General features: G+C 34.5%; 5 protein-coding genes across 5 annotated transcripts; 1 reads left to right on the top strand and 4 right to left on the bottom strand.

The window, feature by feature from the left end:
* Positions 1-15698: 15698 nt before the first annotated feature.
* On the bottom strand, positions 15699-20498 carry LOC104887943 (cryptochrome-1). Its single transcript, XM_010672733.4, has 4 exons — positions 19432-20498; positions 18331-18552; positions 17355-18061; positions 15699-16827 (listed from the first exon to the last, which is right to left on the bottom strand). Exons 1-4 carry the CDS (start codon positions 19742-19744, stop codon positions 16171-16173), a joined length of 1899 nt encoding a protein of 632 aa, XP_010671035.1. The 5' UTR covers positions 19745-20498; the 3' UTR covers positions 15699-16170.
* Positions 20499-23346: 2848 nt separating this feature from the next.
* On the bottom strand, positions 23347-26980 carry LOC104887942 (actin-depolymerizing factor). The gene is made up of 3 exons (XM_010672732.4): positions 26755-26980; positions 24856-25121; positions 23347-23874 (listed from the first exon to the last, which is right to left on the bottom strand). The coding sequence occupies exons 1-3, from the start codon at positions 26767-26769 to the stop codon at positions 23724-23726; spliced, it is 432 nt and encodes a 143-aa protein (XP_010671034.1). The 5' UTR covers positions 26770-26980; the 3' UTR covers positions 23347-23723.
* Positions 26981-33894: 6914 nt separating this feature from the next.
* LOC104887941 (transposon Tf2-1 polyprotein) lies at positions 33895-48034 on the top strand. The gene is made up of 6 exons (XM_048640743.2): positions 33895-34114; positions 34260-34346; positions 34451-34551; positions 41359-41386; positions 41479-41527; positions 41660-48034. The coding sequence occupies exon 6, from the start codon at positions 44355-44357 to the stop codon at positions 47763-47765; it is 3411 nt and encodes a 1136-aa protein (XP_048496700.1). The 5' UTR covers positions 33895-34114; positions 34260-34346; positions 34451-34551; positions 41359-41386; positions 41479-41527; positions 41660-44354; the 3' UTR covers positions 47766-48034.
* A 17006-nt stretch (positions 48035-65040) lies between these two features.
* On the bottom strand, positions 65041-65637 carry LOC104888075 (uncharacterized). Its single transcript, XM_010672907.1, has one exon. The coding sequence runs from the start codon at positions 65635-65637 to the stop codon at positions 65041-65043; it is 597 nt and encodes a 198-aa protein (XP_010671209.1).
* A 162-nt stretch (positions 65638-65799) lies between these two features.
* Positions 65800-67411, bottom strand: LOC104888074 (uncharacterized). The gene is made up of 3 exons (XM_010672906.3): positions 66720-67411; positions 66031-66638; positions 65800-65855 (listed from the first exon to the last, which is right to left on the bottom strand). The coding sequence occupies exons 1-3, from the start codon at positions 67409-67411 to the stop codon at positions 65800-65802; spliced, it is 1356 nt and encodes a 451-aa protein (XP_010671208.3).
* Positions 67412-72089: the final 4678 nt, after the last annotated feature.

Below are 72089 nucleotides of genomic sequence, written 5' to 3'. Positions count from 1 at the left end.
TCTCCTCCAAAACACTTCTGCATGAAATTTCTCTCAAATCTTCACTTTTATCATTTAGTTTTCTAATTTTAGGTGTTCAGTTAACAACCATAGCTTGCCCACCTACAAGTGGCTTAAATATACATCACGAATGGCCTAAAAGCACATCACCACTTGCTTATAAGTACATCAAAATGAAAATAACTACAAATTTTCTTCGAAATCCAAGAAATTTTGTTCCATGAGCCTAAATCAGTAATATATGCTTGTCTTGGAAGTCTATGTAACGTTGTTCTATCACTATTGTATCATGTAACTTTACCTCTCATGTATTTTGTTTTTTACTATGAAAGATGTAAGTGTACATCACTAGTAGTTTAAAAGTACATCAGTCATGGCTTAAAAGTACATCAGTGATGGCTTAAAAGTACATCACCTATTAGAAATATTTAGTTTTAAAATCTATCAAGAAATTTATCACTCAACCATAATAAAGGCACATGATTGGCGCCCCAACTCCCAAGGACCATTTTCTTCTTAATGTGTGTATAATATATAATGAGGATTTTGAAGGATTAATCCTGTAAAATTAGAGGAGGGCATATTTGCATTCTAATTTGGTTGCTCTTCCTAAATGAATTCTGAACCCATGGGAATCATAATGGTTCTCTTATGACAGTGATAGCTATACCATGGTTTTCACCATTCGGCGAAACTTTACAATTCTTAGGTGGTCAACTACATCAAGAGGAAAGTATGCCACAAACGTGAGCAACAAAAGAATCTTACACTACGATATTGTTAAATTCGTCTTACACAAAATAAGGCTTCAAATTATAAAAAAAATTGAGTATGTACAAGGCCTATGGGTGAAGATGTAGAATACCTTTGAAACGCAAGCGCAAAATCATCTATGGAAAGTCTGATTCCAATAGACAGCATGATCCCACCGAGAGCACGGGCATATAAATCTTTTGATACCCTACGTAAAATATGAGAACCCTTTAATGAGGATTTATAGCAATAATACTTTCACCAAAACAAGCCTTTATTCAATTATCCACACACAACCAAACCATTATTAGTTCTACAGTTCATACTAAAGGTCTACTTTCTAATCAACAACTGCCTCAACTATTTCAGCTTTCCGTCTATCTTTGTGATCAGATCCACCTTTACACTAATGATAAACAAAAGAATTTTCCAAGTAACAATGCCTAGTAAGAAGATTGAACTCTGACTTTTTTCTTTCTTTCCCTTCCTAAGTTCCAATGCAGAATTTTATGCACAGTCGTGTCTCCTAGAGCTAAAATATGATCCACCAAGAGCATATGAACTTTAACAATTCTTTTTAGCTATAATATAACTAATGATGGTTAAAAATACATCACCACTAGCTTAAAAGTACATCAAGAGTGGATTAAAAGTACATCATTGTTTTATTACTCAAAAACAACAAACAAGCAAAGTTTATCCACTATATTTTATTACTCAAAAATGAAATCTAGATTCCTTCCAGATTTTCATCCATAAAATCCAAGAACAATCCAAATTTATCCACTATATTTTATTACTCAACAATGAATTCAAGAAACAAAATTTATTAGCAATAGGAACTACATATCCTACAGTAATTTAGAAAAATTGCATATTAACATCTTATTACGAAAAACGAAATCATAAAATCTGACAAATAACTAAAATTTTAAGCTTAAAAAATGTGAAAAACAGCAGCAGCAACAAGTAAGTCTAATTAAGGAATTCAATAACGAATCAAAGAAACTATGGAGTATTGTCGGGCCTCGCTGAAATTAAGCATAAATCCAAGAAATTTTCTTCCATGAAAAAAAACCAAACCGAAATTAAGCTTGAAAAATCCTAAATCATGTTACGAAAACGAAAATCTAAAATATGATAAATAACTACATAATTAAGCTTAAAAAATCAGAAAAATTACCACTTTAAATCTTCTTCAAGCTTCAATGGAGAACTTGGAATCTGGTTTGAGCTTTCATTGAGAACAAATTGTTAGTTTTGAATGTTGTTGATGCTTCAATTGTGGACGAAATGGCCGAGCTTTCATCCAACTCACGACCCATATTTGATGAGATTGGAGCAAGAGTAGATAATATATACAGAAATTGGAAGATCAAATTGCTGCTTGTAACTGATTTCATCCAAAATCACGAAACCATAGTTGAGGAGTAGTAAAATCAGTCGAAGAGAGAGAAAGAGAATGAATGAAACAGTAGATCAATAGCTTAAAAGTTTGGAAGGGGTTGAAAAACGTGGCAAAACAACAACCCTTAGATCTACTAATATCAAGGGATAAGATAAGTTCTCACATAACTAGAGTTTCTCATATAAGTAGGGTGTTCTCACATGAGTCCAAATCTATATATATATATGTATATATATATATATATATATGTATAGAGGCAGGATCACATGAGAATGCTCCTTACATGAGAAATGAGAATAAAATCTCAACCACACGATTGGTTTAGAGTTACAATACTTATTCACTAGAGTTATATCCCTCTAAAAAATTTTGAATTCAAAATTTTTTTTGTTTTTTTTTTGATTTTTTTTTTCAAATATTTTGTTTTTGGGATTACATCACTTTTTCATTAGAGTTATATCACTTATTCATAAGAGTTATAGCGTGTAAAATTCATTCTCATTTCTCATATAAGTATGCATTCTCATATGAACTCACTTCTATATGTATATATATATATATATATATAATATATATATATATAATATAATATATATATATATATATATGTATATATGTATATATGTATATGTATATGTATATATGTATATGTATATATGTATATATGTATATGTATATATATATATATATATATATATATATATATATATATGTATATATATATATATATATATATGTATATATATATATATATATATATATGTATATATATATATATATATGTATATATATATATGTATATATATATATATTTTATTTTTTTTTGATTGGGAAATTAAGTCATCCCAAAGGCTAACCTGTTGGAACCCAAGGTGACACTCAAGAAGGGGGGATTGAATTGAGTGACAAAATCTGATTGATTTTCGCAAAATCTCTGTTATCGCACAGTGCCAGACACTGTGTGAAACGCTCATAAATTTCTGTTTTGAGTTTTTGCGAAAATTAAAACTAAAACAATATTAAATCAATACTCAAACTCAAGATATAACGTGGTTCAATCTCACCTCTGAGATCTACGTCCACAGAAACAAAAACTCTTTTATTTCTTTAATCCTAAAATATCAACCTCTTGATACAATAAGATTTCCCTCACTACTAACTCTAGTAGTGACCCCCAACACTTAACTCTAAGTGTTGACACTCTCTATAATGGTGAAATTACAGAAAGAAAACGACCTCAATTGTGTGCTTCTTAGTCAAGCAATTTGAGGACAATTACATCGTTGATAGTTACTTAATCTGACTCAAACAGTGCTATCTCTGTGCAAGGAAATAGTTTTCAGCTCTTAATATTCGTTTTTCTCTCTGAAAACGTGAGATCTAAAAGTGAATTATAAATCCCTTTTATAAGACTTGGTTTGGACGAAAATCCTTCAAAAATATCTTTATCTTTTAATCCTTAATTTAAGGGATAAAACTCTCTTTTTAGAAAAACAAACTTTATCTTTTTCTATCTTTATCTTTAATCTCAAAAAGATAAGTTTTTTCTTATTAGATTTTCTTTTCAACTAAAATTCTGTTTTTATCAAAAAATATTTTCCAAATCCTTTTTGAAAACCAAATTACTTGTTTACTAAAATTCTTTTCTAAAACTCGTTTTCATAAAATTATTTTCATAAAACACGTTTGTAAAAATATTTTCTAAAACCACGTTTTTTATAAAATTCTTTTTCTAAAACATTTTTTATGAAAATCTTTTATCTTATTTATAAACTAATTTCCTTTTTATATAGACATATAATATTAATACAATTATTTATTTTCTTAACTCTAAGAAAATAATAATTATACTAATTTTATATTTCTATATTTAGCACATAGTATATCACCTAATTCAAGCCTATTACATTTTTACACAAAGTAACTATTCTAAGGAACATATAAACTTGACTTCAATCTTGATTCTTCTTTTCTTCAAAGTCTTCATTTATTAATTCCTTTCTTCATGCATCTGTTTCAAACTTTCATACTATAACATATTATATTAATTTTCATCATCAAAACATAACATGTATTATGCACAACAAATTCCCCCTTTTTGATGATGACAACCATAAATATAATATTGTTAGATAATCACTTGTTCCCCCTCAAAGTATGCATCATTAATCACATTAGGGAAAGTAACATAATATCATTCACATACAAGTAACTTGGTAACCAAGATCATTTCATTCAATAGTCTAAGTATTATACCCATCTTCCCCCTTTTGACATTATCAAAAAGGAGATCATCAACATGTTTAACAAGTCAAAGTGAGATATAGTCTGTAAAATAATTCAAGTAGCTCGAGCAATAAATACTAAGGATGCTGGTGCTATGTCATAATCCAACTCACAATCCGAAGTCATTAAGGAAAAATATAATCCAACTCACAATCCGAATTTATGAAGCAAGAAATAATATGAAGGATCATTGTTAATAGCTAAGAATGTAAGATGGAGATAGGTAATACAAGCTTAAAGATTCGAAATGGCAATCGGCTCAACAAGTGCTTAAACCCATTTTCATATTTTCAACTTCCGCAAAAAACCATCATAAGACTTTCTTCACTATGGCACTGTGTGTGCCACTGTGCCACTGAACAATCTATTCCCTTTCAAATATAACTAATCTTCGGATATACTGGAATTCAAAATGAAGATCTTCAAACCTTTGATAATATTTTTTCCATTTAGATTTATCTAACACAAGTGTCTTACTCTTCTTTTCTTCTCTTCTCTCTCTCTCTCTCTTTTTTTTTTTTTTTTAAGAGAGTCAGACCATACAATATTACTAGAGTCAATCAATAAGATATCAAAGGAAATAAGTAATTCGAAACTCATTTTCTTCTAGATACATCTCATGGCAGCACTGTGCCCTGCACAGTGTGAAACAGTACTTTTATTCTTTCAAGCATTAGTGTCCTTTCCAACCTTTTCATGTTCCCCCTTAACTAATGCGTCTTCTTCTTTCACTATCTTATTATATATATATGCTCCATATACCATGAATCAAGATTAAAAGCACTTGTTGAACTTTGGATGAATATGTGAAGAAAAGAAGGATAATAATAGGGAAATGAGGATAAGGTGGACATATGAAAGAAAAGAAATAGATGAGGCACAAATGTCAATTTCATGAATAGAAAATCAGAATATTGGGCTAAAGATCAAGCTTGCTATAGAGAAAGAATTTGCATTTCATAGCTCAAAAATTCGGCAACTTAGGATCATATAGCTTATTAGTTCGGCAACTTAGGATCATGACATTAACAGCATCATTAGACCATTACGAGTCCTTTTATATCAAGTGGACCTTTACTCACAAAGCTTCACCAAGACATGCATCAATAACACTCTAATTAACATATTCAAAGGAGGACAATAGGCATAATATTCAACTAATTTCCAGAAATTAATCCCAAAACCACAAGTTATCTTGTAAAAGGTTCATGCATGACATTCAACATAATTACCTTGATCACATAATTACTTTTCAAACCACTTACCACCATCATATCTCTATGGAGTGTGTTAAAGATTTGCCGACATTTCAAATACCAATTTATCCCTTTTTATTAGTGCCAATATAACACACCTCCATGGTAGGCTACTAGTGAGAGGAATTGAGATTTATCACTAGTCATATGTCTTGAACGCCTTTGTCAAGATACTATAGGCTGCTTCCTCTCACATTTGCCTGCAAAAGAATCACTTGTTAGTTTTAGGAACCCAGATTTGTTTGGGTCCCTTTTTCTTACCTGAGCATCAAGTATGTCTTTCCTAACCCAGATTTGAGTAACACGTTTGATATTCTTTGCAATTCGATTTTTCTTTTTGTTGCAGTCGTCAATTAGATGACCATTATTTCCACAAAAATTCAAATTAGATATTCAGGAAGGCCCACGTATTTTCTCTTTCGGAAGTCTCTCTCTAGGTCCTTACACAGAGCCTGGCACTGTGCGGCTGATTAGTGTATCCTAATCCAGTTTTGTTCATGTTGTTTGTGGTGCTAGTTAAGTAGTTTAGAGCATTCATTCCGTTTGTCCATTTGTCATGCATCTTACGAGCAATGGAAAGTTGTGATTCTAAGAATTCGACTGAGGTATTTAGATCACTACTTCTTTTTCTGGAAATCTCTAAGTCTCTTTTAACCTTTTCAAGATCTTCTCTTAACTTAGCATCACTAGGCAGCATTGAAGGAACAATACTAGATTCCTGTCTTGAATTTTTAAGTTCAGTCAATTCGTTATTTAGTGTTTCAATCTGTTTTTCAAGACACGTTTTTTCAGTTTCACAAACAGTGGATGGCACTGTTCGATTTTTTATGTCATCAGCCAGGATTGTTTTTTCGTGTTTTAGTGTTGTATCTCAATGTCTTGCTCATCAATCCTTTTCAACAATGTTTTATTTTCTTTCAATAAATCCTTATACTCTAACTCTAATCCAGTCTTTAGTTTGGTCAAATTTTTTATTTCCTTTTTCATGATATCAAAATTATCATTCATGTTTTGACAATCATCAATTACATTACCAAGTAGAGTGACAAGTTGACTTTTTGAAAGACGATGAATTGAAGGTTTTAAGGAAGTTAGGCTTACCTCACTGTCTTCTACCTCTTCAAGAGGGTTCAAACTTTTAGCCATTAAGCATAGATGTGAGTCGTCCTTGCACAGTGTCGTCTTCAGTGTTTTCTGTACAACATTTAGACACAGTTTGGCCTCGTGGCACTGTGCCACGCTCTGATTGTCGTCAGGATCCGAATCTCCCCAGACTGCCGCAATCATGGCTTTCTTGTACTCTTTCTTCGACTGCTCTCGTTTTTCCTTAGGCTTTTCTTTGAAGTTTCCACTTCTCCTGAAGTTGTTGCTCCTGTTCTCATTTGTACCTTCATGGGCCAATTCCAGTGTGTCCCAAATTTCCTTAGCAGTAGTACAAGCCGAGATCCTTGAGTATTCATTAGGTCCAATTCCATATTGGAGAATACTCATAGCTTTGAAGTTTTTTTCGGCTTTTGCATAGTCAACTGAGTTGTAATCATCTTCGTCTTTGTCAATCAAGTTTCCTTCAGTATTCTTTACTTGGATTAGTATAGGTCCTGTTCTTATGATTCTCCAACACTCATATTCTGAGCCTTGAATGTAGATCCTCATTCTTGCTTTCCACCATCCGTAATCTTCTCCATTGAAAATTGGACACTTGGAGTGTTTGTCTCGAGAGTCATCTTGCATATTCATGATTTCTATTCTCTAGATGTTAGTCTTACGAGAATAGCCTGCTCTGATACCACTTGTTGGAACCCAAGATGACACTCAAGAAGGGGAGATTGAATTGAGTGACAAAATCTGATCGATTTTCGCAAAATCTCTGTTATCGCACAGTGCCAGATACTGTGTGAAACGCTCGTAAATTTCTGTTTTGAGTTTTTGCGAAAATTAAAACTAAAACAATATTTAAATCAATACTCAAACTCAACATATAACGTGGTTCAATCTCACCTCTGAGATCTACGTCCACCAGAAACAAAAACTCTTTTATTTCTTTGAATCCTAAAATATCAACCTCTTGATACAATAAGATTTCCCTCACTACTAACTCTAGTAGTGACCCCCAACACTTAACTCTAAGTGTTGACACTCTCTATAATGGTGAAATTACAGAAAGAACACGATCCTCAATTGTGTGCTTCTTAGTCAAGCAATTTGAGGACAATTACAATCGTTGGATAGTTACTTAAACTGACTCGAACAGTGCTATGCTTTGTGCCTTAGGAAACTGTTTTCAGCTCTTAATATTTTCGGTTTTTCTCTCTGAAAACATGAGATCTAAAAGTGAATTATAAATCCCTTTTATAAGACTTGGTTTGGACGAAAATCCTTCAAAAATATCTTATTCTTTTAATCCTTAATTTAAGGGATAAAACTCTCTTTTTAGAAAAACAAACTTTATCTTTTTCTATCTTTATCTTTAATCTCAAAAAGATAAGTTTTTCATATTAGATTTTCTTTTCAACTAAAATTCTGTTTTTATCAAAAAATATTTTCCAAATCCTTTTTTGAAAACCAAGTTACGTTGTTTACTGAAATTCTTTTCTAAAACTCGTTTTCATAAAATTATTTTCATAAAACACGTTTGTAAAAATATCTTTCTAAAACCACGTTTTTTATAAAATTCTTTTTCTAAAACATTTTTTATGAAAATCTTTTATCTTATTTCATAAATTAATTTCCTTTTTATATAGACATATAATATTAATACAATTATTTATTTTCTTAACTCTAAGAAAATAATAATTATACTAATTTTATATTTCTATATTTAGCACATAGTATATCACCTAATTCAAGCCTATTACATTTTTACACAAGTAACTATTCTAAGGAACATATAAATTGACTTCAATCTTGATTCTTCTTTTCTTCAAAGTCTTCATTTATTAATTCCTTTCTTCATGCATCTGTTTCAAACTTTCATACTATAACATATTATATTAATTTTCATCATCAAAACATAACATGTATATGCACAACATAACCCCTACAGGCACATAATGTTGGGGTAAAGATCAAACCCCTGACCTCAAGGATCAGAGGGGAGTGCTCTACCACATGAGCTAGCTCCTCATCCTTATTTATACGGTATATATAATACTATCAAAGTGATCCTTTCTGGTTTGGCTCTGCCTCTAAGTTCACCAAAAAAAAAAAAAACACAGTTAACAATCTATTTGTCGACATACTGCAAATATGATGTTGAAAAATGACTCATCAAGAAATAATTGATCAGAATTGAAAAGTGGGGTTCACTACATAGGAATAACATAACTATCTACAGATGTCAAAAACAAGTTTGGTTTATGATTAAGAACTATGACATGGTATAATGAATTTTTATTTATTTTCATATTAGCTATGCATTATTTTTGTCTGTATTATATAATTTAAAAACCATATAAAAGTTTATTTTATTATTTTATTTGCTGTCTGTAATAGTATCTTTGTTTACATCCATGTGTTTGATTGAAAGGATCATTTTCCAAAAATACGGTTTTTCCCATTACTTTTGCTTGTAAAATAGTGGAAAATAAATTTCCCTAAAAATAAGATAGTGTTTGAAGGTCAATGTAAGATTTACTCATATTGTGAGATGGAAAATATTACCCCAGATAATTTTTCAGTAAAAAGAATTACCTAATACTAGTTAATTACAAAAGTCACCACACAAATATTATGATCATGTTTAATAAAAAGAGATTTAGGGTGAAATCATATGGTTGAATTTATATTAGAGGATTTAACTAATCAATTTTATGTTTTTCAAGTCATTCTTATTTTACTATATGATCGACTAGTTAAAAGTGTCAAATATCATATAAATTTTCTGATATAGTCACCCTTTATTCCTAGATCATACTCCCTCCGTCCCAACTCTAGTTCTTATTTTTATTTTGGGTGTCCCAAAAAATAGTTCTCATTTTCGATCATATTTAGTTCCACATTGTTCCGTAATTTGTCTAGAAAAAAACCGTGTCCCATCATTTATTTGCTTCTTGAATTTTGTTTTTTCCGTTGTTTATTCAACCAAAATGTTAAAATTAATGTTTTTTTTACCGATTATTCTTCATTCTCTCTCCTAAAATCATCTTTTCTCATACAACATTTATTTAAATAAACAATTTTTTCTTACTATCTCTCTTAGATTTTACTTACATACATTACAGTGAAAAAGAAAAACAAATTATATTTTGAAACGGAAAGAGCAATTAAATGAGTCCACATCCTTGGACCATATATGCATGCAACAATTTGTCTGATCTGAAATAGCGAAAAGTTAAAAGGTACCCATTGATTGAGTATAATTCAATTCAGGTGAGGAAATGGGAGAAAGGGGCCAGCATAAGATATGAAATTGTCCCCAAAGAAGTTGGATATATATATATCAACTTCCACTGACTTTTGGAGAAAATCAAGAGACCAGACAGAATTAAGTAGCATAGTAGAATCTTGAAGCGTGAGTTATTAGGATTATTAGTCGGTATGAATAATTATGATACCAATATTCGACCTTCTGTTGAAGATTCGAGTCCTTGGTCCTTGATTGAGTGTTCTGAGTTCAGTCTATAAATCCACCTTATCTTAACAATTAACCCTATATAGTCACGTGCGATATTGGTAGTTTCGTCAACTCTTACTACGTTCAACTTAGATTTCAATTTTTTAATTATTTTAATTGATACATAACTAAAGTTGTGAGTGGTTGAAAATGTATTTTGAAAACCGGGCATAATAAATGAAAAGCCGATTCATATAAAAAAAAGGAGTACTACTATTTCTTTGCCTGAATCATATATAAAATAATAAAATAATTAAGTTTTATTTTAAATATTGTAATTAAAATTTATATAATCACATTAAAGAATGTATTTTTCTCATGCTCTACAAGTTAAACCCATATTATCATATTCTTATTTATAAAAACATTCCCAAAATCATGTTGGTATTGTATGATATAGGATCCAATGTCAAGGTGATAGAAAGGAGAATACAATCTATAATAGGAAATTATGTCAGTAAATATATTACTTTTGTAAGAAAAATTATCTTCTAATATTTTTTAAATAACACGCACCTTAAACTATATTTTTTGTTAACATATTTACCTTGTCCTCAGACTATTCTAACACTAGTTGTATATGCACGCGATGCGTGCGTGACAATCTTAGGTAGGTATATACAAATGGACATGTTCTTTATCTAAAATTATTTTAATAGTGATGTAAATTATTGAGGTTCTTTTGTAGATGTTATTATCTTTTTAAATTAAAGGTGAATGATTTTTAATTGTTCAATACTGTCACTGAAAATTTTGGTAGATGATTTAATAATTTCTTCCTACGACTTTAGTATAGTTCTTTAACAATTATAAATGTTAATAAACTATATTGTTTGAACTTTGTAAATAAATATTATGTTATCACGATATATTGGAAATCGTTTTTTGGTTGAAGATTCTAATTGATTTCCTGAATTGATTGTGTCAATCTAGTTTGTCAAGTTATTAATGGTATTGCGTTATTTTATTTTTGACCTACTCATATGGCAAGTTTCATTGATTTCTCATTAGAAAAACATTGTTTTAAATTATTAGAGGGTATTCTAGTCACTTCAAAAAAGGACACCACATCTCATCCCTTGGCTTATATAATAGAGATAAACATCAAATTTACGATCATAAACACTCCATTATTATCCTTCCTTTTGCATGTGTTTGTGTGTGAAAGTCATGCATGTTTAATTCACAGGTTCTTTTAGCTTAGTATTAGGTGCATGAAAAGGCAGGGATGGTTAATGCATGAATGAAAGTTTTAATCTTTAGCTGAAATCTGACAAAGATGAATATTATAATAAAAAGTGTAGATATGTGATTTCTCACAAAAAAAAATACTTTTATTAGGAGTTTTTTCCACAAAAATTATAAAAATTATAAGGTCCTTTCTCATAAAATTTCTCGCGTAAAATCATAAAAGACCAATTTTTTTTTTTTTTTGTGTGTTTGGTAACTTCACTTGTGCTAATACAAATTTTGGATTTATACAAATGTACAACGTACGTAAGCAATCATGCCAAATCTCCACGCCAAGAAGCATCAAAGCATCGCCGCCAATTGAAATTTCACTGCATGGAATTATGAATGGACTGCATGGAGTTTTGCGGAAGAAGTAGCACGTAGAAACGCGTCAAGAATATTTCATAATTTTTGAATAAGTCTTATTCACCAAATTCAATTTAGTGGTTTGGTCCGTCAGAAACGTTGTATGTACAAAAATTGTAGTTGAGTTGAGAAAGCAGCAACACAGAAACAAAATACCCCAATAGTTAAGAAAGCAATCAAGCATATGACAAAAGGAGAAGTTTCATAATCGTCTACCATATTCTACATACAAAAAAGTTTCCCATATATATTGGATCCATCTCCAAAATCACAAAATTTACTTTAAAGGTGTGGGTTGATATGTGACTTTAATTAACTAACGATAGAATTAACCAAGTATGGGACTGAAATGCCTCGGTGGTGGCGTGGGAGTAATGTCCCGGCTTTAGAGACAACTAACTACAGTCTACCGTTGATGCTAAAAAGAATGGCTTTAGAAACAACTAAATTCATGTGATGCTAAAAATATGGATTTAGAGACAGCCAATACGAAACCAACATACATCTGATGCTGAAATGTATCTTTAGAGGCACCAGAATATATTTGACACTAAAAACCATATAATTTAGGGGAAATTATGTTTATGTGATGCTAAAAGGGGTTTCAGCAGCCAGATGATGTGCCTCTATAGCCAATTTTTTTTTGTAGTGGTAGCTTTTCGTGATATGTTGTTTAGTATATGGATCGGAGTCTATATTTTAAGTTCATCCGTTTAGGTCAATTAGTAGATACTATATAAACCCTATAATTAACTTGTGCGGTTGTGCCTCGTATTTTGTAATTTGTTCTCTTTTTCTCTTAAACCTATTTAAAATCAATTCTCCATATTGTGTATACGTAGCTAATCCATTGTTAATGAACCACGATAATTCTTATATCGATTGTTTTTTAATATCATATTGTTTTATTGCGTTGGTTATAACTTTGTGAAAGATCTATCTTAGAGTTTTACTGATAGTATCAGCTAACTAATGACACAAGCCCACAATATTGCAAGATTATGGTAATAATAATATACTATTATATAATCCAAATGCTTACTATATACTAGTATGACCGTATGGGATATGACAAAACATAACATGTCGGATAAAGCTATTTTAATTGTCAAAAACTAGGATGACATTACCCAATTCTTTCTGTATTATCTTAACTAACCAATCAGATTTTGTCATGAGACTTGTACGTGTATTATACAAAATTAAGTTCCAATATTGAGCCAAAAATGATTAATACTTTATAGATTGATGAATTGATCTTGCAAACCCTTGTCTAGTGTCCAACAGTTCGATATAATATGTGTTCAATTATTTATTGTTCAACATGGAAAACAATAACGCCAAAAAAGTGACTATCCTTACCGGCCTATATATAATTTAAAGCACGAAGTTCTTTGCAAATTGTTCTCATACTAATTGGTTTCAAGCTTAGATGTTTTTTTCGGCATAAAATAACTGAGCTGAACTGAATTGAAGAACTGAACTGAACTGAATTAAGCTGAACTGAATAGTAATATGTGAGAGTAAGTATTGTCCAGAGTTGAACTGAACACAAAATAATTTGGGAAGAACATGCCCTTAAGCTTTTTGGGTGATTAAAAGACACCCCTATATATATATATTGAAATATATTACTCTAATCTACTAGAAGCTGCTTATTAGACGCTTATAGCTTATTGATTAGTAAAAACTTATATGGACTTAATCTACACTAAATTAACGTGGACCTAATACTAGTTCACGTGATTTATGAAAAAAAAGGTTACTATATAAAATATAGATATAAAAGATGATGAGTACATATATATTGTGAAGTTTGACTATGTGAAAAGAAAAAAGCTTACTGTGTCAGAAAGTGAACATTTGATCATGATAAACTAATGTGAAAAAGAGTGACTATATTAAAAAAAAAAAAAAAGTAACTAATAGATATTAACTGTATAGTATAACTTAAGATTTTAAAATGTTACTACATTGAAAAAAAAGATCACTATGTTAAAAAAAAAAATATTATTGTGGATCCGATCCATGCAAGACTAACTCTCTTCATTACTTCAGTTCAAAATAGTATATCCGATATTTTTTTCATAGCGCCATAAAAGTTCTAACGCAAGATACTCTACCGCTCTACGTACTTTTAGGCTTTGAAAAGAAAGGTTGAGTGCCACGGCCCACGAATTAAGCTACCAGAAAATATTGATTCTTGTATTTCGTGGTTGAATTGCAAGCCATAATTAGTGAATCCCGTGAAGGAAATGATGACGTTATTATTTTCAAGATGATACTCTACCAAATTGGTTTAAAGATCCTAGATCAAGTACTATTACAAATTTACAACGTTAATTCTCCCTTTACGAGATAGATAATCTAACCGCATCAGATAGATATTAACAATTAGTAGAGTGTAATTCGGCCAAAATATCGAGTAAACATAGCATTCTTCCTCTTTAAACACACCCACTTTCCTGCTCAAGTGGGTAGAGCGCTCCCCTTTGGCCCCTAAGGCCAGGGGTTCGATCCTTACCCCCAGCATGTTATGCATGCCTTATCAGTCAATGTGTTGGTGTTTCCTACAGGCTAGTAGCCTTGTAGGGGTTAGCCCTTGGGCTGACTTAATTTCCTAATCAAAAAAAAAAACACACCCACTTTCCAGTCTACTTGATTATCGGAAAATTCAAGAAAGAAAGTTCTAGTGAAGCCGTGAAGATATCCATAAGACTTTCAAACAAGAACACTATGATGAATAGATGATATATGTGAGTCCATATAGTTGATAGATCACACCAACTTTGTCTGAGAGATATTTAGACATCCAAAAGAGAAGATCAAATTAAGAAGAAAAATGTTTTTCATTGATGAAATCCATTACTAAATCCAAGACAATCTGGGGGTTACGTACATAGCTCTTGGAGCATGGCAAAGGACCAACTAGCTAATTACTCAAAATCTCTAACGCTTACCTATCATAATCCTGCTTAATTTTAATTTAAATCATAGTCTAAAGTTGGTTTATTTGGACCTAATTTTGACATAGAGAAAGCACGAGAAAACATCTCAGAAATTTTGGTCATTATATAATCATCTGAAAACATTGTTAAACATTGCCCCAAAATTACTTAAAATTGCCCTAACTCCACTCTAAAAGTACCATTATACCTTTATCATATCTTTTTTTGATTTTTTTACTCCACCTTAACTCCTCCTCTAATTTATATTCTCTCTCATCTTCAGCATCACCACCGACAAACACAAAATTCCAACCAGCTTAAAATTCCGACAAGGTGAATTTTTTTAACGACTTCCATGGGGCCAACGTGTGCAGGGCCTGCAGGCTACACGTTAGCCGCATGAAATTCGTTAAAAAAATATATATACCTTGCCGGGAAAAAAATTACGTCGTCGGAAGACATTGTTATCATCGGTGGTGATCGTCGGTGGGTTGGAGGTAGCGATTGGTGGTTAGTGATTATAAGTGGTAGTGGAGAGAGAGTTGTAAAAGCAACCAAGGGTATAATGGTACATTTACATGATAGTTGGGACAATTTTAAGTAATTTCAAGGCGATAAATAGTAAGTTCAGAATACTATCATGGCACTTCCCTTGTTCACATGAAGAACCTAAGGCCGTGTTTGGTTATATAAATAAATTGTCAGAAGCTATCAAATTATGGAAGCTACACTTCCTTACAGAGCATCAAATCTAAGGACATAGGCAAACTTCCATTTATCTGACTTACACAAAAATGTTCAATAAGTATATGATAGAGCAACCGGTGAACATAGGATAACAACAAGATTATAATCCTTAATTCAATAATAACATGAACTGAATGAGACAGCCAGTTGGTTATGATTTAAATTATGCAGTACACTTTCACAATAACTAAACTGATGCATGTAACAACACAATCATACATTCTTCAGAAAGGAAACTACGATATTACTAACTATCCTGACTCGAACTCGGTTCCGCCTCTTTTACCTTTTGTTATGAGTTATAAATACCTTTTATTTGTTTAATTTTTGACATAGACTTAATAAACAGTGACTACAGAATACTAGTACAGAAGGCTATTAACTTACAGGGGTAAGAGTTTGCGACTTCACGTGCATACGATGCCTACTCCAGAACCCCGTAGCTATACTTGCAAGCGGAAGCAATTAAGATTATCAAAGTTTGTGTCTTCTCTTTAAGAGAGACTATTCATTCTGAAAGAAGCTACTCATAAAAGTTCCTGACTTGAAGAACTCTACTCCTCATCCGCGTTCTTTCCAGGGGTGCTTCGCATCAGAAGATTCACAATTAAACAGATCCTTGCCTTTTGATGATACAGAATAAGTATGTGGGACACACAATGAAGAACTACTGCTTGTTGCCTGTCTCTTAGCTGATGATGAATCAGCTGTAGAGCACAGGTCTGCTTCACGAACACTTATTGCTTCAGTATTGCCGTTGCAAGCCTTCACATTAGGTTCAGGTGTTCCATCTTCTATGCTGACTCTTGGTCTCTTCCCATTTGGCGAAACATTGTTGTTCAAATTTTGCATTGAGGGAACACGTTGATCACGGGATGATGCTGAAACGCAAGTTGGATTTTCCTTCAAGATGACCTTTGGAATAGATGATTTTCTGAAATTTTCAGAATTATCGACTACAACTTCACTGTTTCCGTTTGTTTCTGCAGCTCCTGCCTTGCCTTGCATTAGACAAATTGCCTCAATTAGCTTTTCTTGAGCCTTTTCTATGTCAATGATTGGTTTTGAATAATTGAATCCCAGTTCCACTCCTGCCGATTTAAGAACTGAAGCAGGTGCATCCCAAGGATGATGAATCCACTCGGTTGGCATTCTTGCCAGTTCTGGCAGCCACTGGCGGATATAATCCCCTTCTGGGTCATATTTAGAACCTTGAAGCTGAAATAAACAGAACGGAGAACAGTAGATTTTAGAAAACGAATCCCAAGAAGAAACAGAGAGAAACCCAACAAAAAAGACAAAGTAAAGGAAAAAGTATTACTCCCTCCGTGCCTAAAAAATAGGCCAAATGCCCACATCCGATTGCGATCAATAAGGAATTCAGGTAAAAGACCAAAATATGCATCACGGTTTTAATTCTAACATCTCCACTATAACGAATATCAATATAGCGTCTATATTTTAATTCATACAAGAAGGATATCAATCAGTATTACGAGGAGCGAGATTCGGAAACTTCAAGTTGCTAGCCCATCAACTTCAGAGAAATGATCGACCTATTATTTGGGCCGAACTACAATAGAAATACGCAGTCTAATTTGGCATGAAGCTAGTAGCATCTATCTACATACATAAAATGCATATACCTATCATTAACACAGCACACTAGAATCAATTATGTAAAGAAGATGAGTCATGAAAACAAAAGAATAAAAAAAATGTAACACGGGGCACAGCTAATGTACCTCTGGGTCATCAAGGCGGTGAAGATCATGACCATCCGGCAAGCTCCCAGAGATATACTGCCAACCTAGAATATCACACTCTAAATCCGCATCCAAAAGTGTATCCCAAAAGTATTTCATTCCCCATCTCCAAGGAAGCAGCAGAACTTTGACACAGAAAGTTGCAACTATCACTCTCATCCTGTTGTGTGTCCACCCAGTTGCCCAAAGCTCTCTCATACCTGCATCAACCAACGGATACCCGGTTTGACCCTGTCTCCAAGCTTTGAAAAGTGCCTGATCGGAATTCCAAGGGAAATACTTCAAGTTACTCAGCAAGGGTCTTTCATGGGTGAAAGGGAAGTTAAAACAAAGGTATCGAGAATATTCTCTGAATCCGATAGCCCTAAGAAACATTTTTGCACTTTCTAAACCACAACTATTCCCTTCATTTGCCCACAACAGCTGTTTCATTTGCACAGAATGGAATACTTTTCTTACACTCAGCTCCCCAAAATGAAGATAAGGGGACAACAGCGATGTTGAATTCCCTCCAACCTTTACCCGGTTCTTTGAATACTCCAGTAGCTGTTGCTCGACAAACTCTGCAAGGGCTTTATTAGCATTGGTCCAACCTGGGGTCCATGCTCTTCGTAGCAAAGCGTTGCTTGGTTTTTCTGATTCATTCTCAAGACCCAATTCCTCAATTGAAAACCTCTTAACAGATCCTGTCAGACAACACGATAGGCACTCCAATCAATTGCTCTCTTAATTAATAATATTCTTTTAACTTCTTGGTTGACTAACAAAATTACTTCGATACAACACAACTCTATCATGTTCTCTGGCATGGTGTCACCTCTCAAATAAAATAAGTCGCGTGCCAGTCACCTGACCTTTTTTACGTGAGAGGGCACATGGTGACCTCGTAGCACCTAAGTAATAGCAGAAACAAAGGAAGAAAACAAGAAAATGAGTACATGATACTAATATGCACCTGCAGCTGGGACAAGGCGCCATGGGGTAGGAAGTGAAGCTGGATCTAACTGCATGCTTAGGCACTTGTCCCAAAAAGGAGCAAATGTTGTAAAAGCATGTCCTTTTTCATCATACACCTCCCATGGTTCATACAACAAATCTCCATTGTAGCTATGGACAGCAATGTTCTGCTCGCCAAGTTTTTGCTTGATGTTATGATCACGAACAAGAGAGACAGGATCTGCAAGAAACACGCAAATTCAGGAACTAAGTATAAGCCAACGCTAACAAGGACAGAGAGCCTATTACTCTTCATTTTCAGCACAAACCAACCATCTCTTCCAATTTCTAAATATATGTAACAGGTTCTACGAAGAATAAATAGACAAGCAGATTCCTGCATCTTTTCTCGTATTTCTGTACCACAACATGACTGCTTCCTTTCCGTCTCTACCTTACAAGAGAGCTTGATATTAAGATTATCAAGCAATCCCTAGCGTCTCATACACTAAGCTCACTGCTCTGGCACAAGCCATTAATTCATGGGATAACTTTGATAATGTCTGCTGATAGCTAAATCTTGGTTAAGGTATGCTGATAGCCAAATCACGGTTATGGCTACAAGAATTTCTAATGTAGATAGTTTTAACCACTTCAATCATCACAACTCTGTCATTGTCTGAATACCCTGGAAAACTTATTGTTTATTTCTCATAGTGTTAAGGGAGTCTTATATGGTAGTATGCATAACTTCCTTTGCTTAAGGCTTGCTAAATACAAACACTTGAAGTCCAATTTGAACTCTAACAGGTAATTATGCTACTAATTAAGCACTTTTTGGTACTACTAGTACTACAAAACATTATATTGGGACTCATAATGCTTATTTGGTACCATTAACATATGTTACAGTCTGAAAAACGGATTCTAACTGTTAGTGATTAAAGGCTTTCTCATATAGTTCTTGTTAGATTTGCAAGCATAATCCTAAATCCTACTAGTATATATTGACTAAACACAATCCTTAAAACAACCTGCACACTGTAACAAAAACAAGAAGAAAAGTAAAAGATACATGCATCATACGCATTTTAAGCGGAATTTAGAAATCGAAACTCACCATAAAGTCGATTAAACACGACTTTAGTCGCTCCAGTGGCATTTATACATTCGAACATGGCATCAAGAGTATTCTCCGCCTTAATTAACACCAGTTCGACTCCTAGTGACCTCAATGACTGATCCAAATGGACTAGGGATTCCTTCAACCACCACCTCGAAACTCGGCCAGGGTAGAATTGCCCTTCTTCCTTAGGACACCATATGAATACAGGAAAGATACTACCATCTCTGGCTGCTGCAGCCAAAGCAGGATTGTCTTCAATCCTTAAATCTCTTCTAAACCAAACAATAGTCTTAGAGTTGCTTCCCATTTTCTAATACCAAATCCAGTAATGATTTACATACAAATTCCTACTTCCATCAGCTAGTTACTCCAACAAATCTTTACTTAAATAGTTAAGTATCCCAGCTGCTTAAAGATGGCTCAAAAATTTCCCCCAAATTGTTTTTAAATCAGAATAAGATCTAGGGTAAGAGAGCTTAAATTAGCATTAAAAACAAGCCAAAAGCAATCAACTCTGACCAAAATTATGCAAAGAAAATGGAAGTTTCTTTTTTTGATCAAAACTAAAGCTTTCTAACTATTCACTTGCTTAATTATTGCAGAATTCCAACACAACCCAAACAAAATCATCAAACAAAAATCAACCAAAAAAACTAAGCAAAAACAGAACAATTCTCTATTCCAAAATGAAACTTAAAGTTCATCATGAACCCATCAACTAAATTCCCTAACTTAGACAAACCCACTTTTTCTAAATGAAAAATCAAAAACCCCAGAAATCACATACTAATTATATAACAACCCAGAATTGTTAGACTAAGAATCAAAACATAAAACGCAAACCTTTCAATAATAAGCTTCAAGAATTGATAAAACAATTAAGAAGAGAGAGTAAAAAGCTACGTATCTAAAGAGGAAAGTGAAGATCTGACTCCAGGATCTATGTGAAAGAAGTAATGACAAAAGTAACAGAGTCATACCCAATTAGGATAGAATAAATTAGTAATTTTTGACAGTGATGATGATGTTAACATGGACTGTAAATTATTTTATGTAGAGAGTGGTGCATGTGGCCATTTTTTTTTTTTACCAGTATAATGTCTATTTGTGTACTATCTTATCTATTGATCATTGTTTTCATTTGTCCATGAACTCATGAATGCTCTCCCATTCAAGATTTGGATATTCTCGTATCTTTTTGATGGCCTTTGTAAGTTTATATGTCGGCAAAAAGGATTTTGAGGTAAATAAGTTCTTTTCTTTTTTACCGAAATGATTGGAGATTGTTAAACGCCGTATTAATTTTTTTTTTAAATCGCTCTAAATTGCAATTAGAAATACAATTTTACCCTTAATTTTATCTTTCATCCTCACCGTCACTATCTACTGAACCCCGCCACTACCTAACCACCACCACCGAAATCATGCAAACCACCAAAGAAACCAAAAAATATTTGCTCCTCCACCACCGGAACGTCCGGTCAGGACCTTCTAACCATGGTGGAAACGTCGAACGTTTCGGTGGTGGAGGAGCGAAATTTTTTTTGGTTTTGTTGGCTTGCTCATGGGGGTTGCAGGGGTGGGGGCTGCTGGTAGGGGTGGAGCCTGGAGGGAGGGAGGGTGGGGTGGGGGCTGCTGGTGGGTGGTGGAGGCGGTGGCTGTGGGAATGGAGGTGGTGGCAGAAGGTGGTGGTTTGGGAAAAGAAAAGAAAAAAAAGGGAAGGGTAAAGTTGAAAATGTTTGTTAGAATCGAGGCGATTTTAAAAAGTTTTGAGGAAATGCTTAACATTTCAAGATTCTTTTTGGATATAGACTATAGCTTTTTTTAATTAAAATCCATTCAATCATATAATATGTGCAATATAAGTCAACACTAACAAATACTTCCTCCGTTTTTTTATAAATGCTACATTTCCCTTAAATGGAAATGTCACAATAGATGCTACATACCATAAATGGATTCCTTTTCACCATAAAAATCTTAAAATACTATTAAAAAGTTGGTGGTCCCCCACCTTCTCTTTTAAAATACTCATACTTTTCCCTTAACAAATGTTTTTTTATTCAAAAAGTAGTGGTCCCCTACTTTCTCTCTCTACCTTTCTTAAAAAAACCCCACTTTCTCTATGTAGCAAGAATAAAAACACGGAGGAAGTACATATTAAATGGACATAAATACAATTGTAGTATGGCAAAATCACAATCATTGACAAGATCTAATAAATAAAGTATTGACATCTATTGCAACCCTACACAAATTCTACTAAGCCAATACCATTGGGATTGGAGGTGATGTCGATACCGTTAAGCCACCTGATGCTCAATGTAATTGTAGATGAAATTTAATTTTAAGTCAATGCAATATCATTCTTAGTAATATTTCTATTGTTTTTTATTTTTATATTGTAATTGTAAGATTTATCTGTTACTATATCTTTCTCTAAATATATAAGAATATATATTGTATAATGCTCTAGATTTGTCGTACCATCTATTTTTAAAATATCAATTTTTAATTCTTACAAATATATACTATATGATTAAAGATGCACATTAAAATCGAGTTGAATAAGACATTATGTCAAATGGGATGTCTTGTTAATTTTTAACTTGGTTATAATCTTTTCAATTGTTACCTGTACTCCAAAATTTTTTTTTCATAACATATGTTGAGAGGTAATAAGTTTTATATATATAATGATGATTTAAAATATTACACGCATCCTTCAAGGTGGGTCACTTACAATAATTTTACTTATTGTACGGACCCTCATCTATACAAATACTTCCTCCGTTTCTAAATAAGTGCAACACTTCTTGTTTTCACGTTTGCCAATGCATTATTTTATCCATTAATATCTTCAATTATCAATAAGTAAAAATTATAAAAAGTTGATATTAAAAAAATTCACATTCAGACGAATCTAACAAGATCCACATGACTATGTTTTTCCTAAAATGTAAATCATCAAAGCTAATTAAAGTTTAAACTGTGAATAGTAAACACTATGCAAATGTTGCACTTATTTAGAAACGGATGAAGTATATTAAAAGGCGTGCGAAAACAAGAAACTGTGCCATGTGGCGCTCTTCCTAAAGAGTTTTAGTTCATGTAATCCATGTACAATAAAAGAACTAAGAAATTGCATAAATCCAATTGTATTATTATCATAAAGTATTATATTAATAAATGAATTTTTTTCTTACCCGAAACATAGCCTGAATCTAATAACTAGTTTATCTCTTCAAAATATGTGAACCTCTAAATAAAAACACTAGTAGAATTCCAAAATTTTAGGATATCAGACGAGGAGTCTCACAAAATTATAGTATTTGAAATTGAGGAAGAAGGATCATTAATCCATTGTCATATTTGTCAATATGTGCAGTTAATGCAACATGCCTAAGAAACCTCATTACTCTCAATGGTAATTTTTTGGATTATCTTGCCATTTACTTTTTTTTTATTCTTCTCTATCAACTCCTTTCCCTACCTAGGTAGCCAACTATTAGATGATACATCATCATCTAACCTTCTAAATCGATTTTCAAAATCATGAGATCACTCCGAAAAGAAACCCCAATAGTTGAGATTAGACCTGGTTATTGGACGGGTTGGATCAAGGTCAGTGCGGGTCGGGTTATAAGAGGGTCACCTCATAAAGGATCGGTAACAGGTCGGGCCAAATGAATAGTGGATCGATAGCGGGTCGATAATAGGCGAGCCGGCAAACGAACAAGAAAAACAAGGAACAGAGAGAGCCAAAAGTAAGTTTAAATGAATGTGAATCCGGATATGTAATTGTGTTTACAAAATCTATTTTATACGAGGAACTGGATGACTAAATTGGGGAAGTATAGATTTTATGAAAACAACATCCAGTTTCTATATATAAGGAACAAATTCTCCTGATCATATAAGTTCAACCATTCTATAATTAATGAATGAACACATATCAATATATCATTCAACAATTTGCAAAGAGACCAATACATAAAGATACAAGATTACAATAGACATAACCATACAGATATATAGAGTATAGTAACCTGAGATTACAACATTCATTTATCAGGGAAGCATAGTAGTAAGTAGTAAGTAGTAACAAGTGACCGAAATCCCCTTGAGTTAAAGAGCTACTCCATCAGCCTCCCCAGATTTCCAAGTAGTTTATTGACCAAACTAGGAAGCTATATGCATCGTTGTTTCACAATACACGCAAATACGCAATTACTTTGCGTTACTTTAGAAACCGAAAAAAAAAGGCCCTTTATCAGTGAGATTGATCACTTAGCTCGTTCTTGAAGAGCCTCAAGATCCACTTCAGTTGGATCAGTGGCCTGAATCTCATAATGGATTCCTTCCAGCTCCCTCCTGAAGCTGTCCTTTGATGTTGCGTAGAGCATCTTAGAGCGGATGCGGGACACTGATGGAGACCTAGTATACAATATAATTATATCATTGACGATCGAAATCACATTAGAGATTAAGGACATGTTATGCATGCCATTTGGTATGTTCATCAGGAAAATTTACTTGTACTACATAGGGATTTTTTACAGCAAATTATAATGAGTGGGGAAAGAGGAGACAATAGCAGCTCAATAAGAGTGTTCATCTTAAGTTCCAACAAGTACAAATAAATTAAAATAACTTATAAATAAGCTTCAATAAGTTACAATTAATTCTAATAAGCGCACATAAAGCACAAATAAGTTCAACTAAGTTCCAATAGGCTCGAATAAGTTCACCAAAAAAAAATAAGGTGAAGAGAACGCATCGTAACTCTAAACGAATGGATATAATAGCAAAGAAAAAAATGTTTAAAACCTCATCCTCCTAGAAATCAGAGTTGCATATACTATATTACATTGGAAAACATACATTCATGAGATGGTATTCATAGTGGATTATGCTTTTGTATCTCCCGAAATTGAGTAATGGAGGTTGGACTCACAGTCCGCACAACTATTATAGGATAAATTATGAGAAGATATTACGAGGCGAAGCATCTAAATCAAGTCCATGTCTCTACTTTATCCAACTTTCCCCCTTCTTTTCAAGTGAGCCATGAGGATGGTCACAGGCTTAGTTTATATAGATAGGCAGACAACTATACTACACTCAGCACAAAGTATACATGAAGCATTGAACAAAAAGGGCTAAGAGGCATTATTATAATCAAAAATTGAATCATAAAGTAATTCATGTCCCTTGGGAATTGGGATGCAGAGATTAGGTTATACTACAAGCTGACAACAAGAGCCGTCATCGAAGTAACTCAGTGATGCACTCAAACAGCTGGGTTCGAAACTTGCATATTTAGACATGCAACAAGTTTACAAGCCCTGCTCCACAGACCAAGAAACAAGTTTGAAATCAACTAGGACATAGATGTGCAAATTGCAAAATACTAACCATGCGATGAAAAAGATTTTGCTCTTTTGGCAGTTTTCAGCATTCACAAAGTCATAATCATAAACTGCATAGCGACAATCGCTCTCGGGTAATGATGCAAGAAAATCATCATAACTTTCTGCTGGTCCTCCAGTCTTCTCCACAGATACTTCCTTCTTCTTCTCATCAATCTTGAACACCACATAACGGTGCACCTTCTTCCTCTGCAATTCCGTAAATATGGTTTTGCATTGCTCAGCAACTCCTATACCGGATTGAGCATTCCTCTGCATCCAACAACAATTCCGATGATTCTTATTCTCAAACTACTTGAGACAAGGCAAAAAGTCGCATAATAAGCAGTAAAGTCATTTGAGCAATCTTCAATCTTAAAAGCAAGCGCACCACACGATGTGCAAGAAACATGCATAGTGGACTATGAAGAATATGGATAAGATTTGGATTACAATATTACCTGCAACCAGCTGTTTGGTAGGGCTAATACTAGTATATGTCTATGACAGTCTATGTAATGCTAAGAGTTGTCAATTTCCACATATACCTCAATTTCATTAATTTCCATTACCTTCATTTCCTAAGTGGTAATGGAGATTTATCATGTACGAAGAAAGATACATATATAGGGATGCAGTTTCATTACCATGGAGTATGGACATTGTCATAGGAATTTCTTACAAAATCACACATAATATCATTAACGTTACTGTCATTTTATTACTAGATATGTAACAAGCCTAATATAGAATAACAAAATAAGAAGCAATGGATACAGCGAACAAGATAATATCATCGATATTACCATCATTTGTTTCTGCAAATCAAACAAGCCTAATATAGAAAAACAAAATAAGAACCAGCCGAGACAGCGAACATCAACAGTTCTGAACAGCAAGGGCGTTTAGAAGGCCAAGAAACACATCTTCTTAAAAACAAGAGTTACTGAGGTAATTTGTCTTCTGTATATTGCAAAACGGTAGAACGCCAACCTTAAAAGCTGCTGAATGCAATACTTATACGACGTTTAATTATGAACCAAAAGGAATTGCAATCTTTTCATTTCCCTTCTTCCTGTCCATCACAACATAATTGCTATCTTTCCATTGCTCTTTCCTTCCATTTTCAGCAAAAATCCTCAATTACTACCAATTCAATACGTCACCTTGTGACTTAAATCACTTATTTTTTCGTAAAAAGTCACAACTTACAATATGATCAAATGCTTTACGGATTCCGGTGGATTTTTCGTGATTTGTTCATGTTACCTCTTAAGGATGGTGGATTTTTTAAGTATATTTTGAATTCTAAAGCCACTCCAGTAGTTTTAGAAACTGTGTGCAAAATGTAAGTCAAAACTTTTTGGGAAAGATTACAAGCTTTCTACTTTATGTACAGAACATTCAACTTCAACTGTATCAAGATTTATTGAGTAAACAATTTACAAACTTTCTACTTTATGTACAACACATTCAGTGATTCAACTTCAAGTGTATTAAGATTTGTTAAGAGTGTAGATGATCTCAAAATCTTCAATGACATATTTCAGTGGCTGCAAATTACAATTCTCCCAAAAGTAAAAACAAAAAGGTCATAAATTCACAATCAAATACCCATTTCAACCACATGCAAATCAAGAAGAAATATAAAAACTTTATGTATCAAAATCAATCATACAAAAAATATAACAACAAAGATAACAATTCATTAGACAACTGATTCATGATCAAACATCCCAGCAACAACCCAACAAAATAAAACCAAAATCAGACCAAATTTATGTTGTTACAGCTAAAACAGCAATGATCAAATCACAAAATTTAAACATGCAGAGCAAAATATATAAGTAAAATTAAAAACCCAGATAAAAAAATGAAAATTTTTAAATGGGCAAAGTAAGATTACCCCTCTGAAGGCCATAGTTGCGTAGTTTTGCAGCGAGAAGAGGTAATGACACTACAAAATTTGAAATTTTGAGGGAAAGAGAGAGAATAATTAGAGAAATAGTGAAGAGAAACACAGAAAAGTGGAGTGAAAAGTAGCCGCCCAAGAAAAAAAAAGTTAAGAGGGTATGGGTTGGCAACAATTTGATTGAAAGAAGGGAATATGATTCTTGCAGATGGGGACTACTGAGAGTGATGAGTGAAATCTGTTTGAGTTTTGAATTGATAGCCTTTGTTTTGAAGTTTAGTGTATGGGTGTGCATCGATCCAAAATCGGACTCGTTGGATTGGTGGATTGGAATCTGAAATTTTTTGATTTGGTCTGATTTTGAGCCGGTTGGATCGAAATTGTATTTTTTATTCAAAAAAAATCTTTTTTGCTAAGTTTTAAACATATTACTTCCTCCGTTTCTTTTTACTCGCTACACTTTCCATTAGGGGAAGTTTCACATTACTTGCTACACTTCTTTTTTGGGAAATAAACTCTCTTTATCTCTCTCCTCCCACATGAGTCCCTTTTCTTTTTACTCTCTACCTCTCTCTTCTCCAAAAATTGCCTAGGAGTCCGTGAAATGAGAAGTGCAGCGAGTAAAAAAAAAACGAATGAAGTAATAAATTCAATAGATTAAAAACTAATAATACTAGAAACAATAATCTTAAATGCAATAAAGATGAGGTTTTAACTTTCTAACTTTTAAACTTTTTTTTTTAACCTTCAAACCTATTTTTACAAAAAATATAAAAAAACCAATCCGGCCATTCCGGACCGGAAAATTCCGAGTTTGTATCGGACCGGACAGGATAGGAAACCCGGAATCCCAAGTTTTCATGGACCGGAGACCGGACCAAAAAAAATCGATTCGGTACCGTTCCAAAACTGCACACACTTACTTGCAACTTACTCAACTCGAAATTGACCCAAACATCGATTCAAAAGAATTAAGTTTTTTAACACGACTTGGGACTCGAACCGTAGACCTTCTCGTTAAAACAGATCAAACATAATTCTCAAAATGATTTGAACTATTTCAAAGACCCAACAAAGAGAATTAGGTTTTTAGCACGACTTTGGGTGTGTTCTCCTCAACTTTTTAAATTATTTTATGAGTTTTCCTTAAATTTTATGTACTTTCTTAATTTTTCTCAATGTTTATAACTTTTTAAAACCGCTCTCTATTTTGTCCTAACTTTCTTTCTTTCTGAACTCTTCTTTTATTTTTCTATAGAATTTTTTTATGAAAACAAGAAAAAATCGATTAAAGAAAACATACCTTGTAACCCATATTCGAAATAGTCAAACTTGAACAATTCAAAATTAAAGCGAGTTAAAGTTCAACGAAATTGGAACTCAATCCAGCTAACTGTTTTTTCAAGGTTAACTAGTGTTATTAGACCTGGGCTATTCCCCGGGTAAGAAAAAATTTCATTTATTAATATAATACTTTATGATGATAACACTAAATACAACTTAGCCTAGTGGTTAAAACTTTAGTATATGTACTTGAACTCGGGATCGAATCCTATACTATGCAATTTCTTAATTTTTTTATTGTACATAAATTACATGAACTAAAACTCCATAAGGAGAGTGCCACGTGACACAATTTCTTATTTTCGCACGCCTTTTAATATATTTGTATAGATAATTAAACTTGCGTTTTGATTTTGAACTTCGGCAAAAAAATTTAATATCATATGTTTGTACTTCAATATTCCCTATTATTATATTTGTGAGATGATATCTAATAATTAGGATAAAGTTCTTATATTAGCTTTAACTGTCAACATGTTATGTCGACTTGAATCGATTGGAATCATCTGGTATTTATGAGTTGTTTTAGTCAATATCATCTATGTAATTGAATTGTACAGGCATACACATCCACAGAAATCATTAGTTAATTGATAATTTTATATGTTGTAATCATGTAAATAATGTGTTTGGAAAAGCTCATGTCCAAAGAAACTGAAAAGGCTCCTTAATACATTGGATCAATTACTTGAAAACAAACATTATGGGTCATATGATCAAGGATTGTCGAATTGATTATTAAATTCACCCAATCTGAATCAAATTGATCCCAATATATTTGAACCAAATTGTTTGGCTAATTCTAATTGTCTAACTTGTGACTATCGAGTATCTAACTTAATTTCTCATTTCTAGGTGCTAGGTATACAATACAAGCACGAAAATTTGAAACTTCATTAACATATACAAAATTCGGGTGTTTTAGGTTGTAAATTATTACTCCTTTTTTTAATCATTCACTTTCGTGTACGCACCTCAAGACCTAGATGACGGTAAGTTTTCTTATAAATTGAGAAGATTCTCTCCAAGTATGAATAGTGTCAAAATTCAAAGTGAGAAAGATAAGAAAAGATGGAGTAGTTTTTCCTTATTTTATTTAATTGTGGGCAAAATTATAGGTAACTTGAGGATTTCCCAAAAGTAGAGGTACTCCGGGTTAGGATTGTGCGAAAACCAAGATCACTCTTGAATTTGGACCAATTAGGTCCCAAAATCCAGGTCCGGTGCTTGGTTTGCGTAAAACCCCGAAATTAGGATTTTCGATCCGGTGTGGGACAATCTTGATTCTTAACTTGTTATATTTCAATTGAAATGTCAAGTTATCTCTCCAACTCTTTGCATCCCTTTCCCATCCTCTATGAGGACTAATCAAATACGAGAAAAACTAAGATCAAGGATAGGTTCGAAGATACTTTATATATGGCTAAGTTTCATTTCCTTCATAAATTAGTTTTGAATAGCTATAAACCTAAACTAGACCTGGATGAAACCTAAATTATCCAGCCCTATCTCGATCCCAGTAATTGAAGAATTTAGGTTTACGGGTCCAACCGATCCAAGTATGAAGTTGTGCATAACCCTACTTTGTAAATTAGTAGCTTTATTTTCTTTTGTTATTGTCAAAAACTACAAATTTGCCATTTTAATACACATTATTCACATCACTATCTATACCAAAAATTGAGAGGAACAAAAAGAAAGTATATAATTGCATTTCATGCTTCAAATTTTGGATGATTCAATCAATTTTTCTTGGGCGAAAGGGGATATCTCAATCGGGAGAGAGAACGGAAAAATCCCATATGACACAATATATATGACAAACCGAACTATATGTCGACACAAGATGCATCTTCCTCTTAACTCTTAAGGACTTTGAAAAGGAACTTTTTGAACAATCGATTCGTACCATGTGCAAGAGTTAATCACTTTTAATACAATGTTATCAAATTTATATATATATAACATTTGTCATTTTTTACACAAAAAAGTATTGGTAATTCTCCATACAACATTTGTCAATTATTATGCGACATTACTTTTCTTTTCAAATAAGTACTTCAAATATTATGAAAAATGTTAGAATTGGCACCCCTCTATATATTTGTGTTTGTCAATGGCTCAATGTACTTATCATATCTCAAATATCTTTTATTGGAATATTAATAAAATGCTAATGAATCAAACAAACATATTGTAATTTTCTGTATATATTAGGAAAAAAAAGTAGAGGATTTTCTCTAATCTCTATCTATATATATATAAAGCTAGAAAAATTTGCCTATGTGTCAAGCTATTACTCATTTCGCCACATGTCATCATTATACTTATTCTCATTTTTTTAGTGCCACGTGTAAAATGGATCAATTACAATCTTATAAATTTGGTAAGTTCACTCACCAAATGGAAGTACTTTACAATCATATTAGTTTGTTTATAATTCCGGCACAGTTGCTAACTAATAATAAACAATGTTAATATTGATATAACTTATCATTTTACATTATCATTTATGTAACTTACCTGTAGTCGTAGATTTTGATTTATAATGTAGACAATTTATTTTGGAGTTGCGGGATTGATAATTTTCACAACTTTTTATATTGCTTAATTATTACTCCAGTAGAGTACATTATTATTAAATATTATTGTAGTATACAATAATTATCTTTACGTGTCATTTGTCTATATTAATAATGTAGGGGTAGCAATAAGTCCGAGTTGGATTAATTTCAAGTTCACCTGATTTCTATTTCGGGTCACTTACCCCTAATCCAAACTTGACTTGATTCTGATTTTAGGTCGAAAATTTGAATTTGAACCCGATCTTTTCGATTTCAGGTTGACCCGAAACCAACCCAAAAATGACCTGATTTTAAATTTAATCATTGCAATAATTCAATCTATTGAGTGAGTCTTGAATTCAAATACCAACTTAATCAAATTTAGAATATTCAAGAAACGAGTTTGGTCTAATACAAGTTAGATAAACATAGGTTGGCATGCCTTGAATTTGACCCCACTTCAAAGTCAGATTATTCGGATTTTTTGAGGTTCAAAAATTCAACCTGAACCTAACCCATTATTTTTTCTGGTCGGGTTCGGCTGACCCATCTTTTTCTTCAGGTTGAAAATTTTAACCCAAATCCGAAATTTTCAGGTTAGATTCAAGACGGGTTATCATATTGGATCAGCTTTAATTTTGACAGCCCTAATGAAAACATTATATCATGAAATATAAATTTATAATTTATAATCTTTCAATTTTAAATGTAGTCATTCCAATAATTTTGGAATTAAAAAAAACTATTTGAGAACTAAAAAAAATCCATGTGCATTATGCACGGGTCCAGATAATCTTAATATAAATTATTTCTCAAATAGTCAAGATGTAAATTATTTTGCAAGTCAATAGTAAACAAATTTTAAAAGCCATCTAATCTTTTATTTCTCATTTATATCTTTCGTAAATTATTTCAATATTTAGTTGTGTATGATCACTTCATGATTCTAATGTAAATATCACAAAATATTCAATTTCTAAATTGAAATATTTTGGGTTTTCATATTTTTTCTTAGATATATGTTATTAATATTAATTATCAGCACATATTTTGCTGACCCGCAAATGAAAATCATGCTATCTAGGGAGAATAGATATTTTTTTAATATGTAACAATATTGATATAAACAATTAGATTCATTGTAAGAAAATTTATGTGAGCTTAAAGCGAGTTTGAACAAGTTTGACCACTAAATGTTACTCAAAGTTAATTAAATTAACCTAAGCAATGTATGTGCTATTAACTTAGTACCATTTAATCATTTATATGGATTATAATAATACTGATTATTATAGATAATTTATATTTCAGTATAGTGCATCGCACGGGTTGTAAGCCAATTTTAGACTATTCTTAATACAATATTATATCATTTTAGATAACAAGCCCATTTAGTTATTTTGTTTAAGGTTAAACCCATTTTAATTTATACGATTCTCATTACAAGATCATAATATCGTGTACGATATTTCTATATTCATTTCTTAGGTATATATTAGAAGAAAAATTTGTACATTACAATATATATTTCATTTATATATTACAATATACATGAAATTTTTTCTATAATAATAATTATGATTAAATGGGTTAAACAGGTAATTCGTTTATCAAATAGGTCGGGTCACGGTTGAGTATTTCAACCCGTTTATTAGATGTTTAGTAAACCCGAACGCAAATCCAACTAAACCTGAACTGATTGCCAGCCCAACTTGGCTGCCTACTCTACTTTTATGTTTATACTATTTCATTACATATTTATATAAATATATATACCATGATTTCAAGGGACGTATTATATAATTTTAAATATATATTGTCATATCAAGAGTTATTAGCAAAAAGGGTTTGATGAACATTAATAACTGATATTTCTATATTCATTTCTTATGTATATATTAGAAGAAAAATTTATACATTACAATATATATAATTTATATATTACAATATACATGAAATTTATTGTCTATTTGATTAGATGAGTTACATGTTATTCTTTTAATAAACTAAATTGTAAAATGTATTTTTTCTTTAATTTTTTTGTTAATTTACATTTACTATACAGTGTAAATTATAATGTCACTACTTTATGTAGGGTTTGCAAAAGCTAACTCAATACGAAATACGACCTGAACCTAACGCAAAATAAGCAGGTTAGGGTTGGAACTTTGACCGATTTTCTAACCCATTGATTAAACAGGTCGGTTGAGGTTGACATTTTCGACTCGAAATTGACATGCTTTGACTTTGCTAACTTACATATATGTAGAAAATTCTCGAAAAATATATTGATAAATCTAAAATTTGGTTAAAAAAGTAAATATTGCTAAAATTGGTCACAATTATTATAAGAAATATTAAACATGCATACTTTCAACAGTGAACTCTCTATACTTTTAAGAAAATAATTATTTTTTTTGTATAATACTAATTATGATTAAATGGATTCAACGGGTAATTCGCTTATCAAATAGGTCGGGTCAGGGTTGAGTATTTCAACCTGTTTATTAGATGTGTAGTAAACCCGAAAGCAAATCCAACCAAACTTGAACTGATTGCCAGCCCAACTTGCATTGCTGGTTGCCTACTCTAATTTTATGTTTATACTATTTCATTACATATTTATATAAATATAGATACACCATGATTTCAAGGGACGTATTATATAATTTTAAATATATATTGTCATATGAAGAGTTATTAGCAAAAAGGGTTTGAAAAACATTAATAGCTGATAAAGAACGTGAAAACTCAAATGTTACCACAAATGTATAGTACAAAGACGTGGTTCAAAATATTTTTCAAATACTCTTATTATTATTGTCATTTAATAATTCATTTGTGATGTTCATTCACTTCGTTGAGATAAAAGGATTTTTTCGTGTTTCCTCTTCAATAAATGCTACATGTAAACTTGCAGTGTTTTACCATGTATAACATAATATATACACATTCTTATTTGATATAAAAATTAAATCAAAAAAATAAACTTCCCGTGCATTTTTGCACGGGTGGAAAACTAGTTATATAATGAAACATTTTAGTACTTTTGTCTCCACTTGAATTCTCTTAAATACCCTTTAGGTATTTGTTATTCTAAGATTATTAATAAGCGCAAAAAAAAATCATAGATTTTTCTTTAAAAGAAACTTTAATGTAATCGTCAGATTCTTTTTCTCCTAAAAAACTATCGGATTTTTCTTTAGTGAAAGTAACTTTCAGATTTTTAAAAATGAAAGAAACATGTACAATAACTCGGCGATATCGCGCACGCATCGCGTGCAAACAATACTTGTAGTGAATAATGTCAAGATAGGCTAGTTTGCAAGTGAAGGTGTACGTTATGAGTTCGTGACAGAAGAAGAGACGACAGAACCTGCTTTGCTTTTGGAAGGTTTGGTTAGGACTTAGGAGCATATACGGGGCTACGCCCATGGAAGCCAATGGTAACAAATTGATCCCCCTAACCTATATTAACTTTGCTATTTTCATTGTAATTATCAGTTTTCAGTTTCAATTTCATCTTTCTTCTATATATACAAGTATGGAGAAAACTATAATTTTGTATAATTGACACAAAATTTAGGGCAGAAACCTTCAAATCCTGGTGCGAGGCTTGCTAATCTTTTGAGCAAGAGAGAGAAACTTCAAGATGAACTTCGGAATATCGAAAAACAGGTAATTCATTCCAAAATTTCTCTATTCGATACTCTTTGATAGTGTAAATTTGTAATTTTGTGTTTTTTTTTTTGAATTTTTTCTTGTGGATATGATTTATGTAGGTGTTTGAATTGGAGACTACTTATTTGCAAGATTCGAACCAATTTGGACATGTTTTGAAAGGTTTTGAAGGATTCTTAGGTTCATCGAAATCCGCATCAAAGTACAAGTGTTCATTTGTTTTAATGCTTACCTTTTGTTTTCAATTTGTGCTAATTTCTGTGATGATTTTGTTGTTGTTAATGTTTTCCCTTTATGTTTTGCGAGCAAATCATCATTCCTTACTTTTTAGAGTAATATGCCATATTTGAGCTTATATGTTGCCATAATTGCTGTCGTGTTATATTAGTTAGAATTATTACTAATTGATGATTATATGAAAGTAATTGATGAGATAAATTCAACGAGATTAATCTTGGAGTGTGCTTTTAGCAATTCAATTGCTAGAGAAAGTTTGAACTACATTGCCTATAGATTGAAGGAGTATCTAAAAACCGGAATTTGCAGGCTCTCACATGCATACATCTTTTTTTATATAGAAAATAACTTCTAGACTCTATTTGATTTAAAAGGTATTGCTTTTATCCTACAATTGTACTTATCCCAAATAGTAGACTATTATGAACTTATGTTCATCTTTGTTGTTATGATTTAGAAAGTCCTTCCTATAGCGAATATAACCTTATTCAGATATTAAAAAGTAAAAGAGAAGTTTTAAAAAGTATAGAGAAGTTGAAGTTCCAAAAGTAAGAGAGAAACTGCAAAAAGTGCATTTACCTTGGTTTCTTCCCATATTCAGTATAGAAAGGACAAATAGGAATAGAGGGAGTTACAGTTATAGACTTCCTTTGTTTTTGCAATAGTGTAACATAAGGGATTGACATAAGGATGAGAAGACTGTGAAGAGAGATAGAGTGAGTGTCATGACTCATGAGGTGACCATATGACGAGAAGAGATAGAGACGATTTACAAACCAAATAAGGTATGTTGGATCTGTTTCCAAATAATTTAAAATGGAAAGTTTCGGACTCTTTCAAGAACGAAGGAAGAATAACAAACAATTATAACATGACATGAATATAAATAACATTTATGATAAATCATTGAGTCACACTATGCAATAAAATCGCTATATAGTTTGATTTCCTACAAATGTTGTAGATGTACTTCCAGAGTAAAGTAACTTGTTAATTACTCGTGATTTTAACATATATTTAAGATTCTACTCCTTTTATCCTTATATATTACTTTCATCAACTCATACAAGATTAATAAATGTAGAATTATCATTGGAAGAAGCAAAGTCAAAGGTTTTCAACGAAAAGAAAAGGTACAAAGCTTCCCTGAGTAATCGAAAAACATGATGCTGAAATTAGGATGTTTGGGAGAATTGGAACTTGGCGGTCCTCTCAAATGCATTCCTTCTTGCTTTTGCATCTTAAGTGTGGATAACATGAACTCGAATAGAATAATGGATTATTGACATCAAATTAATCACGGTTTGTTGTAATTGAATCTATTCTACTAACAGGACTAGATTTTGAAAATTTGAAACTCTTGTTATTTTTCACTCAGATTGACCAGACCAAGCACTACTAAGAGAAACTTATCAAAGGGGAACATGTCTCATAGAGTCATAGTCACATCAAACAGGAGGTAGATTTTTTTTTGAAACAAAAAAACTGAATTAAATGACAATACATGTAGATTGAGTAACGGGCAGCTTTCTGTAGCAGAACGAGGATAGTTAGTTAATGCAAGAGTGAGGCGGAATGATGGGAATGCCATATGAAAAGATAGAAAATTGGGTATTTGTGGATTAAAATAAAATAACATGCAAGCAGGTTATTATTTAATGGGAGGCTGCCGCCTGTCTTTTGTGCGGATACTAAATGTATCTTTATTGTTACTCCCTACTTTGGAAAATTTATATCATACATGGCCTATTTGGTTATGACCTTATATATTATCAAGGTGCATTAAAATATGTGAGTTTCATGATCAGACTCTTAAGGTTGAAAGATGGTTTAAATCAGAAGCAAACAACGATAAGTCAGAATCTTCAAGAAATATGATAGGTGAGTCAAGATCTACAAGAGATAGATTGTCTTCTGTAGGTCACCACCAAAAAGATGAACCAGCCGAACTAGAGTTTTGCTTTTGTTCATCCATTGAACAATTTTGGAGTGAGAAGAAGATGAAGGAGAGAGAGAGATGGTTTTGATCTGAAACATGAAGGTAGATGAGAGAGGGATCCGGAAATTTGATGAGCCCTAAAGTCAAAGTGAAATTGGTTTTTTTACGGTATAAGGTAATGTTATGGGTATGTATTGAATGTACGGTTGGTAAGAGTGATTAATTTTGGAGGGAGTAATCACAAAAGTGATTTGCGTTATGGGTAGGTATATCTATTAATATTTTAAGTTGATGAGCAAATAAGGCCAATTTGTCCATTCCATATAAATATCATGGCAAATATATAAATGTTGCAACCTTGTCGAAACGTCTAATAATGGATTATATGCTTTAAAGAATAGAGGAAATATTCTATAGGTTGACTATTAGACCAAAGTTAATTATATTGGTTGGAGAGTTGGATATTCAGAAAGTATTATGTTATAAAAATGGAGGTAGTATTTCCCTCAAAAAAAGAAAAGAAAAGATGGAGGTAGTAGAGATATGTATGTTAGAGATGGATTTATGGGATACCTTATGAAATTTAATTGGGAACATAGATATTTGTACGATGTTTGGAGTTGTGGATATTGAGGAAAAGATAAGAGATAAGTGGTTAGGTTGGGTTGGTTTGGGCATGCTAGACACCGACGAGATGATACATTTGTTAGAATAGTGGAGAATTGGCATTATAGAGATTTTAAAAGAAGTCAAGAAAGACCAAATCTGTCTTGGATAGAGGGTGCTAAAAATGATTTGAAGAAAAAGGTTTGAGCATATAACATATGATTGAAGGGAACGGAGGCAAATCATCCATGTGGACGACTATAAGAGATTTAATCACGACTTGTGGAGCCGATCCTATTCTATTGGGATTAAGGCTTTGGTTTTATTCTTGTTGTAGCAATTTGATGAAGTGATAATCTAATGCAAGTAAATATTGAGAATCTCTGCGAGATAATTTTTACAATGTAGTTCAATACAGTTTTTGACAATTTGTTCTAAGTAGAAATGATTAAAACTTAAAATTTGAACTGCGACATATAATTTTGAAACAGTACTTCTTGGTGGACACATACACAGTTACACACAATGTCAAGTATATGCATGGGATGTATTGATTATAACAAAGTAGTTTCCTTTCTAGACAATTTAGGAATGGGAACTTACATGGGATATCCATATGATCTATTAGAAGTGGTTGTTTGGTGCAAAACGAATGTTGGACTTGCTTGGTGTTGTGTGATGATCTTTGAGTGCGATATATTGCCACATGGGGCTTTGGGAAGATAATGTTTATGGAGAAATGCTTACGGCATATTATCTGGGGCTTATGGTCAGAAGTAATGGGCAGATATGCATCACTTATATGAAGAGTGATTCTTTTATAGTGAAAAAGGTGGTTTTTGTTCATGTAGGCAGAGGCTTTTGGTGCATTTCTATGTACCGGATTTAGGGACTTAGGAATATAAGGGTCTCTCTTTTATGTGGAAAGGGTAGCTTTTGTTGCTTTTATGTGGGAAAGGTTTTTGATGCACTATGATGCACCTTATCTTAGTGACCTGAGGGCCGTAAGAGTCCCTTAGTTTATCAGGCAATACTTTAATATTCTCTGAAGGATTGTCATTTGCATTCAGCAGCCCTTGTTATCCCCATCATCTCATCCCTTCAGTTGAAAAAGTTGTCGCCCAAAATTCTCCTAGCTATTTTTAGGGAAAAGCGTATAAGTTTTTCTTTTGGATGGCAAGGAAAGCTGTAATGAAGTAATAGTATTGTTGCTCCTTATTAGGAAGTAACATCTTACCTTGGGGGAATCACGTTCCCTTGGTACTGCACAAGCTCTCAATTTGCAGAAAACAAATTTGAATATTGTGTTTTTGCTTCAGAATAAATGTTATTTATGTGATCCATAAGGGAGTATCACAGTTTTAAGTACCATTATCATTATGTGTTTACTTGTAAGATAACAGATACCATTAGCTTTTCTCTCTCTCCCCCAGCGTCTCGGCATCCCTTTGGATTTTGGAAGAAACTAATAGGCCTCAAGTATTTTGCCCAATTCAAGACGTTCTCTTGTGTTTCCTGCACTTTCAACCACTCCGTGGGTGGGGGTGGGGGGGGGGGGTCTGCACAGAGACCAGTTGCCAATACGGCTCCCTGCTTAATTAAACTTTGGCAAATCTTGTATTGTCCACTTGTTATGATTTACAACCATAAGATATTGTTTCATTTTATCTTCATCTAAGATATCCCATTTCTTGATCGCCATGATGTTTCGATAATGAAGTCTTTGTTCTTTCCTTTTATTTGTCCGTATTTTTGGTTTATGGGCATTTTTTGGCTGTTAGAAGTGGTGGACGGGCTTTTTCAAAATATGTATTACATGTCCGTGTGTGACTATATTAGAGGGCACTTGTAGTGTTCCCTTCTACCCTCAAATATACTTGCACACAAAAGGCTTTTTTTGGTTTGAATCTCTAGTATATTATTTGTCCTAGGCTTTACCAGGTGTAAAATGTGAGCTACTGAGAGAGAGCTTCAAATACACAATTGAATTGAGAAATTTTCACTTTCAAATATGGTGTTTTATGGACCTTGTACTCAAGGCTGCATGGATGTGCCTGTTTCTCTAGCCTTGGCGAGAGCTTTGTTTAACTGGCTTCATATTTCACTATGTTTTTTCTGTTTGTGTTTGCTCCCAGCATCGCTTCCTCTTCTAAATCGATAGAATTTTTACAAGATGTGTCTTTATGTCAGTTTATATTATATATATATATATATATATATATATATATAATATATATATATATATATATATATATATATATATATATATATATATATATATATAGACCGTCCTCCTTTATTCCTTCTTGATTTGTATATGTACATTTATGCTCTTTAGAATGTATTTCTGGTTTCCCCTCAAAAAGAATGTATTTCTGGTCTTTAACAAACACTTTTTTTTTGGCTCTAGCTTGAAGAGGTCGAGGAAGTTTCAACCCGAAGATAGAATATTCTCTTTGTCTTCAGTCACCTCACCTGCTGTATGTATATTTCATACTTGCTACTGTGACTAGATAGTTGATTTCCCCCTCCTGTCCAAAAAATCTAAGATTCAAAGTTGATACTATGCTTTTAGTATAGGGTTTCAGAAAACTGATTATGCTATGTGAAACACTATCATTAACTTTTGACAATGGGGCTTAACGGGTTTCGTCATTTGGATGAGTAGGTTGGTTATTTTATTTTAAGAGAAGTGAGGCTCAAACTTATATTACTGGCTGACTGATTGAATCCTATGAGATTGTAAACATTTGCTTGCTGGTCTATTGGTATCTAGGTCTTTGCTTTGGCCAGGGACATTATGAATAGCAGTGGTCATTGACAGGGTATAATTTCTAATTGTTGGAGCATGTAGCACTATCTAGTATCTATACTGGGTCACTGGTTGCTCTGTTCCTATGTAGTTCATTTTGAACTTTTGTGATGCAGATGGTGTCCTCAGTTATTAATAGGCCACAAATGCCTGTGACTAGCTGGAAATTTAAGGTGCAGAGGACAAGGTCTGTCCTCCTTGGTCTACTTTCGGATTTGGTGTTCCGAACATTCTCTGCTACTGAGAAGTTACATCTCAAATTTAGGCTGAGGTTGTGGATTTGTTCAGTTTGAACCAAATTTTCACTGTTTCTCTAAAGGTAACTGGGACATATATCTAGTATGGAATTCTTTAACCCTTGGCGAAACTCTAAGATGTCTAAGCTATCTTCTCAAAATGAGGGACATAAGGCATAGGATCCGAGACAAGGAATGTTTCTCTAGGCGAGCAGGGATGTATCAAGAACCCTATGCCAGAATATTTACCAGAGAAATGATCTAGTTTATGGTGGGAATGGATATTTCATATCCTCAACTGATGCGTGATGATCCTTGGCCAAATATAAGTAGTTTTCAAGTAGCCATAGCCCTTAGTATCAAAATCCATATCCTTTGAAGCGATTGAGTCTAGGGTGGATATATATGGTCCAAGACAGAGGGAAAGAGATGAATTATAGGTTGCTGAAATCCCAAGTACATGGGCAGACCGGATTTTCGCCAGTACCATCGGTGAGGTTAAACCAGAATTCTGAATAGAGCCACGGATGACACTTTTCAGGGGTCCCGGAATTTCAAATTTGTTAATAATGCTAATGTTTAGTGATAGTTATGTATCGACATCAGTGTAAGGTATGTGAATATGGTTTTTTCAATTGATCATATGCTTGTTTGTCTTCTGGCCTGGTCGCTTGCGTCACAATCCAAATTGCGGGTAGACTTCTACTGTGATGTAACTGAATTGCTTGATTAACGTGTATCTTTTTAAGCGTAAAAGATTATATTTGTGTTGGGTTGTACTCTGTTGGAATCTTCAAGTATATATGAGACATTGCAAACAAACATGTTATTATTCTTTTTTTCCCTGCCACTTTATCTTAGATACTTGTATTTGTATCTTGTTGTTCCTTTTGGTTTGACACGTCATACGTGGGAAAAAATGGAATATAACTGTGCTGACTTAAATGACTTCTTCTCTCTGGGAACCGAATTTTGCTTCACCTTTCCGTTGTTTTCTTTCAAGTTTCAAGTGAATTGGATATCAGCAGGGAATATGGAGATTTTTATATCTTTTTCTTCTCATGTATCAATAAATGTAGAATAAGTTCCAATGTCGATACATGTTGGTATATCAATTGTTCATAGGGAGAATGTGTGACATGAACAAAGCATCTATTTAAGATTTTTTTCTTTGTTCAGGTTGAAGAGCACACAGGTGGACGTGACGGTAAGCTTTCACCAAGAATTTATTCTTTATTGAGAATTATCTGATGGGGACAAGTTGACATCCTTTTTCTTTTTCTTTAATTTAAACATTAGAAACTGGTTCTGGGCGATCGAAGGGGGGAGGCTTACCTACAAATGGACAGTAAGTGTAAATTCGCATTTGCCTTAGACATCCACTTATTTGTTTGAGTTAACCATTGATGTTTAACTAACAAAGATGCCGATATTTTACTTGTATTTACTTTTACTACAACTTACAAATTTACCTGATCAGGGGAAAACCAAAGAAAGCAAGGTTGATGTCATAAAGCAGAAAAGGATGCAGGTTGTTAGATGCACAGTTTGTAATATGAAGATGACGCAGTACCAAAGTTAACTCAAGTTGCCTTCCATGTGACCTTGCTTTGACCTCCAAAGTAAGTATTCTTTTGTGTAGTTTGTAGTCAAGTGGAGAGGTATGTCTACATGGCATAAATATATGTGTAATAGTCATGCTGTTGGCATTCTGTTGTAACATTATCAATTTGTAATGAGAAAGCTATCCCTTGTTTCATCAAGCAATGAAATCTGTTTTTGCTTCTTTGTTTTTTCATTCATATCTAGGTCTTCTTCAGTTTGTTATTGAGTACTCCCTCCGTTTCACAAAAATTTACACACTTGTACTTTACACACTTGCTGTTGTAATTTATAAAGCTTTGAGCATCAATATATCTAATTTTGCATGTGTAAAAATTATAAAAAGTTGATATTTTGAAAATAAATATTGAGATGAATCAAATAAGATTTCACATGACAAGCACATATGATGGTGAAAGTGGTGAAGATGAATAGTGTCAAATTACAAAGTGTAACTATATTTTTGAAACGGAAGGATCAATATATTGATCTTGACTGCCCTGCAGAAACTAAAAAGTGCTAATGCAGAATATGTGAAGGACATTGGTTGAAAAGGGTCATTTCAGTAATCAATGATTCAGTATACTATAGCATTCCTACGAGGCTCCTTGGTCTCTCATTTGTGTGCCCCCCCTCCCAAAAAGAACAATGAAATTAGAGATAAAGCAAAATGTAACAGATTCAAGGGGTGCAACACAGCCTTCACTGAGATTCACTTATGCAAGGCGTAAGAAGAGGGGTAATATGGGAAATCAGACCTAGTCAGCAGTAAGGAGAATGTGGGCAAATAATTCCGTTATTTTGAGAGAAGGAATGATGACAGCCTGCACCTAGGACGTGGGTAGCACACCAAAGAAGAGAGAGAATGTTGCAGAGAGATTGTACAACTTAGCACTATAAATACCTAGTATGTTTGTAGAGTAAGGTATCGAGAATTTTATTTACCTTTCAGTGTTGTAGGAGTGTGGAAGTCACTCGAAAACTTTCCCCTATCTCAGTTGAGCATTAATACAATCTCTCAGTTCTCTCCATTTTTGCCCTAGCTTTTCCATTGTTTACATTGTTTGCTGTTGAGTTGTTGGTTCTACTACAGTGGTATCAGAGCAAACAAGATCCATGGCCCCTACCGCAACCCAGAGAGTGGAACAACTAGAGGAGCAGTACGCCACCATTCGAAATACCATTACAGAGGAGGTCAGTGCGGCGGTGAGTGTCGTGGCTGAAAAGATGCAGCAATCCTTGTCGGAACAGCTGGCCGTTAGTTTGGAGCAGATTACCCAGAAGTTTGGGGAAGATTTGAGCAGCCTCTCGATGAGGTTGGAGAATAGAATCACTCGTTCTCGTGAAAATCACACCGCGATGATTTCCACAGTCCAGGAAGGACAACTTAAGTTCCACCAAGAAATCCAAGCCTACATTAAAGAAATTAAGGGTTCGTTGCTTTCCGGTGATAGAGAAAGACAACCGGAGGAGGAGCTTAGCCCCCAGGGACTAGAAGCTTCGAGGAACCAGGGGTCCGGGGGAGTTCGCCATGGAAACAGATCTCAGTCGGGAGGGCCGAACGCGCTGATTGGAGGGGTTTTTGATTCCGGCGGAGGATTTCAAAACCGGGTCGGAGGAAATTGAAAGTATCGCAAGCTGGACATGCCACTATTTGACGGTGGCAACCCAGATGGGTGGGTATTAAGAGCGGAGCGTTATTTCGAGTTTTATGGGTTAGATGAGGAAGAAAAGGTGAGTGCAGCGGTGGTAGGCATGGACGGAGATGCTCTCCTCTGGTTTCAATGGGAACACCGGCGGAAACCGATCAGGAGGTGGGAGGAGTTAAAGGCGTTGATGTTGCGCCACTTTCGCCCAACAAATTCTGGCTCGTTATACGAGCAATGGCTGGCTGGTAAGCAGGTAACCACGGTGGTGGAGTACCGGAGAAATTTTATTGAGCTAGCGTCGCCGTTAGCGAACATCCCAGAGGATATTGCCTTAGGTACGTTCATTAATGGGCTCAAGGAGGAGATTAAGAATGAGCTAAGGGTTTTAAATCCCAGTGGACTGGATCAGGCCATGGACTTAGCAGGTCGTATTGAGGAGAAACTCAAGAGTGGAAAAGGGAAGGCCACCTGGGCAACCCGTTCAGCAGAAACCTCCAAAGTAACCTTACACCCACACCCACTTATAAGGCCCAAACCAACTATTACAAAGCACCCACAGAAAATAGAGGCCCAATTTTTTCCAGTCCACAAAACAGCCCTAATACCTTGACCAAATTTAATACACCTAGCCCAGCATATCCCAACCCACAAAACAACCCACCCCAGAACACCCAGGTGCGACGCTTAACCGACAAAGAGCTTCAACACAAGAGAGAGAGAGGACTCTGTTTCAGGTGTGATGACAAGTGGTCGGTGGGCCATCATTGTCGGCGGAGGGAGTTGAGTGTGCTGGTGGCGAACGAGGAGGATGAGGAGTCGCCAGAAGATCGGGAAGTGGAGGACGACGGTGCGGATGAGGTAAGTGAAGAAATCTCGCCGGAAATCTCATTGAATTCAGTTGTGGGACTCACTAACCCAAAAACCATGAAAATGAGGGGGATTATAAAGGGGGAAGAGATCGTGGTCATGATAGACCCGGGGGCGACGCATAATTTTGTGTCGTTAGACACCATAGCTCGACTGGAATTACCGGTAGAACAGACTAAGGGGTTTGGGGTATCACTGGGAAACGGCAAGGCAGTGCAGGGTGCCGGCGAATGCAAGGGATTAAGGGTGGAAATACAGGGGTTGCAGGTGTGTGATGATTTCCTTCCCCTCAAGCTGGGAAATTCAGATTTAATTCTTGGAGTGCAGTGGCTTGAGCGTTTGGGAACCATCACTACAAATTGGAAGCAGCAAGTTATGAAGTTCAAGATGGGGGACAAGGTGGTGACATTAAAGGGGGAACCGTCCTTGGAGCGAAGTAAGGTTTCACTTAAGGCCATGTTTCGGGTATTAAGGAAAGAAGGCAGGGGAATTTGGGTGGAGTTGAACCTCCTTCAGGGGGAGGAACCACCAGGAGCAGCAGTGCAAGCCCCACCTTTTTTACATTCGACAGTAACTAAATACCACCACATCTTCAACATGCCAGAGGGGTTGCCACCAGTGCGTAACAGAGAGCATTCCATACTGTTGAAGCAGGGGCAAGACCCAATTTCAGTGAGACCTTACCGATATCCGCAAAACCAGAAAGATGAGATCGAGCGCTTGGTCAGAGATATGCTGCAGGCAGGGATTATAAGGCCTTCCATCAGTCCTTTTTCAAGCCCAGTTCTGTTAGTGAAGAAAAAGGACGGCTCTTGGAGGTTTTGTGTGGATTATAGGGCCCTCAATCGAGCAACGGTTCCCGACAAGTACCCTATCCCGGTGATCGATGAGTTATTGGATGAGCTACATGGGTCGAGAGTATTCTCAAAATTGGACCTCAAATCCGGCTATCATCAAATCCGCATCAAGGAAGGTGACATCTCCAAAACGGCTTTCCGCACACACGAGGGCCACTATGAGTTCTTGGTTATGCCATTTGGGCTAACCAACGCCCCCGCTACCTTCCAATCGTTGATGAATGAGGTATTTAAACCCTTCTTGCGTAAATTTGTGTTAGTTTTCTTTGATGATATCCTTGTATATAGTAGGGATGAGGAAACCCACTGTGAACATGTGGAGTTGGTACTAAAAACCTTAGCTGCTCATGAGCTTTATGCCAATGGGGGAAAGTGTGAATTCGGCAAGGCAAGGGTGGCCTACCTTGGGCATGTTATTTCGGCGGAAGGGGTGGCTATGGACTGGGAGAAAGTGCAGGCCATGTTAGATTGGGCCGTTCCTAAGAACTTACGGGAACTCAGGGGGTTCCTTGGGTTAACCGGCTACTACCGTAAGTTTGTTGCAAACTACGCTAGAATAGCGCTACCTCTAACGGCTCAGTTGAAGAAGGATAGTTTTCAGTGGGGATCTGAGGCTGACATTGCTTTCGTTGCACTAAAGAAAGCCATGACTTCGGCTCCGGTTTTAGCAATGCCAAATTTCCAGCAGACTTTTGTATTGGAAACCGACGCTTCGGGGCATGGATTAGGGGCGGTGCTACTCCAAAACCAGCACCCTATCACCTTCTTCAGTCACACTTTGGGGGTGAGGGCTCGCCTCAAGTCAATTTACGAGAAGGAATTAATGGCAATTGTCTTAGCGGTTCAGAAGTGGCGCCATTATCTTATGGGCAGAAGGTTCATTATTCGCACCGACCAAAGGAGTCTCAAGTTCTTGATGGAGCAACGGGTAGTCGGGGTGGAGTATCAAAAATGGTTGAGCAAGCTGATGGGGTTTGAATTTGAAATCCAATACAACCCAGGAGCTTCCAATAGGGTGGCGGATGCGCTCTCACGGAAGTCTATGGGGGAGCTGAATAATGTAGAAAGTATCTGTGGAATTTCATGGGATGAGGTGCAGGCTAGTGTTCAGAGTAACCCGTTTATTCAACGCATTACGAAGGAAATCGAAACAGGGGAGCAGACACATCATGGGTTCACCATTGTTGGTGGCAGGTTGCTGTACAAAGGGAGGCTTATGGTTCCGGCAAATTCGACTCTCTCTCGAACTCTCTTGAGGGAGTACCATGATTCGCCACTAGGAGGGCATGCAGGAGAACTGAAAACTTACTTAAGGTTAGCCACGGAATGGTTTTGGGTAGGCATGAGGAAGGAAGTGGCACGCTATGTGCAGGCCTGCACAACCTGCCAACAGCAAAAGGCCCTCAACATCAGCCCGGCAGGCCTTCTCCAACCCTTACCAATTCCGGTCCTAGTGTGGGATGAGTTGACTATGGATTTTATTGAAGGATTACCGCGGTCACAAGGTCTAGATTGTGTGCTAGTGGTCGTTGACCGCCTTACTAAGTATGCCCATTTTATTGGCCTCAAGCACCCTTACACTGCTCAAGGCGTGGTAGCCTTATTCATCAAGGAAGTGGTGCGCCTACATGGTTTCCCAAGCTCCATTGTTTCCGACCGTGACAAAGTATTCATGAGCATCTTCTGGATCGAACTTTTTCGGCTTCAGGGCACGCAGCTAAACCGGTCCACGGCGTACCATCCCCAGTCCGACGGACAGTCCGAGGTGGTTAACAAGAGCCTTGAAACGTACCTTCGTTGTTACATTAATGGGCAGCCTAAGCAATGGGCTAAGTGGCTGGCATGGGCTGAATTTTCTTACAACACCTCACCCCATCTGTCCACTTCCATCTCTCCCTTCAAAGCACTTTATGGAAGGGACCCTCCTCCTCTCATTAGGGTGGGGAAAGGACAGACGCCGGTGGATTCTCTGGAAACGGAATTACAGTTGAGAGAGGTGATGCTAGATGAACTAAGGATGAACTTAATTAGAGCTCAGCAGAGGCAGAAGAAGGGGGCTGATATGCGGCGTTCAGAGGAACACTTTGAGGTGGGGGATTGGGTCCTCCTTAGACTCCAACCATACCGCCAGCAATCCTTAGCCAAGCGTGCTTGTGAGAAGCTATCCCCACGTTTCTATGGACCCTATAAGATTGAAGGCAAGGTGGGCAAGGTTGCGTACAGGCTTTCTCTTCCGGACACGGCCCGAATTCATCCGGTGTTCCACGTCTCACAGCTCAAACGCATCAAAGAACCACTTCCCCCCCCAGTCCATATACCACCTGAGCTCACTTCTGAGTTAGAATTACAAGTGGAGCCTGCAGAGCTGCTGGGGGTCAGGGGCACCTCGCCAGTGGAAGTTCTGATTCAATGGAAGAATCTGCCAAGAGAAGAAGCTACGTGGGAAGAGTATGAGGCAGTCCAGCTCCGTTTTCCTTCCTTTCACCTTGAGGACAAGGTGAGTCTGTGGGCCGCGGGTAATGTAACAGATTCAAGGGGTGCAGCACAGCCTTCACTGAGATTCACTTATGCAAGGCGTAAGAAGAGGGGTAATATGGGAAATCAGACCTAGTCAGCAGTAAGGAGAATGTGGGCAAATAATTCCGTTATTTTGAGAGAAGGAATGATGACAGCCTGCACCTAGGACGTGGGTAGCACACCAAAGAAGAGAGAGAATGTTGCAGAGAGATTGTACAACTTAGCACTATAAATACCTAGTATGTTTGTAGAGTAAGGTATCGAGAATTTTATTTACCTTTCAGTGTTGTAGGAGTGTGGAAGTCACTCGAAAACTTTCCCCTATCTCAGTTGAGCATTAATACAATCTCTCAGTTCTCTCCATTTTTGCCCTAGCTTTTCCATTGTTTACATTGTTTGCTGTTGAGTTGTTGGTTCTACTACACAAAAGTAGTATGAGCAATGTTACTGTCGAGGGCCTTTTGGGTTAATGTATAGGCCGAGTTGATATGAGCTACCTTGGCTCATTTATCAGGCTACTGCTGAGCTTCGATCCAACTTGTTTTATATATTAGGTTTTCTGCTCCAAAATCTTTTAAGTAAGACATGTAAGAAAGCGTGCTCAGTTAGTCAACAATCATGGAGAAATATGGAATTTAGCCTCAGTCCCCCTTGTTCTAGCTAAGAAGAATAATTTATCCTTTTTCCTTTCTTATCACCCTTTGCATCCTTCTGGGGATTGGGTACTTAAAACAGATAATGGTAATATGGAAGATTCTTAGTTAAAAAAAAATGCCATACTCACATAAGAAGGTAGTTTTGTCAGGCTGATTAGGAAGCAAATTTGTATGAAATTTTGCGCACGGAAGCAGGGTGATGAAGCTTATCTGCTGTTGAATTATCTTGTGATTAATGAGTAAATACTCCATTTTTCTAATTAGGTTGTGGAAATAAACATAAAGCTGACTCTGTGCTTTTAACTCGGAGTATGAGTGAAGCTTAGGTAAGACATTGGTGATCAGGTCTAGGAAAACAGGTGATTTTTGCTGGTGTAACTTGTAAGAGATCTATTTTAAGAGACTTGTACCTGTACTTTAATTATAGTGCAAAGTCTAATAGAATAGGCAGGAGTCGTTTGTTATTAGTGTGTGGTCACTGGTCAATGTGCTTGTAGAGGGCAAAGCCAAACAATTTTGTAGGGGGGCCATAATTAGTTATGTCCATACCCCCATAAAAAAAAGGACGTAATTGCAATATACTTCCTCTGTTTCAATCACTACAATTGGACTTTTGCACCATTCATGTTGTACCCTAGACTGGTGATTTTAGACTAATCTATGAAGACAAAAATTAACATGTAAGATGCTGGATTGATCTCAGTGTATAATGTGAACTTTTTCTAATATTTGCTTATAGATTTTTAGAGATTCTAATAGCCAAAGTTATGTGTTGGCAATGGTAAAAGTTAAATTATAGTGAATTAGCTATTGAAAGAAATAAAAGGTTACATCCCAACCTAGCTTTGTCAGTGTGTTTGTAATTTCTACTTTATAATTGTGGCCTTGTGGATATAATTGTATGCTTTTTAATTGTATATGCTTGTAACTTGTTTGCAGTTCTCTAATGTGGACCTTAATAGATAATATGAACAACTACAAAAAAAATTAATGCAAGGTGAAAGTGCTGTTTATTGTACTGAACAATTGTTGCTACGAAATCAAATTATGTTTGGTTATGCTTTTGACTTGGAATCCAATCCTTTCTTTTGGAGATGGGAAGTCAATGCATTATCCTGTTTATATGTTTATATATCGTCTTCTGTCAAAATGATTGTCCAATTAGGGTTGGTTAGAAGAGCGGTTGTTGCAGAGAAAGTTATTGGAATTACAGGTCAATGTAACATTGAAGGGCATTGCATTCTATTGCTAATCTATGGCCCTGCTGGGATTGTAGTCTGAAAATTTGTGATTAACTTGGTGTCAAGTGTATGCTTTTGTACTGGCTGTTTTCACAAAGATTTGATAAACTGATAAACCATTTGTGTGCTGATGCGATCTTCACTTCTGGGAATAGTGTTCACAGAGACTTCCATGATTTGCTAGAATAATCTTTGAATTTATATGGTAATACTCCTGTTTCTGTTATATCTGTGATTGTTGATGTTTGCTGAAAGAGTCTCTGGTAGTAATCTGTCAATCTTCTGTAACGAATAGCGAGAGGGTGTGTCACTTCACTCCCTACTATGTTGCTTGATTGTGAGGACTAATTCGTCGTGCAGGTGTTTACAGAGCGTGTACAATTTGTTCAAGATTAAATCTATACTTGCTGATCTAATTCATTTACTGGTAATATTTCTTTGATTTGCTGAGCAGGAGTGTTTGCCATGATAAGTGTTAACTAATCTCAACAATTGGCAAAAATATATTCCAATCTTATGAATGTTTTTCTACCAATTGGGGCCCTCCCTTCGGCCTTCACCCCCCCCCCCCATGGGGATGATCTACAGGATTCATAACTACTCCTCTTACTACAGGACGCTTACCTAGCCAACGAATTTCCTTAGAGATTGGATTTTTTTGTGCATCCCGGAGATGAACCTGTCATTCCCTCAGACAGTACAATTCTCAGTACAAGTTTGCTTTATTGACTTCTTTCACCTAGATATGCACTTACCTATTCTTTTGACTACCTAAATTTCCTTTAGTTGCATGCTCATTTGATTGAGGTAGATCATATGGATGTTTAAAATACTAAAAGTCATTGTTCATTTTCAGTTGTTTCAAGCTTGCTTTCCATCTTCTCTGACTACCAGACTTTGTTGGAACAGGTGAATAATATATTATGTTTAGTGTTGTGTTACTTCAGTTCAACTTGTTATTCTTTAAAAAAAATCAGTTTGTGATAGTAGGTTAACAACTTCTAGTTTTGTAGTTATAAGTAATGAGATGTTTGAAAAACTTTTATGTATTTCTGCGCTAGAATATCATTTATTAAGCATCTAGTGCAACGTTCAGAGATTTCGGCTACTGGAGCCAAAAGAATCAAGAATGTGATCTGAAACTCACGATTTGATCTCTGCTTTGTCTAAATTTGCTTTTGTTTTTACTTTAGACGAAATGTGGTGGGCCTGATTATGGGGGCGAAACTCGTAGATGTGCCTGCCTGCCTGGTGAGTGATGACTGTCACTGGTTAGACTTGACCTTGTTATAGTACAGATCTTTCGTGTACCTTCACGCATGTTAATGCAAAATTCGAGGTTGTATATCTCTGGTTTTCAATTTATAACAATCATAAAAGTACATATTAATATAATACTTTCTTCGGTTTTTATTAGTTTACTCGTTTCTTTTACACAAAGTTTTAGGAGAAATAATGTTGTGGGATTTAAAAGGAAAGAAAAACTATTATTTTATGTTAAAGTTGAATGTATGTGTGATGAAAAGTTGGTGGTTTCATTCTAAAAATAGAAACGAAAGAAATGGGTAAACTAAGGATCATCCTAAAAAGAAATACGGGTAACTAATAAAGATCGGAGGTAGCACTCTACCCACTTAAGCTAATTCTTATTCTTATTTTCAATTCTTATATACAGCCTTTAGAAAGGATTGGATATAGCTTTTTCCATAATTAAAACTAGATATTATAGGAGACATGGAAATTAAACCTGGTCCAAGGGCAAGGCTACTCTCCTTAAAGTGGTGGGTCTGATCCTTGGATTGGATTTATAAAGATTTGGTCAAACTCGGTCTAAACTTCGTAAAGTTTAATTATAACCTTAATTGCTGACTATTTTCATGCAAAATCAGTTGAACACACACTTTTTTCCTAGTGGTCGCACTGGTGAATTGGTGATGGTTGTTTGTACCTCTCGTGCGGTGGTGGTGAGATGATTTTTCTTGCCTTCTCCTATATGTCAATGAGAGTATATATTGGTTGGTAGATAAACACAATACTCGTTAATGTAAATGACTTTAGTTTATTTCTACTTTGGATATTTTAAAAAAGATGTATAAACACTTTATCATGCATCTTTTTCTCTTTATTTGATTAAGGTTTTTGTTTTTATATGAAAGAATGTGCTTCTTTGCTGGAAAGCCTCGAATGATGAAGTACATGTATCCTGTCTTTAGTTTATTTCTATTTCGGATATTTGCTTTTAAAAAGAAGCAAATTATGGGTCTCTATTAAACTAAGTAATATCAAATTAATAGAGTTTTTTTTTAATAATATATGTATGTAATTTTTTAAGGGAGTGGTACATCCTACTAGTGGGTAATTTATCCAATAAGGTTATATACTTTTTACTAAATATTTATTTGGTGATTTAGGTTAACTAAGCTGCAATTTTTATCTCTAGTTTACATTTTTATGCACTCATAGATATAATTTTTTAAATTACAATATATATATGCAAAAGTAAAGGATGGTGCAAAAATTTACCAAACAATACAGTAGTTAGTAGATATATTGTTATAACGAATGTGAGAAAGAACAAATATTGAATGCAGAAAAGCAATGAAGAACACAAAGATTTACTTGGTTCACCAATGGTGTGTTGGCTACGTTTACGAGTAGAGAGAAAGAATAGTTTTATTGATCTTGAGAAATTCCAGATTACAGATGTGTAGAATACACTAATGAGGACTTAAACGAATTAGGTTGAAAACATGTTATAACCCGACTCGAAAAACGCGTCTTTGCGTCAAAAAGTCCACTGCCCCATCGGTCGGATGACATCCACCCGATCGAGTTGGTCAATTTCTCCAACCCCAAATTCGTTCGGGGCCGATCGGGTGCTGGTCATCCGGTCTTGATTCGATAAGACGATAACCACTCCCGAGCCAATCAGGCGCCCTGTTTTTACCCCTCTATTGAGATGGTTGATCCCGTCCGATCGGATGAGCCTGCCCGATCAGACCAAGCGGGCCTGTGTAAATGCCTTTTGACGAGATTCAAGGCATGAATCCTTACATATATCATACTACCTCTGTATTTTTTTAGTTGCACCATTTGCTTTTTCACATTTGCCGAGACGATTCTTTGAACGTTAATATCTCTTATTCGGTGTAAGTAAAAATTATAAAAATTTGATATTTGGAATCCTCGCATTGAGATGAATCTAACAAGACCCCACTTGACTATATTTTTTCTTATATAATAATGTGAGATAGCTTAACAAAGTTGGGTGATGAATAGTGTCACAAAACCAAATGGTGCAACTAAAAAAATACGGAGGTAGTATATGTAGTCAACAAGAATAAATGATTCATTCTTTGGGTTGCAATGTAAAAAGTTAGATGAATTGATAAAACTCTTAAAGCAACTGGTAAAATAATTAGAATTAGATGCATTAAAAGTAAATTGACAATTGCCAAAAATTGGTATAGGTGAAGTGAACCTCAAAGCTTGACAAAAGACAAAGTGTGTATACTTTCTGTTTACTTTTGGTGAATATTTCTTTAAATTGACAGAAGCCAACTCTTTGACGAATGTCTATAACTTCAAAAGTTAAACAACAGTTCACCTAAAATATCAAAGTTTTAAATGATTGATTGGTTGCCATTAATGAGTTTACTCCTGTTTAACTTTTGTGGTCCAAAGTTTGACAAGTTATTAAGAGTAAAGAGGCAAATAGCAAATCAAATGTGATCCAGTGTACTATTTGTTGGCCCTTTTGGGTGTACGTCGTCTGAAAGGATAAGAAGATAATGTGAAGTACTTCCTCCGTTTCTTTTTACTCGCTACACTTTTCATTATGGGAAGTTTCACATTACTTGCTACACTTTTTTTTTGGGCAATAAACTCTCTCTATCTCTCTCCTCCCACATGGGTCCCTTTTCTTTTTACTCTCTACCTCTCTCTTCTTCAAAAATTGTCTAGGAGTCCGTGAAATGAGAAGTATAGCGAGTAAAAAGAAACGGAGGAAGTAATATAATAAGGCAACCAGGAAGAGTGGTTTGTTCAAGTGGTGTGAGCTTTTACGTCTTTTTTAGCGAAATTTAGGTTTAATATCTCCAAGTATTTGATTGAGATTAAAGGGGAGGAGGTTGGGGGTGTATGGTTGCAATGGGCATCAGAGCGAGGCCCTGTACAGTGTACGGTTGTGCAAGAGTAACCTAGAGGATTTATTCTTATCTATTAAAAGAAAAAATATCGAAAGGCAACCTTTTTTCACCTTAAAATAGTACTTCCTCTGTTTTTATACTTGCATCATTTAAATGATGCAGCACAAGGTTTAACAAGAGATAAAGATAGGGAAAAAAAGGGACTCGTCTGATAGGAAAAAGGTAGAGAGTAGTTATTGCTTAAAAGGAAATGATGCAAGTAATTTACAACTTTCAAAAGTAAGAAATGATGCAAGTAAAAAAAAAAACTGAGGAAATATAAAATCGATTTTTTCACCAAATACCCCCGACAAATCAAAAAATTCACAATATACCCTCAATGTTTCAACAATTCACCGTATACCCTTGAGTTTTCGAAAACGTGCACCAGATACCCTTTTCTTAACTTCCGTTAACCCACCGTTAACTTTATTTACGTTTTTGCCATCATTAAACCCTAATCTAACCTAACCCTAATCCTAATTCAACCCTAATCCTTCCCCTAAACCCTAACCCTAACCCTACCTCTTTGGCAGCCCCACCCCCTCCCCTCCCCTCCACCCCACCCCAGCCCCTACCCTTCCCCCAGCCCCTACCCTTCCCCCTCCCCCACCGCCGGCCTCCCCCACCGCCGGCCTCCCCCACCACCGGCCTTCCCCACTGCCTGCGTGTCTGTCACCGCCGGCTTCCCCTCACCCATTCCCCGCTGATTTCCCCGGCGATTTCCCAGCCCCTACCCTCACCGCCGATTCCCAGCCACCGACTTCCCAACCCCGTCGATTTCCCAGCCCCGATTTTACAACCCTTCGAAAAATCCCACCCCTCCCCCTCGAACGCTAAACCCCCACCCCATCGATTTTCCCGCTCGCCGGAGCTTCACTTCCTCGCGTTGTGTCGCTGCTTTGCTGCTTCGCCGGAGATTTTACAACCCTTCGAGAAATTGACGGCGAGGGAGTAGGGGAGGGGATGCAAGGCTTGCGACGGTAGAGGCGGTGGAGGGGGAGCGGAGAGGGAGCATGCTGCGGCGGTGGGGGAGGGGGAGGGGGAGGGTGGGGGCTGGGTGGGGTGGGGGGCTGGTGTAGGGGAGGGGGTGGGTTAGGGTTTGGATTTTAGGGTTAGGTTTAGATGTTAGGGATTAGGGTTTAAATTAGGGTTAGTGAATAATGATGGCAAAATTGTAAATAAAGCAAACGGTAGCCTAACGTCCATTAGAAAAAGGGTATATGGTGCACAAAAATGAAAAGTCAGGGGTATATGATGAATTGTTGAAACATTGAGGGTATATTGTGAATTTTTTGATTTGTCGGGGGTATTTGGTGAAATAACCGATATAAAATTATGAAGTAATATCAAAAAATAATCTTAATGGATTAGTGATATATTACTATCCTCATTCTCTGACAAATATATATATTCTTTGTTTCTTTTTAGTTACAATACTTAGATATCTACTGTCAGCAAATACCTTGATCAACTAGTAAAAATTGCAAGAAGTGGATAGTTTTATTATTTAGTATTCCGTACGTATTAATATTTGTTTTAAATAGAAAAATATATGATCAAAGGTGTATACTAATACACTTTATATTATAAAAGTTTAATTTGTATTATTAAAAACTACAATTAAAGAATCATTATATAGTAGGCTTCATATGAGATGAGAAAATATTAAAAACTCATGATCAGAAAAGATGATTAACTCTTGATGTAACTCCTTTCACCAACCATATCTTTTATCTTTGATTACAAGCAAGGATGGTTCTATGATGCATTACGCATTTTAATTTGATCGAGCTAAAACTTAATTTGCTAAGTTGCAGATAATAAAATTGTGTTTAAAGGCAATTTTTACAGCATCGCTTATGGAGTATTATTTTTGTCATATACTATATGATACGACAAAGTATCCACCTTGATAAGCATTTATCAGCGTCTTCTTCTCTTCTTGAAATTTTGTATTTTGTTTGGTGAAAGACTTGACCTGATACATATTGTGATAAAGTGGAAGTAGGATGTCTTCTTTTTCAGCGCATTTTGTGTGTGATTGGCCATACGCGAAATTACAGGTGTGGTCGCGCGCGATACGCTGTCAGCCCGTCAGTTCATTTCAAATCGTCATATCCTACTTGTCTCTCATCGAAATCGAGCTTTTGACCAGGCTTTGGAAAGCTATCGAGCCAAATTTTCATCTCCAACTTGAATCTTCCCAAAATATTAAGAATGCTGTAAGATATGACCTTTTGAAGTTGACCTTTTTGCACATATACTTATAAACAAATGGAGTTACTCTTATGAGCAGACGGAGTTACTCTTATGATCAAATGGATTATTTGTATGAGTATGTGGTTACTGTTAACAATAAAAGGGTGTCACTCCTATAAAGAAATGTGGTTACTCTTATAAGCAAATGCGGTTACTTTTGTGAACCTTTGGGGTTATTCGTATGATCAAATGGAGTTATTGTATGATTTATCGAAGTTACATGTATAATAAATAAGGTTACTAGTATAAATTAATGGGGTTACTCATAAGATTAATTGAGGTTACTCATAGATTAAATGACATTATTAGTATGAATTAATTGGGTTACTCATATGATAAAAATGGGGTTATTCATATAATAAAATGGGATTACTCTTGTGAACAAGTTAATGAGGTTACTCATTTGAATAAATGAGGTTACTAATCAGTTTACTCTTATGAATGAATGAAGTTACTCGTATGAATGAAAGGTTTACATTTACTATATCGGTGCATTAAACCAATAAACATTATGCAGCTAATTAGCTTTTTCTTATGAGGTACAAGATATCGCAATCGCACCTTGTAATGTATTTAGGGTAAATGTATTTAGGGTACAAGATATCGCAATCACATCGTGTAATGTTTATCCAACAATTCTGATGATATTATGGTGCATGACTCTATTACCTAATTGTTGAAGCAATAACATATAGCGTATTATCCAAACAATATATGTAAATATCTTATATTAATAAAATAAGTGAAATGAGTACACTTCGTAAGACTAAAGAATTACTCTCTTTATTACCATATAACTTTAAAGTAAAATATTTTTTAATATTGTAAAGTGGACTGCAAAATAAATAAATTCACTTTATAGGCCAAGGAATCACTCCTTATTGTCATTTGATTTTTATCATGGGAATTCATAAGCAATAGTCTAAAGCTTGCTCTATTTTAATCGGTAATAATGTAATATTATTAGTCAGATTCTAAAGCTCCCTTGTTTTATATATGAAGGGTAATTTAGATTATAAAATGTCAAAATCATTGACAATGATTTTGAGAGTTGGTTCACGAGCCAATGACATAGAAAAATATATAAGACAAATATATTGACTTTAGAGAAAACTGAAATTGTCATAGATAGCTTTTTCGCATTGTTGAAAAGCAAAAATCAATATTTGACTCAAAGTTGGTATGTATGTCATGTTACACTGCATGATATGCTGCCTGGCCAATGAGAGTGGACAGATGCGAGTATGCGACGAAACCTTCATAATAAACACCATGGTTTTTTCCCCTCAAAAAAAAAAAAAAAAAACACCATGGTTTTCAAGAGGCGAAGCCAGAAATCAAAAATCAATGAGATTAAATATATTTTTACAAATTTATATTAAAAAATTATCTTTATCATTCTCACTTTACTACTCAAATAAAAGTATTTATATGATATACTAGTTAATTTTGATAAAATATTCCCTTTGTCTCTAAATAAAATATCCATTCTATTAAAGACTGAAGAAATAGAGAGTTTCTAATGTAATGGATCAATGTACAAGTTCAAAATTTGGAGATGAGAAACACGACTTTATCTGATCTTCACCATAAGCTTTAGACATAAATGTATAATATATAAATAGAAAGGAATATTACTTCGATTTTTCTAAAAAGATACTTCTATTTATTGTAGCAACAAAAAAGTACTTAATAAAAACACAAAGTCTTAAAAAAGACGGTCTCACGTTAGTCTTAAAATGAGACCTGAGTACCTGACCAAACTAAGAGATATATATTTTTAGAAAACAGACCACGTCTCACAAATTCTCACGATAATATTTTGGCAAATCAATAAGTATTTTTGGCGAATTAGTTAAGTATTTTAGCACAATAGTTTAGATCTGGTAATCTTTATGTAGACTTTCATTGTTTTTTAGTTAACATATTCAATACATTAGTTAGTGTTGTTCCATAATTGGTTAAGATTAATTAAACATTATTTTGGTTTCGAAACCACTTTTTTACAAATCTAAAATGTCAAATACAAAAGATAACCTAAAAAATAACTTAAAACAACCTAGCATTTGGAGTAATTATTGTACCAATTTCAGTTTGGTTCTTGGAATTATTTTCTTAGTTTTTTCAAAATAACTTTTCTTTCTTGCACGCCCTCTCTTTGTTTTCGAACCATACAAGTATAAAATAACCAATGTAGTTGTACTTGATGAGCATCGTTCTTCTACGATTGGTTTTGTAGTTAAGATTTTGTTTATAATTGCAGTAGTATTTTCGTAGACTTTTTGGAGTGCCTTTCTTGCATCTTCGTTATCTTGACTTTTGAGAATGATCATTGTAGAACTAATTTTCTCGCGATTTCATATTGTCATGGGGTTACATTTGTTTATCTATTCATTTATCTTTTTCACACTTTCCTCTCTACATATCTAATCCACCTTTTGCACATATACTTATGTAGTATTTTGTGATTGAACGCATGTGCATGATTCTCAAGGCATGAAAATACAACAATCCTAGCAACATAACAATTACTTCATATTATTATTTAACTATTACGAATAAATTAATAACTAATAGGAGTAACATTTAGGTATTAGTTATGTTTTCAAATAAAAAGTTAAACTTTCAAATGCAAAAGTTAAGTTTTCGGTACCAAACGTGATCTGATAAGTTTCTTCAAAGTTTTTGCAAGTGCAAGTTATCATCTAACAATGGGCAGTATATTTTACCCTATGTGATGAATATGTGTCAAACTCTTCTTTCACTTCAAACATGATAAACATCTTATCAGGTGAAAAAAAAAGTAAGTGTTTGTGGACATTGTCATTGCAAACTCGCTCTCAAATATTTTACTTACACACAAATTAAACATCCAATGCAAGTTGTATGGAGAAGGGAGGAGAAAAACAATATAGGTTTTAGGGCGTCTTGATGGATTAGAAAAGAACGAGAGAATGTTTATGTGCATGTGATACTGAAGTTATGGTCAATAAAATGCATTATAATATAGAATATATGATATAACTAATATACTACAATGCTTAACTAATATACTCTTTAAGGCTAGCATAATTAATAGGTGCAAGCGCTTAACTAATTCTATTGCTGTTTTGATGCACGTGCGTGATGTCAGCATGACATCAGTCGTCTCACGTTAACACTAGCGTGAGACCGTCTCTCCAAAAACGGACTCTAATAAAAATAGAAGTAAGAAAGAGAGGGATTTAGATAGGAAAGAAAGTATGGTTATAAAAAAATGTATAATTATGTAGGTTTAGCAAGTGAAGTAAAATAATATAAAAAGGTAACAAAACTTTATAACAAAGACGGAATAAAGTAGGAATGTAGGATGATCCTTAAAAAAATGGAGTGATTATAGGCCTTATTTTTTAAACTATTTTTTACTTATTTGAATTTATTTGAGATTAACATAACTTACTAGTCCTTACTCCTTATCTTTATTAGCATTTACCTATACTTATTTGAATTTATCAAAATAAGTTTAACATAACAAGACCATAATTAAACCTAAATATAAGATGAAAATTACCTTAAAAAAATGAAATAAAGAAATGAGGAGTATAAAAGGGAGTACAAATATAACGCAGCACGACACACAATACATATAGTGCTATATTAAAAAAAACCCTAATATTTCCCCATAATTTATGTCTTATACTCTCTCTTTTTATTGTTTCAAAAATTACATAGTTTGCTTTTGATATTATCAGATACTTCATTTTGACCAACATTTGTGATTTATAAATTACATATAAAGGAAAAGGAAAAAGTTATATGCAGTCCTAAAGGATGTATATAAGAAGCTAAAAATGAAAATAGGTTGCATTAAATTGATCATTTATCGCATTGGTTGATGCAAAATTTTTGCATAAATTCACAACTTATTTTCATTTTAAGTAGTGTATTTATGTCTTATATGCAAGCCTAAGAGCTGCATATAACATAATCCATTTTTACTTACTGACAATTAGAGATATATATAATTAAAGTTGTACATTGACATTGTAAAAGTCAAAAGCTGTATATTAAAGAAAAAAAAAAAGAGGTGGTGTCATTTGCAATATTTGATATCAATTCTCATTGCCAATGCAAATTTAACAAACATTAACTAAAAGTTTAAAATGAGTAAAAGTGATTTATATATGTAAGATAATTATTTCCTTGACTTATTCATTAAATTTGGAGAGTATATAACAAGACTAAGCTTGCCTAATTAATACACAATACTCCCTCTGTTTTTTTTATCTTTCTCACTTAGAATCTTGACACTATTCATGCATAGAGAGAATCTTCTCAAATGTTCTCAATTTATAATCATGTGGGGTTGTTTGTTGAATTGTACTTTATTAAAATTCAAGTTATATTTTTACTAATATATAATGAAAGATATTTAAGTTTTAAAACGTGCATTGGCAAACGTGCAAAGTCAAAGTAGGAATGATAAAAAAAACAGAGGGAGTATTACTCTAATATTCACATACTAAATATATAAATTTTTACATAGTCAATAATATTTACATATATTCTAATACATCCCTGCAGTCATAACGAAAGGAGGTTGTACGCTAAGACTGTCTCGAAGCGAGAACTTTGTATTTATGGAGGCCAAAACTCTATATATACACAAGTAAATCTATTTATGGGACCCGGAACTTTATATATATACAATTAAATCTTTAAATTATACACAGTTTTATGGAAGTTAGTTAATCATAAATAGAAGTCTTAAAATTTCGACCGGGACCGCGGCCCTCCTAGGCCCCTCAAAAGCTTCGCCGCTGATATTAACAAGTTATAATAATTTTGGAGAAGAAATTTACAAAATTGCACAGTTGTAATAGAGATTCCGGTTAGTTAATTAAGAAATATAATTATTATCGCAAAAGATATCTATAATTATGCAGCTAGCTTCCAAATAAGATATCAGCTAGCTTCCAGTTAACAAGCTTAAGAATGCATGCATCATGCATGTAAGCAGAATTTAGAAGATTATTCTTTCTGCAAGTTGCTAAACTTCCAGCACGTGTTGAAATAGCTCAAGTGGAGTGAGTAGAAGAGTACTCTACACATCAACAGATGGAAAATAATTGACGAAATGACTAAATTAAATCCTTTTTACAGGGTGCTTTATCTAAATACTTCTTCTTTTAATATACCATACCAACTTCTAAAATTCTTGGTAGAATATATATCTTTGTTCCACTTCACTGTCTTTTCTATTTTGAAATGGTCGAATTAATCACAATTCATAGATTCTTAGGTATAATTGTTACATAATAATTTATAAAGTAATAACGTAATTATAAATTATTGTTTTTTTTAAAAAAAAAAACTCAAATAATATGAAATAAATAATATAATAGCATAATGATATGAGATTCATGACATTATTTATATAATCTATGTTATTCTTGTTAGAGTTTATGTCAAAATAAGTTATGGTGTAACATGTTACACTATAAGTTATGGTACATAATAGAATATAAAACTGTTGTATTAAACATATTAGGAAATATAACTAAAATATTATATAAAACTACACCCTCCATTGTCCCAAAATATAGTTCTCATTTTTCTTTTTTCACAGTAATTTATGCAAGTAAAATCTAATAGGGATAGTAAATATTTTTTTGTTTATTTCTATAAATAAAGTATGGGAAAAGATGATTTTAGAAGAGAGAATGGAGAATAATTGGTGAAAAAGCATTAATTGTAACATTTTGGTTGAATAAACGAAAAAAAATAAATCAAGAAGCAAATAAATGATAGGACACGGTTTTTCTAGACAATTACGGAAAAATGTGAAACTAAATATGGAAATGATAACTATATTTTGAGACACCCAAAATGAAAATAAGAACTATATTTTGGGACTGAGGAAGTATATCCTAATATTAAAATATTTAACATAATAGTTTTATATTCGATCAGTACACATGTTACACCCAAGACGCATTTTTAATTCTTAATTTGAGTTCCCTACATAACTTTTATATTCATTTACTTTCTCCGATCTCATAATATAGTGCTTATCTACTTAATCACACAAGAGTTAAGGAAAGTAAAAAGTATTGTCATATCTATACAAATATATTGAAAGGCGTGCGTGATAATGTATAGACGCCACGTAACACCTCTGTTACTCCACTAAAATTGTTCAATGTACATAAGTCATGTCAATTAACAAAAATAAAATTAGCTTGCAACAAGATTTGAACCTGTGACCTCTAACCATTGTTGTTAAAATCCCGATCCGAATCTTACGATTCTACGATTTTACGATCCTGGAGGACCTCACCGATCCCGATCCTACGTAGGATCTTAATTTTGTAGGATCTTTCGATCCTGCTCAACCACAAAAAATCACATGGTAGGATCTTAACACGATTCTACGATCCTACGACTCTACGATCCGATCCTACTATATAAAAATCAGAAAGTAATTTAACATATTATATTTCTCCTATTAGATTTTGATCGCATGTTACTTCAATCTTATTGTATTGAAAAACTATCATCATTTGCTAACTAAGAAAATCATTATTAATATGTGTAAATTTTTAACATGAGGTTCTCAACATATTTTAGTATATTTTCTCTATTTCACCGAATTGTAGGATCTTACGATCCTACGATCCGATCCCACCGATTCGATTCTACCAGCCCCTACGATCCAAAGTAGGATCCCGATTTTGATAACATTGCCTCTAACTATCATACATGACACAATTATCATCTCAACCAACTTTTAATCATGCTTTAAGTGTCTACATCATTATATTTGTACCTTTTAAATGTTGAGTTTTTCTTAATATATTTTAATTGGAATAGAAAAAATGCATATTAAGTTCGGAAAACAATACCAACCCGGAGCAACACCGGGCCCAAATAATAGTTTATTATTTAAAGCAAGTACTTGTAAGATTTGAAGATGATTTACTGTGCTTAGGGGTGTAAGTGGATTGGACTGGATTGGACTTTGCCAAATCCAAATCCAGTCCAAAGTTTTTTGGACTCGAGAAATTGAGTCCAAGTCCGATCCAAATATTTTTTGAGTCCAGTCCAATCCAGTCGGAAATTTTTTTCTTGAGTCCAAATCCAGTCTAGTCCAGTCCAATTATTATATCAATGATTCACAACGTTTTTTGATTGCTTGAGCATTTGACATCTGATTCAATTATCAATATCCACAAATTAGATTGAAATCTTAAATGAAAGTAAAATACTATGAATAAAAAGTTGAATTAGATGCTTACCTTGATAAAAGTTGAGAGGAAGCAGAGAGACTGAGAATTAATCAGAGGGAGAAATAGAGAATGCGAGAGTCGAGACAGCGAGGTAGAAAGAAAAGGAAGAGTAAGAGGAAGTGAGATAGAATTAGTCGACTACTAGCCTACTACTGCAGTACCACTAGTATAATTTACTTATTTAACAAATGGAGCTAAGTGCAATAGTCTGGCGCCAAGTAAAATTGTCTGGCACCTGTTGAAATATTTAGAGAGGGAAGGTTGAAAACTCCAAAATTTTAAAAATAGTATCAATTTTTTTTTAATATATACATTATATATGTATTAAATATATATTATATATATAAATATTTTTGAACTGGACTTATTGGACTCCAAAGGGATGAGTTCAAATCCAGTCCAAAAATATTTGGACTCGAAAATTTAAGTCCGAGTCCAGTCCAAAAAATTTTCAGTCCAGTCCAGTTCGACAAGTTTGGACTGGACTGGATTAGACTCTGGACTTTTCGTAGTCCGCTTACACCCCTAACTGTGTTTAACGGTTGCTTCATTTTTTTAAAATTATTTTTTCCTTTAATATGAGGAAGGACGTATGCAATGTGCTTGTTGATAAGTCAAACTTAGAGGGCCCTTACGATCAAAGGAGGCAGAAATGGACAAGTCAACAATTTGAACAAACAGAACACTTTAAGTGACTGTGAAATGCTCCTTACCAATTTGGCATGCATAATTTATTGGTAGTTCGTAATTGCTGTACTTTCCATGTCGTCTTATAAAGTAACCTTTGAATTTTTAGAATCTATCACCTTTCTATATATTGACATATTGTTCATACATATCTTTCTAATCTCTTTATATGGACAAATTAACACGAATTTAGCTGCTTAATAAATGAGTGAGGTTAATATTAAGATTTTTCAACCCGGAATGACGTCCCCATACACGTGTAAGTCATTATTCGTGCAACTTAAAGATAATAGTTAAAATAATTTTTTTAACGGGATAATATACTTTAGAGTTAGGATTAACTATACTTCATCGATTTTCTTTTAATTTAATATGTTTCTTTTTAATTTACACAATGTTTGATGTTCATACTCCCTCCCATTTGTTGTTAGGTTGACTTCTCTCATTCAAGTGGAGAGTTCAAATCGTTGGTGGGATAAAAGATTTAGGGCTAATTCAAAATTATTTTTTCTCCTTCGATGTTATACTGAAAGTGGTTGTAGTTGGGAAAGATACATGGACATCGAACAAAAATCATGTTGTGGAAAGATGCATGGACATCGAACAAAAATCATGTTGTGGTTTCGTACTCGTGGAAGAGATGCATCAATTAGTGAAGTAGGAGTTATAAAAAAATATTATTGATGTTTTAGATCTGATATATTGTTCTTTTTTTTTTTATAATTGAGCTTGTCATTTTATTAATCAAGTATATAAAAGAAGGAAGGAGAATGAGAATCTCTAAAAACTCAAGCAAGGTATTCCATTGCAAGAATGGAAACTTTCATAGTGCTTAGCACACCCTACATTGAGGAGAAACTTATTCACCTTCCATAATACAGCTCGCTACTTGACTAAACTTGATAGAAAACTAAACCACGCATGGATATTGTGCTTGCTTATAGGTCCAAGCAACAATTACAGGTCCAAGCAACAATTACAGAGGCCTATTCACTTTACATTGCTGAATGATAAAACTCATACAACTCATACAACATCTTGAATCACAAGTTAGGAGGTGTGAATAGGCTAGAACCATGCAATGAATTCTTCACGCCTGCTTAGTCCTTGTTTTGCAAGCTCATCAGCAACAAAGTTTGTCTCCCTTCCCTTATGAATGATTGAAATGTTCAAGAAAGATTTCTTTATATTCCTTATGAAGTTTAAATGGTGACACATGTTCCACGGCCCATCACCCTTATTGTTGCACCATGCTACAGCATTCATAGAATCAGATTCTATGATCATGGCTTGGCTACATGAACCATCGTTAGCTACGGAAATTTTTAAAGCATGATGAATAGCTAAAATTTCAGCACAGTTTATCTCCATGAAAGGGATTGGGGAAGAGAACACACACAAAAACTGCCCCTCACAATTGCGCAGCACACCACCTATGGCCGATGAAGAAGAAGCAATGTTGACCGAGGCGTCAACATTCCATTTAAGAGCTCCATTCTGAGGAGGAATCCATTCCTTTGATGTCACAATAGACTTTGGAATGATTGATGGAGATGAAAAACCATTCCATAGAAGGCATGCTGGATTCCTTTGAATATCCGATGGCGAGTAGGGAAAATCTTCACTCCACCCTTTTATCCACCATCCTAATCTCAACAAGATCATATCTTGAATTTGTTTTGGTGTGCAAGCTGATTTTTCAAAAATGCGTGAATTTCGCTCTTTCCATAATGACCACACAATTATGAAAAAGGTTGCATGCCATACTTTCTTGAAGAAGCTGCCTTTTTTTTGGTATCGACCACTGCTCAAATGCACTTCTTAATCTCATGGGAAATACCCATTTGACACCCCAAAGGTTAATCCACCAACACCATATTTGTCTAGCAAATTCACAATGTAACAATAAATGATTGCAAGATTCGGGCAGTTTGTTGCATAACAAACACAAGTCATTTCCTTCCTCAATGATTCGAAGTTGAGTTAGCTTTGTGCGTGTATTAATTCTCTCTAAGAGAGCAGTCCACACGAATATTTCAATTCGGTGTGGAACCAAACCTTTCCATACTCTTGGAATTGCATCATGGTGAGGTGCAACACATAGTTCATCCAATTCAAAAGAGAAGGATTTGGTGGTGAACTTACCAGAGCTATTGAACTCCCAGATCAGCTTGTCTTGGCCTTCTATAGCAAGGCATACATTCTCAAGCAACTTGCACAGATTTTCTTTTTCTATTAAGTCTTGAGGCCTTAGAACTCGCTTCCAAGAAAAAAGCCATTCCCAGTTCAAACCATTCCAAAACCCAAAGGACTTCACACATGCATTCGGCTCGACAGAGATGGAAAACAATCTCGGAAATAGAATTTTGAGAGGAGACTTATCTGCACATGAATCATGCCAAAAAAGGCAGTTGGCACCATCACTCACAATTTTCCGGGTGCCATTGATAGCTATCTCTTTTGCATTCGGATGATTAACAATAGCAGCACGAATCTTCTTCCAAGGGCCACCTCTAGCCGGAATTTTTAAGTCTTGAATAGTGAAAGAATCTGAGTATTTATATTTGGCCTTAATCACTTTGCACCAAAGCTGCGCTGGATCATCAAAGTAACGCCACAGCCATTTGTATAACATGGCTAAGTTTTTGTGCAAAGGATTGCCCAGCCTGAGCCCACCAAGTCTCTTCGGCAGTTAAATTTTGTCCCATGATACAAGAGAAAGTTTATTTTTTTCAGAATTTCCATACCATAGAAATGCTCTGGATAATTGAGTTATTTTTTGAATAACATCATTTGGAACCGGATATATGGACATGTAATACAATGGCAAGCTTGAGAGAGATGATTTTATTAGGGTTGTTCTTCCACCAATTGAAAGCAATTTCCCTTTCCAAGTAGCCAATCTTTGAGTCATTTTTGCAATAATGGGTTCCCATAGTTGAATGCTTGAAGAATTACCCCCAATAGGCAATCCGAGGTAAGTGAATGGAATGTTTCCAATTTTACAAAGAAGCGATTTTGCTGCCATATGAAGCCACTCTTTTGATGTGTTAATCCCAATAAGAGAACTCTTATGAAAATTAACTTGAAGCCCTGATGCTAGCTGGAAAATAATGAGCATTTTTTTTATGTTGATGAGTGATTCGAGTCTAGCATCACAGAAAATTAGTGTATCATCTGCGTATTGCAGGTGTGTGATGCTCACATCACTTTGGGTAATGCTTATTCCATTCCACAGGTTCATTGAAGTCGCCTTTTTTATGAGTAGATTGAGAACCTCACCCACGAGGACAAAAAGAAATGGTGATAGGGGATCACCTTGCCTTAGGCCACGCTGAAGATTGAATGTAGAACTAGGCGAACCATTCACTAAAATAGATGCCGAGGCTGTAGAGATGCAGGACATGATCCATTTACGCCATTCCATGGGAAAATTCATTTGTTTGAGGACCCATTCAAGAAAAGTCCATATGAAACACTATCATAAGCCTTGTGAAAATCCAGCTTGAAGAGAGTTGACTCAATTTTTCTTCTCTTACACGAGTCAATTAATTCACTTGCAATCAAAGCACCATCGAGAATTTTGCGACCTTCAATATACGAAGATTGGAGAGGGCCAACTAGTGAACTCATGACTTTTTGGAGCCTTTTAGCCATTACTTTTGATATGATTTTGTATATGCATCCTACCATGCTGATTGGGCGGTAGTCTTTGAATTCTTTCGGCGAGTCAATCTTTGGGATCAAGGCTATGAAAGCCGTATTGCATCCTCGAGGTAATTGCGCAGTTGTGTGAAATTCTCTGACTATCGCATATACATCTTGTTTGATTGTTGCCCATGCTTCTTTCACAAATCTGAAATTGAATCCATCAGGTCCAGGCGCTTTATCGGAGTCACATGATGATACTGCATTATCAATTTCATCATTTGAGAAAGGCTCAATCAAAGCCGCTGCCTGTGCTTGAGATAGCTTGTTGAAATCAAGGCCTTCAAAGGTGGGCCTGTTAAAGCATTCTTCTTTAAAAATTCCTTTGAAAAAACTTACTGCTTCATTTTTTATTCTTCCAGGATCATCAATAGTGGCACCATTCACATCTATGGATTGAATTGTGTTCTTTCTTCTTCTATTTGATGCAATAACATGAAAGAACTTTGTGTTGCGATCACCATCCTTGAGCCATGAAATTCTGGAATTTTGTGCCCAATACAATTCCCTGCGTTTCATCCACATCCACAAATCAGTGTGCGATTTTTGCCTCTCTTCCAGTTCTTCAGTGGTGAGTTCTCTCTGATTTGCTATGTCATCATATTTTTGAATGAGATCTCCAAGTTTCACAATGTTCATGTCAATATTCCCAAAATCATCACGGTTCCACTGTTTGAGAGTTTTTTTGACATCTTTTAATTTATCTGCCACCAATGATGAAGAGGATTTGGCCCATGTTTCTTGAATTATTTTCAAGCATTTCGAATCAGTGAGCCAGACATTTTGAAATCTAAAGGGTTTCGGCCCCCAATTATTTGGCTTGGAGAGAACTAATAGGGGGCAATGATCTGAAAGTCCTCGTTGAAGAAGAGTCACACTCAATGAGGGGAAGATGGACAACCATTCCGAAGTCACAAATAATCTGTCAAGACTACTCTTTGAATTCCCTCTAAACCAAGTGAAGCTTTTAGAAGACGGAGCAATCTCCATTAGATGCATCTCCTGTAAAAAATTCCGGAAGTGGTCAATTCCAGTTTGAGAGCTCAAGTTGCTGCCTCTTTCAGAAGCTTTTAGTACTTCGTTAAAGTCACCTATAATAAGGCATGGAAGATAAGCAAGTTTGCAGTAATCTGAGATTTCTTCCCATACATCCAACCTAGCCTTGACAGAGCATGGATTGTATATGTTTACAAGAATGCACTCAAAATTCAGAGAGGGAAATTTTCCTTCAATTGCTATCCAGTGTCTGTTTAGCACACTTTTGCTCATTTGGAATTGAATTTTATTCCACATAGATAAAAGTCCTCCAGAAGTTCCCACCGAGGGTGAAAAAATCCAATTAAAATCCTCTGATTTGGAGCATGATCGCGTTATTTTTTCCGTGACCTGCTCCATTTTAGTCTCCTGCACAAACACAAAGATTGGATCATGTGTTAATATGAGCTTTCTCAGAGCACTTCTCTTAATTCGTGTACCAAGCCCACGAATATTCCATGATATTGTAATCATTGAATTACTCTTTTTCTGGATTGATTATGAGATATTTAAGCATTATTGGCATCCCAATTTTGCTTCTGAGTAGCCAAGATGGCCTCAATTTTTTCCATGAGTTCTGAGATGGGCCCATTATAAGAAAGGCCAAGAGCATGAGCCATTGTAACTACATCCTCAGGTTGTATGTTGATTGGCCCCTTGTCGTCCTTGAAAGTGCAGGTCCCAGCTTGGTTACATTTGGAATTGAGCTTCAATCTTCTCTTCTTCTCCAATTTTCTTTTTCTTTTTTTTTATTTGAGTTGTTTTTGTGTGAATGGGAATTTGGTCTTCAAATCCCGGCGGAAAAAGAGGGCCTGAGCAGGATGAAGATCCAATGGTTGAGGTGGATGCAGATTTGGGCTTGTTTGGCCGCATTAGCGTGCTGAATTTATTTTGGGTAGGCAGTGGGCTGAGAGAGAGGTTTTTTGTTGGTGATAGGATTATTTGGATATTGGTGTTTTTTATTTTGGTTAATGGGCTGAGTGTGGCTTGGGCTTCTGAGATGGGCTTATTACATATTGATGGCGCCGTTTTCTTTGAAGGAGACATCCGAAAAGACGAGATGTCATTTAAACCAATGCTTGGCTCAGTAATTGGCTGTTGTGTTAGGTTCCAATGATTATGTGAGGCAGGCATTTCCCAAGGTTCCAGGGCTTTTAATGAGTTGTTGGGACTAAGTGGACTTTTTAGTTTTTCGAAGGGATTAGTGACACTGTTCCCAAGACTTACTGTTTCGTCTTCTTGGTCAGTGTCACTTGCAGAGAAAGTTCCTGCACTTTTTTGCTTTGGTGATTCTTCATTGGACATAGGATTACCTGGACTTGATGTATCTGGATTGGCTTGGATAATTTTGGCTTTTTTTGACCTGTCATCATTCCCCAGCTTCAGCATTTGGCAGTCAATCTGCTTCTTTTCCGCAATATGAACATCATATTCCTTTCCTTCTATTTCCAATATGATTTTGCAGTTGATGTTGAAAAGACAGTCAGTGTATACAAGGATGTTTGCACAATCATACTATTTATATTCCACTGAAATGACTCTTCCTAATATACAACCTATGTTGTAAAAGTTTTGATACCCCCATGCAACAAGAGGCACTCCATATACTGTAACCCATGTTGCTCTCCATAGCGCCGCACTTTCATCATTCACATTCCTTACTACACTGAACCATTGAGGCAACCATTGACTTTCCATCAGATGTTTTTTGTCTTCAAAAGTGTCAAATATTAAGAGGTGTTGCATGCCTTCCATTGACTTAATCGTAAGACAGTTAACTCCCTCCGATAATATGTGATCTAGAATGGATTCTGACGTTTGTGATGATTCCGCAATAGCAATGGCACTACGTTCAAGCCATTCTACATTTTCCTCACTCTTCTCTCCCTTCAAAACTGCTGCATAATCACTTTTTAGATCTATCTCTCCAAGTGATTGTCTAATTTTTTCAGTCTCCTCCCCAAGAGCTCTTGAACTCATTATTCTGTGCCTTGTTGGGTTGGGTTTGGCTGTGGTTGAATTTGTAGGTTTCGGGTTTTTTTCAGGGTTTGATTCGGTTTGTTTGATGATGGGGAAGGTTGTGACCTGAGCTGCATCCTTGTACGATCGATTATCCCTGAGAGTGAACTGGACATTCTTGACTTTGCTTTGGTTTTGTTTCTGGGATGGTGGTTGGGGATTGAGGTTCATGGTGGTATGTATGAGACCTGGTTTATCTTGTTTGGCTGGGAATACAGATATGCATTTGTTTCCTATCATTCTCTTGTGTTCATCTCTTATTGCAGTTTGAAGAGATTGGGGATAATAAAATTGAACAAAAGCATATATGTGTGTTGAATGTTTTTGGATCGTGGGTATATGGATATTGGCTATGGCTCCATGTGTTCTGAATATTTTGGCTAGGTCTGAGATGTTTGTGGATGTTGGTAGGTGATTAACAAAACAAGTTTTTGTGGCAGATGGTTGAAGGTTTCTGGGTTTTCTGCGCTTCACTTCAGTCCATTGAGTTCCTCCATTGTTTCTCTCTCTAGGATTCCTCTCCATTCTCTCTCTCTACTATGGTTGTGTAACAATTGTATCTGATATATTGTTCTTGTGAGTGTCATTTGACTTATTATCTATATAAACTTACTTCATTTCTATTTGTCAAAAGTAATATAATAGGTGTAAAACAACATATTAAATGATGTTCATTTATTTATATTAATTCCCCAAACTTGACAATTAATAGGGACTAAGAGAGTACTAATCGAGCATAGTGATGACGTGGATAAAATTCGCTCACATTGAATAAAGAAGTAAGTTTCAGGTTCAATCAGTTTAGTCCAGATAAGTTTCAGTTAGATCCAATCAAAACTATAAGTTCCAATCAGGTGTAATAAGTTTCAATCAAGTCCAATCAGGTCTAATCATGTTCAATAAGTTTCAATAAGATTCAAATAGACAATGATCAATAAATTAAAATTAAAATTTTAATTGAAGTACCACTATGATGATTATATAGTATTATATATGTATTATTTTCTATTATTTTATTATTCATATTACTATTAGCTTACTATGCTATTATTATTTTTTTTAATTAAAGTAACACTATGATTATATTGGATTATATTTACATTATTACCTATTATTATATTATTAATATTACTATTAGCTGACTATGTTATTATTAAAGATATTATAATCATGTTTAAATAAGGTTAACAATAATAATCATCATAATTATAATATTTTTCAATTCGTCTGTAAATAACTAGAGATAATATATTTCCGTTGTTACTAATAACAATGAAAGATATACATAGTTATTATCAGTTTATGTATATGTGTTATCAATTCCATTGATTTTTTGATCTTCTAGTGTTTTATGA

The sequence above is a fragment of the Beta vulgaris genome, chromosome 3 (genome assembly GCF_026745355.1).
Source record: "Beta vulgaris subsp. vulgaris cultivar EL10 chromosome 3, EL10.2, whole genome shotgun sequence".
NCBI lineage: Eukaryota > Viridiplantae > Streptophyta > Magnoliopsida > Caryophyllales > Amaranthaceae > Beta > Beta vulgaris.
The sequence above is the reverse complement of the archived record's forward strand: the minus strand, read 5'-3'. Positions and strand labels throughout refer to the sequence as shown.

Bases quoted from the DNA above. Each gene is read 5' to 3' on its own strand.
- LOC104887941 (XM_048640743.2), top strand. From the start codon at position 44,355: ATGAAAATGAGGGGGATTATAAAGGGGGAAGAGATCGTGGTCATGATA.
- LOC104887942 (XM_010672732.4), bottom strand. The intron at 23,875-24,855 runs GTTAGTATTTTG...ATTGTATACTAG, and splicing joins AAAATCTTTTTCATCGCATG to GTCTCCATCAGTGTCCCGCA.
- LOC104888074 (XM_010672906.3), bottom strand. From the start codon at position 67,411: ATGAATTTTCCCATGGAATGGCGTAAATGGATCATGTCCTGCATCTCT. The intron at 66,639-66,719 runs GTATGGAAATTC...TGGTGGGCTCAG, and splicing joins TTATCCAGAGCATTTCTATG to GCTGGGCAATCCTTTGCACA. The intron at 65,856-66,030 runs GTTTGGTTCCAC...TGAATTTGCTAG, and splicing joins AATTCCAAGAGTATGGAAAG to ACAAATATGGTGTTGGTGGA.
- LOC104888075 (XM_010672907.1), bottom strand. From the start codon at position 65,637: ATGATCTTGTTGAGATTAGGATGGTGGATAAAAGGGTGGAGTGAAGAT.
- LOC104887943 (XM_010672733.4), bottom strand. From the start codon at position 19,744: ATGGGAAGCAACTCTAAGACTATTGTTTGGTTTAGAAGAGATTTAAGG. The intron at 18,553-19,431 runs GTGAGTTTCGAT...TGTTTCTTGCAG, and splicing joins CGTGTTTAATCGACTTTATG to ATCCTGTCTCTCTTGTTCGT. The intron at 18,062-18,330 runs GTGCATATTAGT...GTTGTCTGACAG, and splicing joins GCGCCTTGTCCCAGCTGCAG to GATCTGTTAAGAGGTTTTCA.